The sequence below is a fragment of the Pituophis catenifer genome, unplaced genomic scaffold, assembly GCF_029215685.1.
Source record: "Pituophis catenifer annectens isolate HBS135680 unplaced genomic scaffold, rPitCat1.0.hap2 SCAF_4, whole genome shotgun sequence".
NCBI lineage: Eukaryota > Metazoa > Chordata > Lepidosauria > Squamata > Colubridae > Pituophis > Pituophis catenifer.
The window spans coordinates 33,655,866-33,727,954 of NW_027256884.1; the positions used below are offsets into that span (position 1 = coordinate 33,655,866).

Below are 72,089 nucleotides of genomic sequence, written 5' to 3' on the forward strand. Positions count from 1 at the left end.
AAACCTGTGTATATAAATCTTCTGGCCCATAGCCATTCCTAAACAGGAGCCAGCATTTGTAGCTGAATATTTATTTGTTTGTTTATGGGCATATTGTGTATATTTCTTCCAGCAGAAAAAATAGCAAAAAGTCTGTTGATCAGGGGTGGGTTCTACTTACCTTTACTACCGGTTCGCAGCGGGACCTCGTGCGCGTGCTTGCTTCGTTTGCGCACGTGCTCTTCTGTATATGCGCAGAAGCGTTTTGGTGACATCGGGGTTGGTGGGCGGAGCCTCCCGCCGGTTTTACTACCGGTACTATAGAACTGGTGCGAACCAGGGGCAACCCACCACTGCTGTTGATGACTCAGTGCTATTTTCTCCAGGTATCCTTCACATGGTAACTTCACATATTAAGGGAATTGCTCTTAGCATGAACAGGGCTGATCCACCTACTCAGGTACATGCTATAAAGAAGTCACTTTTATCAACAGCAGCGAAGTTGTATCAGGGGCATAATTTCTCACATGCTTACAAATGACATATGGCAAATCAAAAGCAGTTTTTCTTGTATTGCTTTCCTCCAAACTCTGGAATGCCATTCCAGGGAAGTGTGAAGTTCCTAACTTTTTTTTTTTTTTTACATTACTGATGCCACAGAAATATGCTTTTAAAATTTTCCCCAGGCTTGTTACTTATTATATTCATATTATTCATAAAATATTACTTATTCCCAAAAGGGAGCAAGTAGATAGATATGGGTAAACTGAAGTGGGATTGTTAAATTCTAATTCATTTCTTCTGTTTTACTCCTAATTACAGTAACCTAGATCTTTATTTAGAGAATTTCAGATGCAGTGGAAAAATATTCTGCCTGGAATTGCCCCCAAATAATGGACAAATACATTGCATCTGGAGTAGTGTGAATGACACATGAAAAAACGTAGATTAAATTGTGTTATATTTATGCAAATACTATAAATGCTGTTTTTTTTCATTGAACACTCAAGAATAACCAATTTAGCAGTCAGTCCATTAAAGCAAGCGTTTACTGTAATGTTTGTTTGTTTCTCATTGTGCTTTCAGGTCAATGTAGAATCCTGGCAACTGCCTATACATTTTTTTTTCCATTCAGTTGTGTCCAGTTCTTGGACACTGCCTGGAGAAGTCCCTATAGTTTTCTTAGCAAAGTTTGCCACTGCTGCTTTTTAGAGCTGAGAGAAAGTGACTGGCCCAAGGTCACCCTGCTGGATTTGTGACTAAAGTGGAATTAGAATTCATGGTTCCCCAATTTCTAGCCTGATGCCTTAACCACTACACCAAACGGATTCTCAGTATTTAAATAGTAAATGTAAAACATTTCTAAGCTATTTTAGAAAAACTTTTGTTTTAAAGATTGGGCTAAAAAATAAAAATAAAATAAAGGAGGGTGACCACAAAATGTATGTAAAACAATTGAGTCTCTTTATATTTTTTGGAGAAAAGATAATGGCTACAGTAAAAAAGAAAAGCAAAATTCTAAAGGGATTTTGCAAACAGTTGAAAGGTTTGCTCTTCCCCAATTAACTATGACATTGTGCGTTCTAGCTGCAGATGAAAATGATATTCTTTTTCTGAATCCATTTTGCTATATCTTAATTCAGTCTCAGTTCTCATCCAATATTGTTTATCATTCCTAATTATCAATTTTTCACCAATTTGCAGTGATTCTGACCTTCACAAATGCTTCAGTCTTTGATGTATACCTTCATTATTTCATGCCAGTAAACAGCACTTGCAAAATAAAAAAAAATGTAATAAATACTGCCGTAGTGTCAGCTGTGATTTTTCTGGGACAGTTGATGTCCTTCGTTTAAAAGAGAGAGCCATTATGGTGGCTAAATGGAGTAGATATAAATGTGGATGCTTCTTTTGAAATCTGAAGAAGCTCAAAGCATCTGCTATACCAGTCTTAGTAGGTCTATAGCTGAAGAATCTGATTCACTGCTAGTTGATCATCTTTCCTTGTACTTGTTTCTTCTTTTACAGTATCTTAAAAATGCACAACAACCTGAGTTCTATGATATCAAATGAGTATTTACTGGTTCATACTGGAAGCAATAACTGACACCAAATAACAAGATTAAGATGGATGCCAAAACATATTGCTGTCTGCATTGATGCTCTGAACTCTGTAGTAATTAGAGGCTCTCCTAGAAACTCAGGTTAGGTAAAAAATATTTCAACATGAGGAAGTTTGCCTGAACTACTAACATAGAATATTGTGAGACATAATTACTGAATTTTAAATGGGAATACTGGCCTCTTCCCAGACTCATCACGGTTGTATGCTTCAAACAGGAGTGGGCTTCAAATCCTTTAGCAACAGGTTCGCTGCCCCGTTGCTGGGTGGGCGTGGCCATGGTGGGCATGGCCTAGTCAGCCGCCTGCACCACAGCGGGGGGCATTTTTCACTCTCCCAGGCTCCGGAGGCTTTCCTCGAGCCTCCGGGAGGGCAAAAACTGCTTCCCCTGGGGTCCAGAAGCCCTCTGGAGGCTAGAAATAGGCCTGTTCCTATTTCCTATAGGCTTCCAGAACTTCTGGGAGACCCATTTTTCACCCTCCCCAGGCTCCCAAGGTTTTCCTTAAGCCACCGGCAGGGCGAAAACAGCTTCCTGACATCCGGAGGCCCTATCCGGATGTCGGAAACAGGCCCTATCCAGACTTCTGGAACCTCCAGTAGGCCCACTTTTTACTCTCCCAGTCCCTCTGCACAGCCCCTGCACTTACCTGGAATGATGACCAGGCTACGTGGAGACTCCTGGGAGGGGTGGGGTGAGCGTGGCCAGCCAGGGGTGGCATTTGGGGGTTCACTGAACCCCAGCAATCCTTGGCTAGAGAAACACCCAAACCCTGCTGAACCCCCAGGAGCCCACCCCTGGCTTCAAATGCATAAACAGCTACATAGCATTTAAACCACGAACAGAAAACATCTTTGGTAAATAGTTAAACCCAGAGATGAGAGAAAGGTTTTTCAATTTATTCTTTTGAGTAAGCATTGGGAATTGTATAGGTTCTGTAGGCTTCCAGTCATATATTTAATATTATATAAATGTAAGAATTTCTTGTGTGCTCAACTATAATAGTGTATTGATTTTTGAAAATGCAAAAGATAATTGCAGATACATCTATGCTATTTTCCTTTAAATGTATCTTGTACTATCAATCATTGGCTGTTGTACAGTATATGCATGGATCTGTAAAGAATAGAATCCTTTTATTTCATGTTTTTCACTGTATATCTGTGTTTTCCAAAATGAAGAGAAAATCTAAATTAAAATGGAGGCCTAGATTTTTCTTGTCTGCTGATTCTGTCTGTGAATTCTAAATGGGTTTATATTTACTGCCTTTGTTGGGCAAAAATCGGGGATGAGAAAAAATTAATAGTACTTGTTTTGATGGTTGTACAGGAAAAGAGCTAGGCACTATTTCTATCATTTCAGATTTCAGTGAAATCTCTCATTTCACTGAAGCTCTGAATTCTTCATATGAGTGTTCTAATGGAAAATGTATATGCACAATAAATGGATGACTGAGGAATTATTTATTTTATTTTATATATGTTATGGTGATTTTATTTTGTTTTTTAATGACAATATACTGATTCAAGACATGACAGGTACTTAAAACTATTAAGGGTGGGAGGGTCTGCTTAAGGGATCATCTTCAGAAAACTTTAAAAAATATAGACTGACCGATAGACATGTAAACATATAGCATAAGAATTAAAGGGAATAAAGAACAAAGACTATATACAACAATAGCATAAGCAAAATTATTCCAAAAGTATTTAACAAAATTGATCAAAAAGACAAGCCAAATCCCATCCTCATCAATTACTCAACTGGGAAGTGATTTAAATAATCAGGTTATAATTCTCATCTCTTTACATATCCTGTCTGCATGCTTGATATTTACAACAGAAATAAACCTAAAAGAATAAAACAAAGATTTGCTGAGATCATATCCCTGTGACTTGACTCAACATAGAAGGGTCTAACCAGGGGTGAAATCTAAAAATTTTCACTACCGGTTCTGTGGGTGTGGCTTAATTGGTGGGGCGGGGCTAGGTGGTCAGGTGACCACCCCTGGTGGGCGGGGCTTAGTGGTCAGCTGGGTGTGCCAAGTCGACATCACTTCCTTGGTCTTTTTTGACCTACAAAAAGAAGATATACCAATTATTTCATGCAATAAATTCTTAAATAATAAACGAAGTACACAAAACAATAAGAGGTAAACAAATGCTTACATAAGAGCAATAAAAATGTTGTCTTCAATGTTGTTTCTTGCACCAATGATAATAATGACCTACAAGGAGATATAAGATGATATACAAATTTAACCATTTAATACGTAAATAAGAATAACAAGTACACAAAACAATAAAAAAACAATAAAAAAGATACATAAATACTTACATAAAACTGTTAGTTGTCTTTAGCTTTGAGATGTTTCCACATAGCTATTTCAGTGGCACTCTCCTCACTTCCACTTTTCTTGCACTTGATGCGCGGATCATTGGCTGAGCAATGGTGTTCTCTGAACCATTTTTCTACTGCAGGAATAGGGTCCCATTTTGGAAGAGGTAGTCCGGTAACGCTGATGGTCATGAGGTTGGTTAGATTGGAAACAGCTAGGTGACTTCTGTTCTCTGAACATATCAGGTTCATTTTCGAAAACCCCATTTCCGCTTCTACAGAACTCACTGCAATTCTTCTGACAATATCTTTTGCTTTTTTGGTACTGTCAGGAATTGCATACCTCTTCGAATCTTTTAAGACATTCTCCACAAAATCTCTATAGTCGTTGATGTCAATGTTGTAGTTGAAAATGTCATTAAATGTGTGCAGTTGTTCTTCAGCTGCTGCCCATGGAACGACTATTTCCTCAAAATCCCAGTACTCTGACACCAAAAACTGTGGAAACTAGTTTGTTTGTGGTGTCTTGCAGTTGGTTCCAAGTTTTTAAATGCTCACAGTCCATCAGTCGTTTCTGCAAGTTTTTGATGATACTTTGTAAAAGTCTTTCTCAATGAAGACCAACAAATTGATGGTTTTCTATGAAGTTTATATTCCTGAAGGTTTCTGAGGTAATTAGTTCTTCAACTCTTCTTTCGTATGGGCGCTTTCCCTTTGTTAGCAGTTCAAATGCCTTTATTGATCTTCTCACAGTTTTTCAGCTTTTATTATATCCGTATTGCGTGCTTGCAGTGCAGTTGAAAGAAGTGAAATTTCCTCCAAAATGTTTATCATCAATGCCAAATTGTTTAAGAAATATTTATTTTCCAGACAGGCAGCCATACCTGAGTATTTTGATTCCCATGAAAATATTGACCAATCCTTATGATGTTAATTTCAAGTTCTTCAGATATTTTGTCAAGTTCAATTCGGTTTTTATTGGACTGCTGGAAAATAGAGCATATCATATCAATAAAAATTTTAAAATAATTTAGTTGTTTTATTTCCTTTATGGCATTATCTAAAACAAGTTGGAGGCGATGGTTCAAGCAGTGCCATATGATGATGTTTGGAAACTCGTTTGCTATTCTGGTGCTCACTCCAGTTTTTCTCCCGAGCATAACGCTGGCACCATCAGAGCAGAACGCTATCAAATTTTTTTGTGGGTAGTCCCTGGTAAACTTTATGTAAATTTTCAAAAACTGAAGAACATATTGTCCCTGCATCTTGTTTCTTCAATTCAACAAGCTCGACAAAAATAGTTGGTGGATCCTCTGAGTCCTCAACTTTTAAGAAAACTATCAGAACTGGTTTGCATGATACTATTGAGGCTTCATCAATGATTAGACATATCTTCAGATTCCGTGCAATGATGCTGGAAAACATTTGGGTTTTAATTTCATTTGCAATGCACTCAACTATTTTCACAACTGTTGGCCTTGAATGCAATCCTACTCCCAGATCTACTCCATTTTCAGTTTGTAATTCTATCAATTCCTCTATGCTTGAAATTGGTCTGTATGCTTTTGCCAGGCTGTAAACAGTTTTGAACATTTTAGAAGTGGTGCCAAATTGCCTTTCAGAAATCTTGTCCATTGCTTTTGTTATGGCTTCCTGCTCAGCTTGTTTTACATTGTGTCTACAAATGGTGTGCGATTTCGATACGAAATGTTCTCTCATTTTTTTCTGGAGAGACGCCTGGTGCACTTCCTTGTTTTTCCCAGCCAGCTCAATCTTGAAAAGCTTCCACTCTTTGGACACATGAATACTGCGCTCCATTGCAAAGCCATGTTTCGCACAGTATGTACAACCCAGTTTCTTGTTTGAAACTTCCAAGCCATCATACTTCTCTTGGAAGTAGCTGTACTGTTGCATGGTCCAGCAGTCTGGAGGAATGCTTCTGTTTTCGGGTGAGGCGGGTGACTCTATACTTGATTTGCTGCTTTCTCCGGTTTCAGGTGGTGGTGCTTGTGGTGCAGGGGATGGTTTTTGTTCCACTTCTGCTGGTGGTTGTTCAAGTTTTGGTTTCTTGGTCAAGAAACCCATCAAAGTCTGTTGCCTTTTCATCCTTCCTGTTAAGGGCAGCAGCTACTGCAAAAAGAAAAAAAAGCAGCTTTGTTAGCTGATGACACACAATGTAAAAGCTCACAGAAAGCCTCAAAAAGCCCCCAAAACCAACTTTCACACTTTACACACACACACAACACAACACACATACAACTGGCTCACCCACAATGTAAAAGCAGCTATGCTAGACCCAAAATGGTCCCTGCAACAAACAGGGACTTCACACAGCCTCAAAAAGCCCAAAAAACTAACTTTCACACTTTACACACACACAAAACACAACACAACACAACTACGTGAGTCCGGGGATTGGGGGGGTGGCATGCAACTGGCAAAGCTTACCTTTTTGAGCGAGCAGCAGTCAGCGAGGCATCCAAGTGAGGCGAGGTGAGGTCCAAGCAGCCAGGCGAACTTCTGGGCAAAGTAGCTGGGCTGTGTAGGAAGGGGAATTTATATAGGCCAGGGGTGAGGTGGGTGGGCCGGAAGGAAGCCCCGAGTGGCTGGAAAAGCAACTAGTGGAAGCGAAAGTGCTGAGTGGCGGGAAAAGTGAGCAAGCGAGCGACAAGCGGGCAAGCAGGTGACCGGGCGATTGGGTGGGCATGAGCGTCGGGGCAGGGTTTTTGCTACTGGTTCTCCAAACTGCCCACCGCCATCGCTACCAGATCACTCGATCCAGTCTGAACCGGGAGCATATCACCCCTGGGTTTAACTTGTGTAAATCTAATTGAATATGGCACCTTCCACATCAGTGATTATGGAATTGTCTGTTAGAATTTAATAGACATATCTACCAACGAGGCACCAAGTATTTTAATTCTTTTTTTTCTACATCTTGGTGAAAATAAGCTGAACGGTATAATAAGTAACAGCTCATCAATTCTAGTCAATACAATAAAGATAGAGAAGGAAACATTCTATTCTGCTTTCGGCCTTTAAATTGATTGATTGATTGAACATTCAGTCAATTATGTGACATCAAATCAGTGTTGACTCATAGCAACCAAATAGATTTTTTTTCCCATGAGAATCTGGCCCCAATCTGGTCCTTCAAGTTTTCCAATGGAAAGAGTGCAGTGGATGAAGTCCGTTGTATCTGACTTCATCCACCTTGCTGCCATCATCCTCTTCTATGTTTCTACCAAGTCCATGCATTAAAATCTTATCCAAAGAGTCAGGCCTTCACATAATGTGTCCAAAGTATGATAATTGAGCCTGGTTGTTTGTGCCTCGAATGAGAATTCTCGCTTCATTTGATCAATAATTCATATGTTTGCTTTCTTGGCAGCAGTCTCATTGAATAAGACATTAAATGGGCCTTGATCAAAGCCCCAATAATGAAAAATGAAACAAAATTATAAAAGAATTGGTTAAGAATTGATCATGGAATAAACAGTGAAAGTTAGAAAGAAAAATGCTGTATGTAAATATGTAGTTGTATGTACGTATATGAGTGAATGATTTATCTGCTCTAATTGAAGGGATTTGCTTCTGCCTAATTAGCCTTAGCTGGAAACATAATTCTGTTACTAAGACACCTGCCTTTAGGAAAGATAACTGAGGTTCCCCCAGACTAAATGCCTGCTGGTCAATTAGACTTCAGTTCTCAGAATTCTCAACAGTGGGAATTCTGGGAATTGAAGTTCCAGATGCTATTGTCAAAGGTTCTTTTTTAAACTGAAGCAAAGTTGATTTGCTCAAAAGATCCACAAAAACATTGGACTCTGAACAGTTTGATTTTTATATTTCCTTATAAGGGTTGGGATGGTATTTTATTTTGAAAAAAAAATATAAAAATATACTTTTAAAAAAAAGTATATAAGTGAAACATACAAATATATATGCATGTTTCAATTGCTAGTATACAATTTTCTCTAGACTATATACTGCTATTGCTATTACTATTACTCGCATTGAGCAATGTTTTACTCTTGCAGATACTGATCTGTCTTTCATTCCTCTTTTATCTGAGGTTTCTACTGCTGTTTCTTTATTAATGGGCAGTAGCTAAAGCACACGTGCTTTGCTGTGACTCTTCTTTTTCCTCTGGACGGATCAATCTTTGTGAAGGAAAAACACCTTTAATTTGGCTGCTTTCTCTGTTGCTGGCTTCAGAGCTTCCAAAATGCACATTTCCTCTCCCACCTATCTCACGGTTGCCGCTTTTATAGGCAACCCTGCCATGGTGATGCTGGGGAGAAGGCTCACACAGAAGGGAGGAAGGCAGCCTAGATACCTGCAATTTTTCTAAGCAGCCTGGTCTTCCAAAGCTCCAGAGAAGATCTAAGTTGAAGAGTTAACCTCTTTCCTCTATAGAGTATGGAGGAAATGCCTTTCTTCAAGAAAATAATGAATCATACAGCCAGATTCTAAGGTAATTATTTCTTTACACTTTAAAAAGTATAAGCTTTTAAGCATTTGTTTCTTTTAGGAGTTTGCAAATAACATGGATAAATTGCAGTTTCAGATGTATGTCAGGTGAATCATTTGGGCTAAGTGACATAAGATCAGACTGGACCAATTTGAGACCAGATCTCTGAGAATTGTCTTAACATCTCCGATGCAGTGATTAAGACATCATGGTAGAAATTGGAAAACCATAAATTCTAGTCACTGCTTGGGCATGAAGTCAGCTGGCTGACTTTGGGCCAGTCATTTTCTCTCAGCCCTAGGAAGGAGGCAATGGCAAACCACTTTTGAAAAACCTGTAGGGACTTGTCCAAGCAACCTCCAAGAATTAGACATGAATGGAAGATAAAAAAGAAGCACTTGAACATAAGAGCAATATGAAAGTATTCTTTTAAAAATGCTTCAAAACTAGTGGAAAGGGAAGGTAATAGTGATTAGATTATTGGACTGTTGTAGCTTGAGCTACTCGTTCAAATCAGGACTCTTCATGACCAAACTGAAAGAATTTATTTTACTGTGGTTATGTTTTCAATAAATTTATTTTGTGGGTGATTTATTGTTGAATTTATTTATTTATTATTATTTATTTATTAATCAAATTTCTATACCGCCCTACTCCCAAAGGACTCAGGGCGGTGAACAGCCAAGATAAAATACAGATAATCCAAATATTAAAAAAGTCCCTTAAAATTATTAAATATTTTGGCCGAAACACAGATTAAAACACCCAATTTATAAAATCACAAATTAAAAAATTTATATATATGCATATAATAATAATATATGAGGAGCCCCTCTCTATGGGAGCGTACTGGTCGGTGAGAGGCTATTGGTAGCAGAAGGCGGTCTCGTAGATACCCCGGTCCGATGCCATGGAGCGCTCTAAAGGTGGTAACCAAAACCTTGAAGCGCACCCGGAAGACCACCGGGAGCCAGTGCAGCTCGCGCAGGAGGGGAGTCACATGGGAGCGCCACGTCGCTCCCATAACCACCCGCGCGGCCGCATTCTGGACCAGCTGGAGCCTCCGGGTGCTCCTCAAGGGGAGCCCCATGTAGAGAGCATTGCAGTAGTCCAAGCGGTAGTCCAAGCGAATGTAATTAGTGCCTTCCTATTTTAGTCTTTCTTGTCCTTTTAAGTAAACCAACAATGGTTAATTTAATTCAGTTACCATCAACTGAACTGAACTGGATAAATGCAACCAGATTTTTTTGCTTATATTCCAATGCAGTATCTGAGAAAACTAGTTCTACAATATTCTCCCTCTTCCCCCCCCCCAAAAAAATAGGAATACTCCTTTCTTTTGAAGAAACCCAAACAAATTCTTCAAATCTTAACTCTCTGAAATATGATATGAGTGTTCCCTCTCTTAGAGTTACAGTTTTGTGCAGTTTTCATCAATTATATTCCAGTGTCCAATATCTTGGAAACATCATCACCAATTTGGTGACATTTGGCAGGCTAGTTCCTATTATAGGAATGTACTCTGCTTGGAGTAACAACAACAAACCAATCCTTTGTGTTTCTCTCATGCTAGATAATGAATAAATATTGCTCTGCATTCATGCAACATTTGATTGGAAAATCTGGTTCAGTCCAGACTCCAGAGTATATTAAATAGTTCTTGAAGCTTTCGATTGGACTTCTTAACAGAATATTGCATTTTATGCACAGCAACATTTTATTTCCAATTGGAATAGTAAATCTACAGTAAATGTATGGTTCTGCAGTCCTTCTGATTGGCAGGACTTGAGCTGCAATAGTGTCTAGAAAACTGTAGGCTTCCCCCCCTCCTCCACCAGCCCACAAACACATATGTACATACAGTGAATAGTATATAGCAAAAATTCACAACACTTACATTGTTAATGGTCTAATTTAAGATAAGAATTATTTCCAAAACTAGAATTTATTCAAATTTACTTAAATAATAAGGGGTTGATTTCGTATTTCATGAATACATTTAGAATTGAAGCTTGAACATTGAACAGAATGGGTGGATGGGTGGATGATGTGCCATGAAGTTGTTTTCATCTGCTAATGACCACCTAGATGTTCTCCATGATTAGAGATGCAAAGAAATAATGAAATGGCAGGCAAGGAAATATTGGACAGGTAAAATGTGATCTACAGAGTAATGTGGCATCCAGTTAAGAGTCTATGGAATATATTTAAGCATCACAAAAATTCAATTAGTTTTAGCTTTCTGAAATTCTGTTGACTACACTCCAATTTTAAATCTACAGTAGTGTTTTATCTTTTTTAATGAGCACTTGAACTATTTATTGAGAGAAAGAGCATAAAATCTATGATCTCCCATCCCTTTCCAGCTGCTCCTGAATCTGCACTGGGGTGGGGTTGGAATGGGAATGGAAAACCTGACTCAGCTTGTAAACTACAAGACCAAAATTAAGTGTAGTTTCATTACTTCAAGACTATTGATGCTTCCCAAAGGGATTAAATCTGCTTAACAAACTTGAACTGTCACTTTGTACTATGAATTGATTGTTCAAGTTCTTTTCAGTCAGAATGACTATGTTAAAATTTCACTACTGAACAATATAGTTTTTTCTATCTACTGTAAATAAATTAATATGGTTATTGGTTACACTCTGATTATTTCATGGAAGTATAGTTTTTGTTTTTGTAAGGATGCCTGTGAAATATTAGTAAAAGGAAAGAGCGGAGATGGGGAAAAATCTGTTTAAATTGCCAAAGAAACATAAATTCATAATATCCACAGATAACTTTTACAGTATTGGTATGAGCAATGAGGTAGTGCATAATTCAGATTCACTAAAGTAACATGACCACATTAGTAAAAAGCATTAGAAGTTGCCAAGATAATTTTAAAGTAAATTTTAATTCTTTTCAGCCAAGTCATTTTAAAAGTGCAAGCCAGTAAAAATTAGGAAAATATCCAAGTATTAAAGAACACCTTGTTTTTTATCTTTGGAATGCTTAATTCAATTTATTTTAATATGAATAAGCAAAATGAAACACCAGCTCTATTTTGGCATAAAGTTGTGTTAGAAATTTGACATTATATAAAATGTTCTAAGCTAAGCTAAGGCTAAAATAAAAAGTTGTAAACTAAGGTTTCAGCAACTTCATCATGGATTTTGCAGATTAAAATAATGAATTTATTAAAGAATTTATATCTCACCTTTCTGATAGAGCTTGCAAACTTAATGAAATTAAATTAAAATATATGAAAACTAAAGTAGTCATTGCAGGACAGCAAAAAAACCCCTTCTAAACCTGAAAAACATTTCCTCTCCATAGATATTATAATAAAAAGAATCTTCTCTTTATTTAGAATACCTGATGTAAAGCTTATGACAGAGATTTTATTAAATAGGGAAGCTATTTAATATATCAGAATAGTCTCAACAATAGTGCAGGTTATTAATGTTTCTTCTCCAAAGGTAAAAACACTCATTTTCCAATCCAGAATGTATTCAGAATATAAAAAGGGAACATAATACAATCTTGTCACACTTCTTTGCCAGATATATTTATTATAAGTCACTTTGTCTGGTTTGTAAATTCAATACTATATAATTTATTGTTAGAGTTTCAACTCCTTTCTTGTTTGTTTAAAAGATTGATGCAATGTTTCCATATAAAGTTATTTTTTTTATGACTCTTAGAATCAACAAATATATTTTAAATAATGGTCAAGATGTTGGAGAAAGGGAATCAACCTTTACATAGTTGGTGAAGAAAGTGAAAAGTGCTTAATTAAGGTGTGAGCACAGCAGGAGCTTATACGGAATCTGGGAAATCACTGCTGAGCCACCCTTCTAGATTTTAAGTGTTTATTATTTGGGTTTAATGTTTGTATTTCTGTGTACACACTCAGTGAGAGAGAAAAGAGCAGAGAATTGGATGTCCAGGGAGGAAATACTTGCAAAGAATAATAACCAGTGAGGGGAGAGAGTGTGGCAAGCCAGGCAGCCAATCACAGCTATGGCTGCTAGATCAATTGGAAGGGAGCACTTGAAAAGGTTTACTCTGAAGGACTTGAGGTAACCTGGGCAGAAAAACACTTCTTTTGAGTCATAGCAATCTATTTCCCGCACTACAGAAGAAGTGGGCATCCTGTACTGTGATCAACTAAGTGGAACGTGCAGTTATGTCCTTGGTGTAATATCTATAAAGAGTAATATGATTATTTATCTTTTGGAATTAATGTGATTTATATTCCACCTTGCCTTTAAGGACTAAAAGCAAAACTACACCCTCCATCAGTGGTGGGTTCCTCCCGGTTCGGCTGAACTGGTAGCGGTGATGATATGATGTTACCAAACCGGTTCTCTTTATTCTTACCTTTTATTTGGCCCCACCCCCAATCTATTGCTGCCTCCCGAGTCCCGGCTGATTGGCTAGAAGGAAAAAACCTGTTTAAACTCTTGCCGCGGGGCTTCAAAGGGCCACCCTACAGCTGATCAGTGTTAAAAGACAGTGTGGTGGTAGTCCGGTGCCTCCAAAAACGAATGAGTAGACCGGTGCCTCCAAAAATGAATGAGTAGACCGGTGCCTCCAAAAACGAATGAGTAGACCGGTGCCTCCAAAAACAAATGAGTAGACCGGTGCCTCCAAAAACAAATGAGTAGATCGGTACAGGTCCGCAAGCAGTTAAAAGCCTGGTAGACCAGTACCTCTGATAAATCCTAAAGAATTGTCACATGACCATCAAGCCACGCCCACAAAATAAGCCACACCCACAGAACTAGTAGTAAAAAAATTTAGAACCCACCCCTGCCCTCCATCCCCCATTTTCTCTCTGTAACAACAACTTTGGCTTTGATGTAGTGAGAGCTCAAAGCCACCCAGTGAATTCCCATATCTGAAGGTGGATTTGAAACACCAATTCACCTCTAACAGCATCCTCCTTGGTAGGGAAATAAGTTTACTTTTTTCCATTCATCGAAAAACAGAAAGACCAGGTTAGGTTCATTTTAAAAAGTACACGTGCTGTACTTAAAATAACTCATACTGGATTTATTTTATAAAACACTGTAAAGTAATACACAATCCTATATTATCTACACATGCTAGTGCCCTCAAGACATTCAGTTTCTGATTCTCGTAGAGTAATCATGTCTTCTCCATCTTCTTTTCTTTGAAATTCAATATGTTTCTAATCAAAATACTTGTTCATTTTTTAAAATCCTCCACTGCAAGATAAGAAAGTAACAAAGTGCCTGACATGAAGAATTTCAACTGTTTCTAAAATAAAAACAAACTATACTTTGCAAATTAAGGGTTAGAACTGCCCTGATTGCTTCCTTAAATCCATTTGTAAATGTAATTTGAAGCCAGAGTTATTACTAGTGGAATATTGTTTCAAATGAGAGTCGATCTAGTACAGTGGTTAAACCGCCAGGTAGGCCAAGGTTCTATTGACCATAAAAGCTCACAGGTTGACTTAGGGCCATTCATTCACTCTCAGACCAATGGATTGTTGAAAGGAAAAATTTGAGGAGGGAGCACTACGTATATCAAATAAGCAAAGAAATAAGTAAATTGTAGCTCTGTAACATGTGAAGTACTATTTAAAAAAAAAGTGTTTTAGGGCATGTACAACAAAGCTTATTTACCACTACAAATAGCCCCCAAACATCTTTTCCTAGAAATAAGACAATGGTGTAATTTCCATGTCAGGGAAGAACAAATGAAGCTGTTATGTGTCAAGTTAAAACATTACTGCTACTTTTTCAGTGCTCCCTATCAACTTTCAAGGCTATCCAAGTTTTTTGTCAGAAAGTGTGATATAGCTGTGATTGGAGTAATAAACGTTAAACTTCCCTGCATGTATCTTGTGCTATAAACTACAATATAGCACTTTCTGCTGTAACTAGAATTTGAATTTTAAAGCCTTATACTTTAATATAATTTCTTGTTTTTATTGGTTGTGGATGGACAAATAACTTTCTCTTGTGAATTAATCTGAGGCAATATAAATATGCCTTCCTGCCATGAGTAGTCAGGATGTGTATCAAGCTGATGATTAATTCTCTCCGCAGAAGTTATGCTGCTAGGCTCAGACAAAAGAAATCTGTTACAGTCTTATATTCTTGTTATAAATTGAATTGACAAATTAAATAATGGATGGTCTTGTACCCGTATGTTGTATTAAATCTTTTAATTGTGTATGTACTGTATGTTGTATTAAGGAGATTGTGGTTTAGACAAAGGGAAACAAAACAGGAGTTCTTTCTAAAACAGTCATGAGGGACATTTCCAGATTGAGGCATGAATGAAGTTGCCATACTCTGCCCCCAGGAACATTTACAGCCAAAACATATGGCTGTAAACCAGAGAATGGGCCCCATGCATTAGTAGTAGAAAGCAAGAATAACTCCTTGAGTGTAATTTTCCATAGTGGTAGCTCTTTAGCACCAATAAAGTGCATTCAAATTGAGATATTTCAGCCATCATCTGTCAGTTTTTCCCCTCTTTGTTCAGGTAGTCTTCAAGTTATGACAGTTCACTTAATGAAGATTTAAAGTTACGACAACCCCCCAAATACTTATGACTGGTCATGAAGCTGCATATGTTGCAGTACCATGCTGATTTTTCGCTCTTATGACTGACCGCAGAGATACTGCAACATGCCCAATACCGATTCTCACCCATCCTGCACTACTAGGTCCCCATAGGCACTAGGCTGTTTGCTAGCTCATAGAGTTCCACATGGTCCTCCCCACCCCATCACCAATAGCTCACTTACCTTTCAAAGATCTCCAGAGCTCAAAATGTTGAAGTAGGAAAGAAAAAGAAAGGGCCCTGTGGCAGAAAAGCAACCATCTTTAGCTCAGATGCTGGCCAAGCTGTTTTCCTTTTGTCATCACTAGATGGTAAACTTCCCTCCCCCCCCCCACACACACCATTAGCATCTCTAGTCTTATACTAGTGGAGTTAATGGTGGGGGAGGGAAGGCCTATAGCCAATAGCAAACCCCTCCTTCCTATAGAGTAGTGTGTGCACGTCCTTACATATGCTTCCTCTCTTCGCAAAATCACTTTTTTGAAGAGAAAAAGTGTGTGTGTGTGTGCGCGCGCACATGTGAGCGAGCGCACATGTGCCCTTGTGCACGCTTTCCCTCTTAGCAAAAGTGCTGTTGCAAAGAGGGGAAATATGCATAAGGATGCACACACTGTAGGAAGAAGAGGTTGGCTGCATCTTTCTCCCCCACCATTAACTCCACGATGTAAGACTAGGAGAGCTAATGGTGGAGGGCAGGGAAGTCTATCATCTAGTGATGATGAAAGGAAAACAGCTTCACCAGCATCTGAGAAAAAGACTTTTCTGTCACATGGCCCAGCCTATTCTCCTTTCCTACTCCCAACATCTTGAGCTCTGGAGATATTTGAAAGGTAAGTGAGCAATTGATAATAGGGAGTTGGTGCGGAGAAGGCCCAAGGTGTTGTGGTGGGAAGTGTAGCATGAGATATCATAGGGTGGGGTGAATGGCCAGAGGCAAGTAATCTTGTTCCTGCACTAGCCTCCCCATGATCTTCTCCACCCCTGAGTGTTCCATGCACACAATCCATGCCCTCTATTAACAAATGCATTAGGGAGAGCAAGGACTGGAGTTCACTCACTTAATATGATTCAATTAACATCCTCTTGGGTTACGATCAGGGGTGCTATTCAGCAGTTTCTGACAGGTTCTGGAGAACTGGTAGTGGAAATTTTGAGTAGTTCAGAGAACTGGCAAATACCACCTCTGGTTGGCCCCAGAGTGGGGTGGGAGTGGAGATTTTGCAATATCCTTCCCCCAGGAGTGGGGAGGGAATGGTGATTTTGCAGTATCCTTCCCCTGCCACACCCACCAAGCAACACCATGCCCACCAAGCCACGTCCACATAACTGGTAGTAAAAAAATGTGAATTCCACCACTGGTTACGACTATAATGGGCAGGCTCCATTACGGTCATAACTCAAGGATTACTTGTACTTAATTCTTTTCCAATCTATTAGCTCTATTGCTTAGAACACTGGTACCTAGTACCTGCTTCAATCTTGTTTTGGAATCTAACCTTGTTAGTTTGCTTCTTTTAAATTAAAAGGCTATGAGGTTTGACTGTCTGATTGCCTTGGGTTAATGTTATTTCAGATTCCTGGTGTTTGATATTACATAGCAGGATATGGCTAATTGTATCATTTCTTATCCATTTTCAGGATGTAAATTCTACAAGTTGGAATTGGAAGTGAGGATGAATGTGACTTTCCTGTGACTTTGTACTATGGTTATCACTGGCCAGCATTTCTGACTATTTATTTTTCCACTTAGTTTATGAGTAAGGTGACCAGATTTTAACATTGGTAAAGAGGGACATTGTGGGCGTGGCTTATTTTGTGGGCGTGGCTAGCTGGTCATGTGACTGGGTGGGCGTGGCTAGCTGGTCATGTGACCGGGTGGCCATGGCTATGTCTATAGGGTAAGGTGAACAGATTTTAACATTGGTAAGAAGGACACCATTGTGGGCGTGGCTTATTGTGTGGGCGTGGCTTGGAGGCCATGTGACTGGGTGGGCGTGGCTACCTGGTCATGTGACCGGGTGGCCATGGCTATGTGTATAGGGACTACTCAGAGGGCTGAAAAAAGTCATTTCTGACAGGTCCTCACACTTTTGACTGGTCCTCACACTTATGACCATCCTCACATTTATGCCCGTGCAGCATTCTTAACAACCATGTCACTCATTTCACAACTGCTTCTCTTCAACATGGTGACAAGATAGGGCAAAAATGTAAAATGTGAGGACAGTCGTAAGTTCGAGGACTGGTCAAAAGTGTGAGGACCAGTCAAAAATAACTTTTTCAGCCCTCTGAGTAGTCCATATGCATTAAAGGATTACAGCAATAGAGAGGGATGAAGGAATGGAAATTAGAGTAGGAGTGAGGGTAAGAGAGGGAGGAAGAGAGGAGGAGAAGGAGAAAGAAAGAGGAAGTAGGGAGGAGAAAAAGAGGGTGGGGGGAAGAGAAAGTAAGAAGGAAAGAAAAGAGAGAGGTGGTAGGTTTGAGGAGAAAGATTGCTGTACAATAAAAAAGATGAAAGGGAAGAAAGCCAACCCCAAGCAAATATAAAGATATTAAGATAAAGAATGAATTGTTAAACTTTAAAGAATAAAAGAGAACAAATATGAATAAATAGCAATAATTAGAAACACACATACAAACATACAATGTATTTTCTTTGAACAGAATATTTGGCTGGTTCACAAATTTAAACAGCGTTTAGTCATTTCAATTAAATTTACAATTTCTATATTTCCTTTTTGCCATATTTATTCCTCATCTCTTTTTTAAAAAAACCAATATTACCCTTCATCCTCATCTCTAATCTTAATCAAATTCAAATTTTCCCTTCTATTCTATATTATACCCCTTCCCATTGTCATCTATTTTTATATCCATCCTCACATTGTTTAATTATGTAATTATGTAATACAGTTGTTTAATACAAATTCAACATTTTAATATAAATCAATTAGTTATAAAACTATCTTTTTTGTATATTAATCAATATGAACATGAATATTCCAATTATTTCCATGCAATCCAATTTCTTACAAATCAATTAATTATATTTACCAATAATAATAAACCAAATAATTTCTCCCATATATTCCTCCGAACCACAACTTAACCATTTCTGCTTTCAACACAATATACAATTAATAGTATCTCAATTATTACAATTCCCTAGTTAAATACAGCTTTTTTTCCTTTGTGTTTTAAAATCTTGAACTCTCCTCCTAAATTTCCCATTGTTTGCAGTTTTTCACCTACCTTTTTTGGTGAGGAAAAATAAAAATAAAAATAAATCTCTCTCTGCCTCATTTTGTCACGCTGCACCAAAGACCCTGGTTTCGGTTTCGTTTTCGTTTCTGAAGCTTAGCTAGGGGGAAAAAAAACTGCTTTACACTGATTGCGTGTAGGGCGGCCCTTTGAAGCCCCGGGCAAGAGTTTAAACAGTTTTTTTTTCTTTTAGCCATCAGCTGGGGCTCAAGAAAAATCGGGACTTTTTTGAAACGCCGCGGGATGCGGGACAAATTGCTCAAAAGCGGGACTGTCCCGCCAAAAGCGGGACGTCTGGTCACCTTATTTATGAGGTATATTTTGATTTACTTGAGGCAACCAGGAGAAAAGAAAAAATCCACGGAGTATTAGAGTACATGTAGTCCTCCATTTATGACCCAAATTGAGACATTAATTTCCACTGCTAAAGAAGGTGGTTGTTGAGTGAGTCATGCCCAATTTTACAAACTTTTTTGCCACAGTTTTTGCCACAGTGAATCACTGCAGTTGTTAAGTGAATAATGTGGTTGTTAAGCAAATCTGGCTTCTCCTATTAACTTTGCTTATCAGAAGCCAGCTGAGAAGGTCACAAATGGCGACTACATGAGCCTGGGATGCTACAGTTATTATTAATACTTGCCAATTGTTGAGCCTCCGTATTTTGATCACATGACTCTGAGGATACCACAATAGTCATAATTGTGAGAACTGATTGTAAGTCACTTTTCTCGGTGCTGTTATAACTTTGGTGGCTAAACAAATGTTTGTAAGTTGAGGACTACCTGTATACCAAGTTAACAAAAGAAATTATCGATCAAGATTGGAAAATAATTGTTAAAACAAGGATGTGCCATAAGTTTGGTCTGAGGACGTACCCAGTAATTGTGCACCATATTGAAGGCCAAACTTTAGAAGTTGAACGCAAAGCCTAAGGAATGTAACTCTGTAAATATTTTAATAGATTCAAAAGATAGACACAAGACTCAGGGATCTATTGTTTTCCTTCAAAATCCAAAACGGGTTAAATGTTTTTGATCCCAGTCGTTCTGGAGCTTAACTTCAAAACAGAGTCTGATAATCACTTTGCTCCAGTTCAGGTGTAACAGTAAGCTAAGGTTAATTGAAGACTTCCTGATTTATTATGGAGCGCTGAAGAAAGAAAGCTTAGTTTTGGCACAAGTCTTATATGTAGCTCACCTTATTAAGAATAAATGTTAACATATCATCTGTTCCATGAACTGCAAGAAGCTAATTTCTACAGTCAAACATCTAGGTCGATGATATGGAAAGAATAGTAACTACAAAGCCCCACCAAATTTTGCAACTCAAATTCAATATTTTTGTTGTGCTTCATCATTCTGATAGGGGGGAAATCTGTTACACATCTAAGCTAGGATTGTTAGCTTAGTCAAATTACCAGCATTCTTCATTCCAAAGCCTAAAATTAGTAGAATTTTTCATTAATAGGAATTATCATTCATCTAAGCATTTATTCTGTACTTCTTGGGATCAGAGTTCAAATAAATTTTTTTGAGCATTTGAAAGAAAATTATAGATTGTCACATTGACAGGGAAGAGTGTTAGCTTAGAGCTCTGAGATGCTATTTTAATTACACGGGTTCCTGCATAACTGCCTAAGAGATAATTTAACTGTTTTAACTATTTTCTAACTCAGTAATACATTGAGGAAATATTGCCAGTAAATTCAGAACGAAGATTTGCATAGCTGTGTGTGAAAACAGAGAAGTAATAAACAGGCAAAATAGCTGGTAATAATTTCAAATGAAATTATAATTTCATCTAGATACAGTCCTTTTGTGTTCAGAATTTTTATTCAACATGCTCTTATATTTTGTATGTACCTGTATATAATGGATGTATCTATTGTACTGATGATAAAGCATAAGCTTAAAGAATTCAAGTAGCAACAGACAATGCTTGCAAAATTATGTCCATCAGCTCACAAAGAATTGTAAGTGAGAGAATGACTAAGCCACAAAATAATGACACGTTTTTAATAAGTGCCACTGAAAAATTATTTCTTTAATACATGATTTTAAGAAAAATAGTATAGATTGGAGAAATAATTAATGGATCAATTCTTTGTTCAGCCAGAGTGAAGTGGATCTCTTCTTTACATTTTTTGTGATAATAATTTATAGGCACACAGCTTACATACTGATTTTTCTAACCTACTAAAAACAGTTACTAATACTAGTGTCTGGATGTTAAAAGAACAAATTACTTTGATCAAATTTGTTTGAAAAAGAAATTGACTCAGCTGAAGATGAATGTGTCAGAAAACAAGCATTGATTTATTTTATAAGAGAAAAATAATTAAATTATCTTGTTTAGAATGTGTTGGCTTGTCATGAACTATGCAAACTAATTTTATGTTTTTATTTAAGTCAAGAAAGAAAAATAGTATCAACCTAGCAATTTCAGATTGTAATTTTTTTTCAAATTATTTTCAGCCTTTAAACAGATTTTTAAAATTGTACTTTGTCACATTTTCTTTGGGATGGTAATCTTTAGTCACACTGCAAATTTAAATTAAATTCCCTAAATAAATTTAAATTAAATTGCTAGAAAAATGTGGGGATATATGACACCATTAGTAATGATGTCATACCCCAAAAAATGTGATTCCTTTCAACACACTGTAGCCAAATAATATAAATATATACAGTATCTAAAGGTAGTATAATAAAATTTGTTACTAATTCTGTACTACTTCAATATGATTACTATGAACGTTAAATTCTAAAACTTTATTATGACTTATGCAGCATAAATATTTTATATTGGTTGGTTTTGTCAATATTTTTGATAATATCTTCTCTGTAATCATTTTAATATAAAGAAAAAAGGTTAAGTTAAAATGAAATCTCAAATTATGATCCATTGGTTGTGGCTTTTCAAGAAAAGTTTGGACAACCATTTGTCCAAGTTTGTATGATGGCTTCTGCCTTGGGCAGGGAGTTGGAATAGAAGACTTCCATAGTCCCTTCTGACCTAATAATTCAATGGTAATCTATTAAAGATGTTTGGAACTAAATTGTAAAGTTTTCAATATAGCTTTCTGTGTGCAATTATTTTTAGGATTGCTGCCTATTGTGAGCCAATCCATCCTGAAACTGTTTCTTAATGCTACAAAATATATTCAATTAAGCAAAGTTTGTTCAGTGATTAAAGTGAGATTACTCCTCCTCAGGATGAGGTATAATTTTAATTCCTTCTTATTAAAAGCAAATATGGGAAGACTTAGTTATGTTTCACATTATGCTTGAATGACATATTTTGGCTTAAAAATAGTTATACGTGTTTATGTGTGGTGCATCAACCACAGAACACATATATAACTTTTATTTAAGATACAGATTAAATAAATTAAATGGTGTTTGGCAGTTTACAAAAATTTAAACATTAAAGCCACATGGTCAGCAAAATAAAAAAAGTCTTATAATCCTAGATATAAAAGGAATATTTTTGCACCTTCTCCTAAACTGTAACAAGGATGGATGGACCAAGTAATAAAAATTTATTTCAAAATATAGAGAAACAGTAATACTTGAGTGTTAATGCTAAAGATACCTGGCAGGATCTGTAAAACTGCATGAAAATTGACAGCTGTACAGTGGAATAACTTCACATATATACCTACAGATATACATATACATACATACACATTCACATTCACATACATACATACACACATACACACGCACAAACACACCTGTGTCATATATATTTAATAATAATTTAATAATTTATTTAATAACTTTATATGGCCATCCATTTATATGCATGAAGCATATAAACGGACTCTTAACTCTTAAATTAACTCTTAGCTAGGCAGCTAAGAGTTAAAACAGTGTAAAAAAAAAAGAAAATTAAAAACATTAATAACATAATGACAAAATTAATAACATTAGTAACATAACTGACAACATACAAGTTATTCCACATTTAATACAAGCATAATACAACCAAGACCAAGAACTTGGTTCACCCACCTCTGTCAGGGCCCCATATCTGGCACAATATTTTTTTTGTTGCATTAATCCTTTCCTTCCTTCCTTCCTTCCTTCCTTCCTTCCTTCCTTCCTTCCTTCCTTCCTTCCTTCCTTCCTTCCTTCCTCCCTCCCTCCCTCCCTCCCTCCTCCTTCCTTCCTTCCTTCCTTCCTTCCTCCCTTCCTCCCTTCCTCCTTCCTTCCTTCCTCCTTCCTTCCTTTCTTCCTTACATTTTATTAGATAAGACAGTAAATAAATAAAAGATGACCCATTAAAGATTTTCAAGTCAGTTCTATAATGAAAATTTAAGTACAAGTTCATTATCAAGGAAACAATTTTTCCTCCTTCTCAGACATAAATGTGGATTAACAGTTTCAAAGGTGTCAAATATAAATTACATTCAAAATTATACATAAAACAAGTTTGCTTTGTCATATATCTGATAGTTCAATTAATTCGAAATATACATGTGACTTTTGAAGACTTCAAAGTATTTATAGTTTCAAAATATTTTCAGTATTTAAGATACGTTGTTTATTTTGTTCCCTTAAACATAATGTCTGGCATATAGTTGAATATCCCTGCCAAGTTATACATATTTCTGCAGGTCTGATATTTGGGAGAGGAAGGGAATTGCCAATAGACCTTTTATTGACCTTATGATTCATTTATACCATTTTTCACAGAACCTCTAATCCAATTATACCTGGTGTATTCCTGTATTCCTGTATAGTTACCTGCTAGGTCAGAACAGGAGAGTGCTATTTGAATCACAGTTTTTCCATTCATATGCTTTTCTACATTGTACTAATTACCTTGTATTTCATTTCTGCTGCACCACTGTTAACCTTTCAACTAATATGTCAGATGTAGGAAAAGGGACATTTTAGAAGACAGACAAGTTTAAAATTATAACCCCTTTGTTCTTCTTCAGCAGACATAATTATTCACAGGTAACTTTAGGATGATGATGTTAGCACAGCAGATGGACTGTATGATAATTCATGTGACTGGCTCTTACAGTTCTTGGGGGTTTGCTAATAGGATTGTTCTCACTTTAAAACTAGAGGTTTTTCATCTGCTTTAGCTAAAGCTAAAAAGAATACAGTACTGTAGTATCAGATTCTGAAATGTGACAAACAATCCATCTACTTAATTAGTTGTTTTGGCACCACAGAAGATTGGGTAGTGGTAGTGGGTATTTTTTTTTCTTTCCACATAATATATACCTTTGTACTAAAAATTATTTAGCCAGCTAAGACAACTTGTATATAAATTTCCCCACATATACATTTAGAAATGGTTATTTAGCAAGCTTATCTTGTATTGTAAATTACTCTCTCTATAAGCCTTTTATCTGTATTCCTACTTGTAACAATTAAAGCAGACAGTGTGAACTTCCTAATTTAACACCTGCTGAGCAGTGGAGAGCCAGGGCTGCGCACTAGAAACTGTTTCCTATAAAATTATTTTTACTAAAGAATCCCAGGTTAGTGGTTATGACCATGTCAATGATAAGGTGTGCTACTAAGCCAACTCCATGTCTGCCTGCTGAGGAAACTGAACTCCCTCAGTGGGATGCAAACACGGAGCTCAAATATTGAAGATTTGAGCTCCGTTCCTGCATTCTGCTGAAAGCATTCCCTTCTGCTCATTGGAGAGGAGCTGAAATCCTTAGGTAGGCAGCTGTCATCCAGCCTCCAGACACAAGGAAGCTGAAATCCTAGCAGAGAGCAATCTTCTCATATATCCAAGATACCCTGTGCTTCTTACCTGGACTCTGTCCACTCAACAACATGTAAGATTACTTAACAACCACAACCGAGTGTGCCAAAAAAATTTTTGTTAGATTTTTTTTCTTGCCTCTATTACTTTATAAGTAACTCAAAGTAGTGAACATACATACAGTATTACTCCTTCCTTCCTCCTCCTATTATTCTCCCGACAACAACAACCCTGTGAGGTGGTTTGGGCTTAGAAAGAGTGACGACCCAAAGTCATTCAGTGAGCTTTCCCACCTAAGGCAGGACTAGAATTCACAGTCTCCTGGTTTCAAGGCCTGCACCTTAACTATTACCTTAACTGCCCCAGCTGACCTTTGCTGTCCTCTGCTTTTGACAAGGCATGCCTGGCCTAGCTGCTAGGCCAGGTTGAGTCTAGGCTTCAGGCTGCACTGAAATCAGCCCCCTGAGACACAACACAGGTCAGCCCCAGTCCATCAGCATGGTGCAAAGCTGCAGCCCCCTCAGCCCAGTCCCAGCTGCATTCTCATGCATGACCAGGAGAAGAAAATGTCATGTAGCTAGCAGCTGCCTCATGAAGAGCTAGGCTGGTCATGTCTTCTCAGCAGCAGAAGCAAGAACAAAAGTCAGCTGGGGCAGCAGAGCACAAGGCTCCAGGGGCCAGAATGTATAGATGGTAGAGACATAGGTGGTTGGGGAGAGTCAAAGCCCCCTGAGTCATAAATGTAAGCAGTCTGCCAAGTGCTTGAACTTCGATCATGTGACAACAGGGATGCTGCAATGGCCATAACCTTGGGCACCAGTGATAAATCCCTTCGTTCAGCACTACCGTATCTTCAAACAGTTGTTGAATTTATGGTAATAAATCAAGGACTATTTGTACTGTAACATTATTCTTTATCTCTTAAATTTCTAAGGTTGTATTTTGCAGACAAAATATTTGTCAGGTTAAGCACAGCTATCTTTACATGGCACGGGATGATGACTTCTAATATTCCTATCTCCAATAGGCTTTTTACAATTTAGGGATTAAAAAGGATGAAAGAAGGGAGGGAAAGAATAAAATGACTATTACTTGATAGAAAAAAGGGTGGGAATCATAATTCTGTTCTTTCTGTCGGTCGGTCCGTCTTTTTCTTCCTTTTTTATTTTCTCTCTTCTGTTTTTCTTATTTTTCCTTCATTTTTTTATATTTTTATTGTATTCAAACATTCTAATATTTTTTTTAAAAAAAATTAAACTTCTTTAGTGTAGAAATTACATCAGATTAAATGGTTAAAATCGCTGTAATAAAGAGGTAATGTTCCTTCTGATGCACCAAAAAGTGAAAGATCAGTGAGATATGATTGTATCAAGCCCTTGCCTTCAAAAGCTTGTTTCTTTTTCAATATTCCCTTATAAATTCTTTGCCAATGTATTTGGTGAGTATTACTTCTCAAGAATAACTGGTGGTGAATATCTGAGACTTCATGGATATTTGAGACATCATGAATAACTTTTTTAAATGAGTCCAGCCAACCAGTCACTGAACCATTTATTTCATTGTAGTCAAAAAAAGCCATGACATGTACCAGGTTTTGACTGAAGATGGAGAATAGTAGATACATTCTCATTGAGCTCACACATCAGATTTCTTTATTGTTGCATAATAAGATTTTTTTTCAATTCCCTAATCACTATTCTTTGGAAATCAGCCAGATGGCTTACTTGATGCATTAAAATAATGAAAGACTCTTGACCAGTTTGAGAGACCAAGGTGACATGAGAATGGCTATCAGTTGCTCTCTTAGCCCCTTCACTAATTGAGATATATGTTTTCTGTCCATAAAAATTCAGCAGTTTCTTGTGGCTCAATGAATATTTTTGGTCCATAGGAATATTTTGACAGGTAAAGGTAACTACCCTGTGAATGATGTGCTTCATTTTGTTCCTGATAATATTTTCTTCTATGAAATTCTATATTTTCCTCATTGTATCTTTGAAAAAAAATGATTGAATTTGTGAGGTTCTCTGTTTCCTTTTCCTACTGTTTTCTCCATTTTTGCTACCAGTGTAATATTCTTAAACTGCTCCAAGTAGCAGTTGTTTGAAACTTAGCTGGCTGGCTTTTCTCACTGATAAATTTTTAATTAAATTCATCAGAACAGGAGGTTTATAATCTATGTGATGTTTTGCACCAATATTTTATTAACCATGTTTTAGAATAGAATAACAGTTGGAAGGGATCTTGGAGGTCTCGCTATCAATGATCTAGTACACTGATGGTAAACCTTTTTGGCACCAAGTGGTCAAATCGGAACAGACATGCGTACGTGCATGCCAGAGCCCCGGAAACTTGAAGATCACCTGGTCTTCTGATTTCCAGCACATACATGCACACCAGCCAGCTGGTCTTCGCATGCGCTGGAGCCCCAGAAACTCAACGACCAGCCAGCCACCTGGTCTTCTGGTTTCTGGCGCACCAGCTGATCTTCGCACCAGAGTGCCAGAAACCCGAAGACCAGGTGGAGAACGTACACATGTGCACCAGCCAGATCAGCTGGCTGGCATGCATGCATGTGCCGGAAAACTGACGAGCAGCTGCCGACAGCACATGTGTCCACAGAAAGGGCTCTGCGTGCCACTTCTGCACGCATGCCATAGGTTCTCCATCACAGATCTAGTATTTCATGTTTTCTTGGTCAGCTGTGGTCATTCAATAAACAAATCATACCTTAAAGTGACATCAGAATACAGCCATCATTTATAATTGACATACTTCTTGCCATTTCTGTTATATGTAAGCAAAATTACTGAGGTTAAGCAGTATATTGCATATGCTTATCTAAGTATATGCATGGAATCTTCCTATTCTGTCCTGAAACCCAACCTTCCCTCTTCCCAATGATTGGAGGATCTAGGCTGGGCAAGTCAGGCCAATAGTGTATAACTATTAAGATCCCTGACAGGACATTGAACCACCTGTAGACAGGTTGATGTTGGTATTGGTATATTGATGGCCCATCAATTCAGGACACAGGCAAAAATGTCAGCCTTGTTCAATGTAGCTACATCACTAGTAAGTGTACGCTGGGCTACAGAGCATGTATAACTCCAGGTTCTGAAGACAAGTTATAATTCACTTTGTTCTTTTTTTCTATTCACTTTGTTAATATTTTTTTAATTACTTTGCTTAGCTAATACTACTACTGTAAAACATTTTCTCTACTTAACCTGTTTAGACTTCAAAAGAAATTAGCTTTTGGAATGTCTGATTATAATAATTCAAAATCCTTGCTAACTTGGAAACAAACTTCTAATTGAAAGGTGGTGATGGAGGGGAATCCATCTGTCTTTTATTTAACAGTGCGTAAACTTGAACTCTGATTTTCCTAGCTTCATAAGTCTTGTCTCTTTTTTTTTTAAAAGGAACTCTAAGCAATAAGAACAAATGAAAGAAATTGCTTGAAAGAAATAGAGATGCTTCTTCCATTCAGTTCTCCCATAATAAATAGAAGGAGATCTAGTTTAGAAACCTTTTGTTACAAATAATAGATTTAGCAGAGGGGCTACATTCAGCTATTTGTAAATGATCAAAGGAAAAATACGACTTATTCAGCACATATTTCAACAGAGAATGCTCTTTGTAAATAGTGACCTGCATGATTTTAACTGTCATGTGACTTTGCTATATTGCAATTTAAGCACAAGTAATATCATTAATTGTACTGTTTTTATAGAGATTTTAATTGTTTTAAACAATTCACAAGGGGCGTGCATAAATGCACCAGCGTGCCTACCGTCCCTGTCCTAATATTCCTTCTTACTCTTACTCTTTTCATGTATTCAAATGATGTATATACTTTTACCTGTTATCTTATATATGCTTGACAAATAAATAAATATAAATAAATAAACTTTTCAGGTTGTATTAAGATAAAGCCATCTTATCCTCACCTTTCCAAAATAGGTATGCAGAAGGGATAAAGATAACAGCACATGATTATATAGAAAACTTAAGTGCCCAGCAAATGTTTAAATATTACATGTCAGGTCTATACTTGTCTTGAATCTGTACAAAATTTGAGCTAATGTATTAGATTGCATTGATGACCCTCTCCTGATACAGGATATCAGTACATTAAATTCCCATTAGCATATTTTAGTGCTTTCAGATCTTTAGCACCTGAAATAAAGTCTCAATCAATTCTATAAAATTCATTATTGTATTACATAGATTGTATTACATCTCTTCTTTACTTCTGAGTAAAACAATTTTATTTTACTAGACGTTGTGAGATTCTGCACCAGTTTACTGGCCATGGTTTAATTATGACACTGCAATTTCCTTTAAAATCATCCAATGCTGAATACATAAAATTCAGCTTTCCCTAAAGGACCTTTCCCATTGATACAAAAGAAGAATTGATGACACAAGACCATTCCTGTACAACTCCAGCAGAGGTCTTTAGGATAATAGATTTAGTCTACTAAATAATTTCTGGCTGATGGCTAGACCCAGGACAACATACAAGAGCATTGTTTTTGATTCAATAAAGCACCAGGGTCCCCAGAGAAATTGGCTTTCACTTTATTTAACTCTCCACCAATGTATAAAACTGAGGATACACATTCAAAAGAAATTAATGAGGAGCATCCAATCAGAACGCCCAGATAAACTTTCTCCAACCATTCTTTCTGCAGCGAATATGCACTTTAAAAAACCCCAAAAGCTTATTCAAGGAGATAATATCTAATTTAACTAGATTTGGCCATTTTTATATATTTGGAATCCTGTATTTATTTTTCTATTTCCCTTTACTCAATAAATATATTTTTATAACTATAGATTGGTCTGATTGGTTTTACAAAATGATTGTTAATTTAAAACTTTCCTAAATGCAAGACTGTCTGATTATGTACTGTAAGTATCTATTGTGTTTCAGAATTATCACAAGGTTTTTTAAATTTCTCTGTCACTCCTTTCTGTTTTTGAGAATTGGATTAAACAAAATAGTCCTCAGTAAAAAAGATAGTAATTTCCTATCTGGACAAACTGACAATGTCAAATGGTTCACCCTGACCTGTAGCAGCCTATTACAATTATTTAATAATTAAACAAACTTACGTGGCTGTCCTAGTCACACCCCGTGACTCTGGGAGCCTTTACTTACATTAACAATTCAAGAAATAAAAATCCCACCTCAATTTTATTACATATAAATTTTACTGAATAAAATTACGTTTTACTGGAGAATTTATTAGTTATATTTTATTAGTTATATTTCTATGCCGCCCACCCTCCAAGGACTCTGGGCGGCTTACACCAAAGACAGTATACTAAATAGCATATTGCCCCCAACAATCTGGGTCCTCATTTTACCCACTTTGGAAGGATGGAAAGCTGAATCAACCTTGAGCCATTGAGATTTGATCTGCTGATCTGCTGAACTAGCAGTCAGCTGCAGTACTGCACTCTAATCACTGTGCCGCCTCAGCTCCTCAATGATGGTTATATCACAAATTATGTGACTGAACGGTTAGTAGAGAAAAGTTGTCTATTTTACAATAAGAGTAGCATGGTTTTGGTATAAGTTGTTCAGAATCATCACATTTAGAGTTCTTATTTTTCTGAAAAATAGATTGCTTCTTTGCTATCTTGTGAGTATTTCAAGAACGTCATTAATACTATATTTTTTTCCAGGTCTTATTTCTTTTCATAAAACCCTTAAGGCACAAAGGAATTGTCGCAAACATTGCCATGAAACCCAATCTGAAACAATGGAAACAAGTAATGCTGTTTGGAATATTTGCCTGGGGCCTCCTATTCCTATTTATCTTCATCTATTTCACAGATAGCAACACCACAGATGCAGTTCCTAGTTCCTTTTCATATGTTGAGACTAAAAGACTCTTGCCTATTCAAGGCAAACAGAGGGTTATCATGGGAGCAATTCATGACCCACCCTTCTCCGAAACAGTCAATGAGATGCTCTTCAACAAAGATGTCTTAGATTCATTCAAGTCAGAGACTGGGAATATTAAAAAGTGGACCGGCTTAGATAATAGTTTTGAAAGTGAAGAATTTTTTCCTTCTCAGTTAAGAAGAAAATCCAAAAGCAATTTTCATCAGAGGAACAGTGATTATTTATTTGCTGCTGGTCAGCTTCAGTTATCAAATAATGTTCAGCGAATAGTGAAATTAAACTCTGCACAGGGGGAGGTTCAGAAGAGGAATATTTTACAGAACAGTTGGTTCCCTCAAAAGAAGATAAAGAAAAGAGACCTAAATCACAGAAGAAGAGAAATGGTTGAAGAGTCTCATGAATGGAATGAAATTTATTCCACAATGTCAAAATCGTTCCTGTTCAGGCTTTGGAGGGGGGATGTCTCTTCTAAGATGCTGAATCCTCGCCTTCAGAAAGCAATGAAAGATTACTTGAATGCCAACAAGCATGGGGTGAAGTTCAGAGGGAAGCAAAACTCCCAACTGACTTCAGAACAGCTCTTCTGTGAGCTCAAGGCACGTGTAAAGATCAGAACCATTGATGGTGAGGAAGCTCCCTTTTCAGTCCTTGGTTGGAAAAAACACGTCCCTCAAACTTCACTGAATAAATTATATCCTCGTGGATTTGGAAGCTGTGCTGTCGTTATGTCTGCTGGTGCCATACTGAACTCTTCTCTCGGGCATGAAATAGGTGGGTAAAGATGTTTAGCTTATTTGAATCCAGATAACCACATGTGGGCTATTTCCGTACTCTTTGGCTTTTATAAGATAAGATAAAAGAAGCAATGGATTAGACCAAAGTTCATAAGAAAGCATCCTGTTTTATATAGAGGCAACCATATTCTTTTTCTGGAATTAAACAGAACAGCATTTTGTAGCAATCTTCCCATATTGCTATTCTTCAGCAATGACACGATAGCAAGGCATACTTCTTCTGAATCAAGTAGTAGTATGCATTGTCTCCGTTTGAAGACAACAAATTTATTAAATGTATTATGGGAAGGGATTTTTTTCTTCCAACACTTAGTTTCTCCTTTTTATATGATCTTTTCTATCAACTCCTACCCCCACCCCCAGCAAAAAAAAAAATACTTTTGTGAATATATTTGGAGGTCTGTGGAGATTCTCAGTCATCCAGGTCATGGTTATTCCAAAGGTGCTTTTCAAAATGCAACTGGACTTGGTTTTTTCCTTGAAGACATTTTGCTTCTCATCCAAGAAGGGTCTTCAGTTCTGAACTGAAGAACCTTCTTGGATGAGAAGCAAAACATCTTTAAGGAAAAGACAAAGGAAGTCCAGTTGCCTTTTGAAAACCACCTTTGGAACAATGTGTTTGGAGAAAAAATTTGTAAGCTTTGTTTTTAATATAAATTCATATTACTCATATGACCTGAATCAGTACAGAAACAATGTATATTGCATTTTTCTAAATTTTAAAATACATATAACACACATTTAAAAATCGATAGTCAACAAATATATTAAGGGTTAGGGTTTACAAAATATTTGTATTAAGACAATGCATATGGATATAAAAACAATTTGGGGCATATTTTGCTAAGTGGTTTAGAAATAGGACAAACATACCTGGTCTTTGAAAAATTAGAAATTGAAAGAAACAAATTTTACAGATGTATGTATTTCAAGTGGAAATGTTATCAAGCCAGGTTGAATACTCAGTTTATAACATTTTTGATTATATAAACGTATGAAACAGTTCAGATTTATTTTAGTTTTCTTTTTTCCCTATCAAATAATTATTCAATCTAAATAGAAATGCCACATTTAAAACTTGGTTAAGATTGGAGAGATTTATACACACACAAAATTCCATTACACTATAAACAGCTGTAACATTCCAGTAAACTAGTATAGCAGTCAGTGAGACTCAGCTTTGGATATATCATACATTTAATTCCAAGCAGCACTGCAATGCCAATTAGGGCAAATTCCATTACTATATGGAAGCAGAAAAGTTTAAACAATGAATTAACTATAGTAACAGATTTTATGTAAAGGTTAAATCATACATTTAACCTTGTTTCCCACCAGATGTTGAACAGCAACTATCAGCATTCTTTACCATTGGTTGATTGGGGCTGCCAGATATTAAAGAACAGCAACATCTGGAGACCCCAGGCAGTACTGTGCCCAGGCAGTGGTGTTCCTAGACAAGTGAATCATTTGAAAGTATGAAAGGACATTAAGGTTAAATAGTTTTAACCCTCTATATGAAATTTCAATAAAAGTATCAGTAAATATAATATATTCATTGTGATTAGTGTTAATACAACAATTCATTAGCTATTCTATTATCATTAACTGTCAGTACATGAATTTGAGTCATGAACAAAATAGTCATTTCTTTGCATATAATATACTTAAAAAGAAACTTATAAAAGTTCTCTTTTAAATTGTAATGTAATGTAAATTTCAGTCCTTTCATTTTCCCATTTATTCTTTGGTATAACATAACCAAAGGTTTTAGCCATTTTCTCTCTTTCGCTTCTTCTTTTTCTGTCTCAAATCGAAATAAAAAACATATGTTTTTATCAATTACATGTTCATCATTATCACATAATTCAATTTCAAATTCTGCCGTATGTTCTTCAATTCCAAATGTCCTGTTATCTTCTTTAAATCTTTCTGTCAGCTATACAAATGAGAACCATTGAAACGTTTCTCAGTCAGTTGGTCTTTTGACTTCATCTTATAGTCTTCATATTCTTGTTTTAACAATTCACAATATAATATATTCCAAAAGATGATTCAACATGTTTTCCTTGGTTAATGTATTGGTCAGGGAGTAATGCACTCAAAGATTATTAAAGGAAATTTGAATTTTTTTCAGCATTTTTATCTCTTACAAGTATCAATGTTATGAATAGATTAAGACCTTTATAGTCCGGTATCCTATTTTACAGAATGGCCCTACAGACCTCTCTCTGGGAAGCCCACAGACAATGGCATGCTCTGTTTTCTGCCGTTGATAGATCATTGGACAGCCTTCTCCAGATCAATAGGCACTAACTGACCTGTTGTTCATAATTGTAAATTTTAAAGCAATTACATGTTCATCATCGATAGTATGATAGTAATATAAACGTGTAGTATTTTTTATTAATTTTTAAATCCCAATGGATAAATGAGCTGTATGCTTTAGTGAAGTTAGATTTCAACATTGCTGAATTTTCCAGTGCAAAAAAAACCCCAGCATGAGCCAACAGTTTCTTGGATTTAATTCTTAGGATGGCACTCTACTTTTATCTGTGGAGATTCTCAGTCATCCAGGTCACAGTTCTTTCAAAGATGCATTTTTCTCCAAAAGGCAACTGAGTACAAGCCTTGGTAGTACAGTGGCCTAAGGCACCCTGTTATTAAGCTGGTTATTAAGACCAGCTGCCTGCAATTACTGCAGGTTCGAATCTCGCCAAGGCTCAAGGTTGACTCAGCCTTCCATCCTTTCTAAGGTAGGTAAATTGAGGACCCAGTTGTGGGGGCAATAAGCTGACTTTGTATAAATATACAAAAAGAATGAAGGCTATTGCTTAGCGCATTGTAAGCCGCCCTGAGTCTCCGGAGAAGGGCGGCATATAAATCAAATTAAAAAAAAATAAAAAAAACTGTTTTTTTCCTTGAGGAGGAAAATGTTTTGCTTCTCATTCAAGAAGCTCCATCCCTACCATCAGAACTGATTAAGCTTCTTGGATGACAAGCAAAATGTTTTCTTCTTCTTCCTCAAGGAAAAACCAGTTCAGTTACCTTTTGAAGAAAAAAAAAAACACCTTTGAGAGTTTCTCCCAATAAGAAATCCAAGAATTAGAGTGCCTAAATTAAAGCCTATAATAGGCAGAATTATACAGTAATAATACAGAATCATACATATCATACAGTAATAATAAGCATCTAAAATAGCAAAAACTGCCTCCCTTCCCCTCCATTTTGGTACTCCTCTCCAGTTTTCAAAATGGCTACGGGTTTGGTTGGATTTGTTTTTACTGAATTGTATCTTTTTTTTTATAGAAAGCTAAGTGTTGAAAAAATGTTAATTAGCTAACATCAGAAGTTGAGAGATGAAAAAGTAATGAATTAATTCCCCTGACTAATAAACTCATGTGGCCACAGAAACATGTTTTCTCTTGACATCTACAAGACAAACTCTTAAGCAACATTTCATGTGTAACCTCAGTAAGACACTTCATCCTGTACTTGAGACATGCAAAATACTCTAAGTGCAAAATAAATTATGCAGAACTAAAACATAAACAGTTTTCTTTAGGGATAATGCAAATCCATGTCTGAATCCACTAAGAAGTATGCAAAATTTGAAGTCTTCTAAAACATGTGGTGGAGACAGTTTTCTATTCACCCCTCACTACATGTTCTTCAGAGAGAAAGAAGAGTTTCTTATTATTAACTCTCACAAGTATTAAGTTGTCCTATGGCAGTGATAGCTAATCTTTTTGCCATCGTGTGCCAAAAGTGGGGGGAGTGGGGGAGGGGTCATTCACACACATGCCCACACCCATAATTCTATGCTCCGTGCATGCGTGCCAACCCCCCACGCTTCCCCCACTTTTGCCATGTGATGGCAAGGTAGGCCTGTTTTTCACTCTCCCCAGGCTCTAGAGCCTTTCCAGGAGGCTGGGGAGGGTGAAAATGGCCTCCCCCACCCCGGAGGCCCTCCGGAGGCTGGAAATGGCCCATTTGCCAATTTCCAGTCCTACCGGAAGGCCCATTTTTCACTCTCCCCAGACTCCAGAGCTTTTCTAGGAGGCTGGGGAGGGCAAAAACAGCTATCCCCACCCCCCTGGAGGCCCTCCCAAAGCTGAAAACAGCCTTTTTCCTGACTTCCAATGGGCCCAAAAAGCCCGAAAATTAGCTGGCCAGCACGCGCATGCACACCGGAGCTGAGCTCGCGTGCCCACCGATATGGCTCCATAGGTTGCCATAGGTTCGCCATCACGGTCCTATGGGTACTTAAATACATTTTCTTATTTTTACTTTAAATATCCTTCTTTATCATTACTTGTTATTCTTTTCTCAAAAACTAAAATGTTTGTGAGCATTGAAAGTGCTATCATTATCCAGTTACTTCAGTAGGCATCTCTGCTTAGCATAAGAACCATGCTGTCCTAGCACTAAAATTTGAAAGTGGGTAATGTCAAATATTAAGGGAAGTCCTACTGGTTTGAAAACTTCTGTTGTAAAAAAGCTTAACCGTTTTCCCCTTTTCTCACAGTATGAGAAAATAAAACAATTCAAGTTAATAGATTTTTTTTTCAATGGTAGTTGCTTAGTGTCTCATTTTTATCTCCCTACTCTTTGAAGATTCACTGAATATACATTAATTAAAACATTTTCTAAGCCAAGTTTAGTTTTAAGGCTTTTGAGAGAACAATGACCTTTATTATATAAATACACATACCACTTTTTCCAATAATCTTTGTTATTTAAACAGAATTAACAGTTTTGTCTCAAGCATAACCTTCCTGGAATCTTTCTTTCTATTTAGTATGTTCACTATATTGTGACTCATCCTTTATTGAAAATGTTTCTCTTGCATCTGTGGTGAAACACATTTCCCTCTCTTCAAAATATTCATTAAACATCCTTATATATATGCAAATAAAGATACCAACTTGCATATGGAAGAGACCATCTTGAATAATACTTGGCTGAAAAAATTCCTTCCAATTTCCTGAAAGTTTTCTTCCTCTGGGGGGGAAAAAAAACCCTTCTGTTTTGTATCTCACTCTCAGATGCAGGAGAATTTATTTTAGTGATGCTTATGAGGTTTGTTTATTTTTGTGAAGCAGTGGAAGGCACTGCATATCATCCTGTATCTCGTTTATCATTCTGTGGCCCCTTGACTGTCCTACTTGATCTGAGGAATCCCCATACGGGGAGTTGCCTCATAATGTCTTTCTCTGAGATGTTTTTGAAACATGGGGATCAGAGAGGCTGCAAACTACAGAAGAGATCATTTAGCATGAAAACAGGACATTCCAACACAACTTCAAAAGCAATTTCTTTCCCATTAATTTAGTAAAATTACAAATAGTTCTCAGTGACAGTTGGGAACAGAATTTTCATTGCTAAGCAAGATGTTTATTAAGTGAGTTGTACCCAATTTTACAACCTTTTTTTGCTACAGGCAAATCACTGTAGCTGTTAAGTGAATCACTCAGTCGTTAAGTGGATCTGAATCATACATGCCTCTTATCAATTTTGATCACATGACTGGGGATTCTGCAGCGGTGATAAACTTGAGTTGTAAGTCACTTTTTTCAGTGCCATTGTACATTTGAATAGTCACTAAATGAATGATGGTAAATCGAGGACTAGCTGTAGTAAACATATTTCTAATAAAGGCTTAACCGAAGTAATATCTGAAAAATAGGCATAGTATGGATAACACCTAGTCTTAATCTAAAATAACAAATATGATTGGAAGTGTATATCTTGATGTGGTTATTTCCCCATTATTGCAAATGCATATATTCACTGTGGAATACATGTGTTCTATTTTTGTAGTTGTTTTACCATGCCTGCTTGGCTTCTTATGGGATCTGTGGATACAGGAAGCTTCCAGTCAGATTTTCCTGTAGCATGAGCTAAATATGTGTGTATATGAAGCAACAATAATTTTGCAAAGAAATTTTAATTATGAAACTCACATTATCATATCTAATTCATTTCAACCCGTATTATTCTGTTCTCTTCTTCTGTTTTGGTAGAGTCCTAACATTACTTCATTTATAGAAAGTTACATTCTCACTGTTCTCTTCCCCCCATTACCACCCCATAGCCCACTTGCCTGTCCATCCCCTTCTCTCTCTTAAAATAGTGTTCTGTCATTCCAGACCTAATGTTTCACCCCTCATTATCTGCTCTGGAGAGTTTCACTTATATACCTCCAGGCTGGTGATGACAGCAACAATAATAGTAGTGCATATAATTTTATCTGCCATGTTTCAGATGTTTAATATACATTTGTGATATATTTATCTCAGCAGATAATGAGATAAGCTGCAAAATATTTAAGATGGATTCTTCTAATGGCAATCCATACAATACTCACTTCTTTCATATTTCTCTTTTCTTCACGAACTATCACCCCTTTTATTCCTTTGTTGGCTTAATTCTTTGCTGATTTCTTTTACATTGAGGCCACTATTCATTTCTTTTCTCCTTTAGTTACTGAGAAAGGAATGCACAGAGGAAAAAGACAAATGTTTTATTATTTAGTGCATGTATATTTTATCTTCCTGCCCATATGTATCTTCCTTCTGCTAATGCTCACTTTAATTTTATTGCTTATTTAAGGTATCCTTGCTTTATATCACATCAGATCTCATGGGACTTGCTGTCATAGTCAGGTTCAAACCTTACAGTTTTAATACGCAATTTTGTACCATATTTATGTTGGTACTTATAAGAAAATGCCCCCTTCTTTACTAATCTACTTTTTTTTCACTTTTTGTGGGAGAGGAAAGACGAACAATAGGTGACAAAACATGAAAGAAAGGGCATAAAAGTGGAAAATGCTAGCATCTGAACCTCCTATAAAATGCCATGAATGAGACAGCATGATGATAGAACAAAAAGCTTTTTGGAAAACTACTTGTATCTCACAATGGAACTGTAAGCCCTTCAAAGTAGTCCAGGCAAGAAACCAGAAACATTAGTACTAACCCTACTACCTTACTATTGCCCTGACTATGACTCTTTCTATTCCTGTCTCCCAATTATAGGAACATTCTTTCTCCTGTCAGCTACATTACATTGATTGGGTGCCATCAAGCCAGTGACAACTCTTGGTGATCACATTCATTTTTCTCAAGAAGAATCTGTGGCCTTTTAGTTGGCCATAGCTTGGCCTTTTAGTTGTTACAATGGTGCACTCATTGTTGTAATCAAGGCAACCTAATTGCCTGCTTCCTTCTCTTTCCTTCAATCTTTCCCAGTGTTACAGAATTTTCAGATACTATTCAATCTAACCAATACCTACCATATAGAATTCCCGGGCTTATCAATGCAGTATAGAATTGTTTCACAGCAGAATGGCAAAATATTGTATGAATAACTGAACTGTGTCTGATGAGGAAATAAACATTGCCAGGGTATATTCACACTCTCTCATAATTTAAATGTTGGCATAGTAATCCAAGACACAGCAAAATGTATTTGAAGATAAATATACAAAATGCATAAAAATACCCAAAGTATATAAGCTTCAGGAATTGCATTACAACTGAGTATTTCTTCAGAGCATAACTTTTAAAACAATAGTAAAAAAAAAAAAAGGAAATAATAAGTGTAACTAATTCTGTAACTAGGTATTTGCATTTATTGTTTCTTTGTGAAAAGAATTATATATAACAATAGAACCATATTTACATGGATTATTAATTTTTCTGTTCTAATTTAAAAAACTTAATGAAATTTCTGTTCACAAGGGCTGCTCACATTTCCATACTAATTTTAAAAGCTTAAATATTTGTCTTGGTTTAGACTGTTCTTTGTACTAAGTCTTGAGTGAATTTTGAGTGATTCTAGGTAGCAGCAAATATTTCTCTTCCTGGGCACAAAGAGAATATATCTGCTGTGAGCTCCATGTAGGTGTCAGGAAGGGCATCAGACCAATAAAGCTCAGCTCCATTCAGTCGCCTTGACTCCATCCTGATGGGTCGTTAAAAGAAAAAAAATGGGAATATAGTAGAAAATATTTGTGAAAAAAGCCTGCAGATCAAGCATGTATACTAGAATCCATTTAGAATATAGTGGAACCTACTTTTAAATAAGCATCTGTATAATTGCACATGTTTAAAAACCCAAATAAAAGTAACTTTTTTCACACTAGATTCTCATGATGCAGTTCTGCGATTCAATTCTGCTCCAACAAAAGGTTATGAAAAAGATGTTGGAAATAAAACTACAATGCGCATCATTAATTCCCAGGTAAATATCCAAATATCCAAATATCCAATACATTTGAAGATCCAAATGTATATTATTGTCTAGGAGATATTGACCTTTCGTAAGCAATATGAAACTTAATAAATATATTTCTAAAAGTTTATATGTATCTATCTATCACCATCCACATACTCTACAGAATCTCTTTAACCACTTACAATGTATAATCTAAGTTATTAGGTTCTACTATTCGAATAAACTCATATTTTATTTAGTAATCAAAATGGGTTGCTGCTCTTAGATAGTTGATAATCATCAACCAGCATATCTATTAGCTTCAGTGTAAAATTCTGTTACCACAGGATTGTAAATAATAAACTTCTAGCTTCATAATACAGTAGGTAGGGGAAAAAATAATTTTATATCCTAGGGATCACATAAAAAGACCGAACAGGAAAGCTAGACTCAGTGGCTTTGTTGATTTGTCTGTCCCTATCATCTTTATTATTTCATTCTTTATAAATTATATCTTAAATAGACAACTTCATTTTTTTCTGCATTTTAAATGTATAAATTTATGCTACCTAGGCAAATAATCAGGGCAGATCTTTTGGATTGTATAATTTTCCAGATAATATAATTCTTATCTTTAAACATGCATGTAAAAATGGTTTGGAGAAAGATATTTTAAATTAGTTAGAAAGATATTTTGTGCAAAGTAAATCTGAATTTTTGAAATTTAAAAATGCCATAGAATGTGGAAATTGGAATGGAATGGATATAGATTTTAGTACATACTGTACTGGCATTAAATATTCAGACTGTTACACTATAAGAACTCACAGGAACTAGATAAAATAGAGATGACATAAACCACCAAAGTTGTAGAGAATGGAATGAAGCTAAGAGCTGTAAGTGATTAGAGATTCATGATCAAACAAAATGAATACTCCTTTTTAAAAACCTGCAGCACCCTCTTGTGGCAGCTACATTATTCACTTCAAAACAAACTTCTATTTGTATGCATTTTGAATTTTATATTTCTTAACTATGACTTGCAAGCTAATAAATTCCCTACTCCTCAGGCCAAAATTATTTCTTAAATACTTGTTGGAAAATATTTCATGCCTGCAGTATCCCTGTATATGCTGAAAAATGACTTTACGGGGTTTTTTGCATGGGATCTCATCACCCTTGAGCATACAAGTTGTCCTCGCTTACCAACCACAATGGGGATTGGCAACAACATCACTAAGTGCTGCTGTCGCTAAGAGAAACACTGCATGACCACGCTGCTCTTACAACATTACTTTTGCTTCCGTAGTTAGGCAAATCATCACAGTCATTAAAGGGGCATCAATGACTGCCACTTCTTTTTGACTCCGCTTGTCAGAAACAGGTTGTGAAGCATATAGCAATCATGTGACTGCAGGATGCTGCAACAGTTGTAAACGTATCTCCAGTGTTGTAGTTTAATAGTGACAATTACTGATTGAAACCTACACAGAAAACTAAAAAAACTGGTATGCTTCTATGTAGACAGAAGCATGCTCTTTGGCAGAGCCATTCTCTCTTATTACTTTTTTCCTCGAAAGTGAAAAGAGAACACTTACCTTCTCTACAGTGGTATTCTACATATTGAGTGTGCAAGGGTACTTTTCATTTCTTTTCAAAAGTGGGAGGGGGGCATTTAAACCTGATGACAGAAGGATTGGTGGGGTTTTAAAGCTAATTTTTAAGCGAAACTGTCAGATAATGGTAAGAACAAAGAAGGGAAATAAAGTTTGGAATATTTTTAGTAGATATGTGTTTCTTTGCATTTAACAGATTGTTACTAATCCTAATTATCATTTCGTCGGTAACTCCTTGTATAAAGATGTTATTTTAGTGGCTTGGGATCCTGCTCCTTATTCTTCAAATTTGGATAAGGTAAGTCATAAGTTATTGTGTTGACACCACTGTGTACTTTCTTTATTCAAAAGAAATGAGCTTCAAAGTCTTCCTCAGTTTTCCTTTGCCAAAACTGAATCTATGATAGGAATTGTTAAACTATTTACAGGATATAGATTTGAATGTTGAAAAGCAATGTTGTTTTTCATATCTCATTGAAATGTATTCGCAGAGCAGAAAATGACTAACCCAAAGATCTTGTCAGTAGGTAGTTGGACTTTAGCCATTTTTAAATATCTAGCTTTGGGGAGTTCTCTGTATTTCCATTTTTTAAAAATGTTTTCTGATTCATACGTGCACACATCTATGAACATTTTCTATGTATCCCACTATTCTTTTTCAAGATAAGCAAAGTTTTAGAAAAACAGCAATAGTAAGCAAAAAAAAGGATGAAATATTAGACAGCAAAAAAGGCATGATAATGAATCATTCACTATTTTATCAAACTTGTTTCCACCCTGCTTCACACTCTGCCTTGTGTTTCTTTAAACTTTTCCCTTTTTTAGGATATCAATTCAGCCTCAACTTTCTTGAACTTTTCTTTCCTTTCAGTCCATGTATTTTTCCTTCATGTATGTCTTTTGCAGTTCAGCTCACCTCATTCATTTTATTTGCCCAAACCTCCTCATCATACTTTTTTCTGTACTAATTGTCAACTCTTGTATTTGGTCTGCATTCATTCAGCAACTGTTCAAAGTTGTGACAACGCTGAACGAGCGATACTTATGATTGGCCCTCAAAGTTTTAGCCATTGCAGCACACCCATGGTTGTGTGACTGCATTCAGGTGCTTGGCAACTGACTCACACTTCCAAATGTTGCAGAGTCCTGCAGACATGTGCACAAGCAAAGTCAATGGAGAAGCTGGCAGGGAAGATCATAAGTCACTCCTGTCCCTTTTTCTCACAAGGAGCCTGATGCAGAGCACGAGATCCCAGGAATCTCCTACTCCTTAGTACATTCATGCCAGACATACCCTCCCAGCCATATTGGATAAAGCTCACATGTCCAACCATGCCATAGCATCTCCTTCCCAACTCAGCTTACTCAATAGGACTCACTCACCTACTGGCCTGCTCGCGAGCCACTCGGGACGTGTAACTTCCTGATATCAACGTTATTGATTTTGCTTGTTGAAATCTTGCAGGAAGACACATGTCCAATCACATGAAGACCTTGCTTAACAACAGGATTGGCGACTGCACCAATTGATAAGCAATATTGTCATGTGACATCATGCTTTATGACTCCATCACTTAGCAATGGAAATTCTAGTCCCACTTACCGTTTTAAACAAGGACTACCTGAAAATGCTGCATTTGGGATTGCTGTTTGCTGAAACTATAAATATGAAAAGTAATTTGTCATATCCGGGTACTTTTCTGTCTTACCCGCTTGCATGATATCATTACAAAATCAAATAACGAAATCTTGCACCAAGACAGAATAAAACATTATATTATTGCTGTAAAGTACAGCCTCAATTTTTGTCAGCATTTTCTTAAAGTCATAAAACTATAGGGCTGGAAGAGAACTCAAAAGTCTTCTAATCCAACTCCCTGCTCAAGGCAGGAGCTTTATACCATCTCAGTCAAAGGGTTTATTTATATTCTAGAATTATCTGGAAAGTATATCAAAATCTCTGTTCTAAAATATAGGTAATCCTAATTTAATTATCACAATTGAACACAAATTTTTTTGTCATAATTTTTTACAGTTATTGAGTTGCCACATGACCTATTTTGTGACTATTTTTACAATGGTCATAAAGTGAGTGACTACATAATTAAGCAAATTGTGTGGTTATTAAGCAAACCATGTGGTCATTAAGTAAATTCATTCTGAATGAATGGACGGTTTTTTGCTGGAACACTGGCAAAAATATTGTCAATCATAGTCACATGACTATAGGATCCTGCATCCTGTCCTAAATTCAATCAAATGCCCAAAATGCCACCAGAACCCTATGGAGGCTATACAGCTGTTATAATTTTGAGGATGGGTCGTAAGTAACTTTGGGGGGGGTGTCATATATAATTTTGAACGGTCATTAAGTGACTGGTCATTAAGTGAGGACTATTGGTAGTTAATAATGATTAAAATAGTGATAGCTTTTTAAGTCAAAGATGTAGCATTCTGCTTCTGCTGTGCTATACACCAAGATGCATTCATATTTACAATGATAACAATGTGATACCTTAGATAATTTTTGGTGTATGCTAAGCATTCTAAGAAATTTTTTATTTCCCTGCTAGTGGTATAAGAATCCAGACTACAACTTGTTTACTCCATACGTACAGCATCGCAGTAAGAATCCAAACCAGCCATTCTACATTCTTCATCCAAAATTTATATGGCAGCTCTGGGATATTATTCAGGAGAACACTAAAGAGAAAATACAACCCAACCCTCCTTCGTCAGGTTTCATTGGTAGGTATGGCCAATGGTAGATTTTCTCATGAGTTGTGTCTGTGTAAATAATTGTTTATATATCAGTTGAAAACTTGAATATCAAAATGGTAAAAAAAAATTACAGAAACTGATGGAAAGCATATTGTTTAGTAGTCATATCAACTGCTCTTATTTCCTAATTTTTTCAGGACACCTGGAATTTCTGAAAAAAATCATTTATTGAAGTGTACGCCACAACTTTTGTCTATGGTGGACAAGAAGCTTTTACTTGGTTTCTTACAAAAATAAAATATAAAATTAATGAATACTGACTAAAGTGATAAATCATCTTAGCAGGTCACAGTTCAACTCTAGATATGAAAGTATTTCAAGCTATGGCTTGCTGGCATTTGGGAATTAATTGAATAATTTAGCTTAAGTGGCTGAAATTATAAATAAATTTGTATAAAGATGTTTCAGTGATATTTGCATAAACATCAAAGAATTTATGAAACATAATGTCACAATTCAAAGCATACAGATAGTGTCTATTTTCTAATATAACAAGATCATCCAGCTGGCTTTATGCCAAAGGCAGGACTTGAACTGGGACTTGAACCTCCCTGTTTCTAGCCAGGTGTCTTAACAACAGCATCATACTGGCTCTCTTGCTATTAGTTGGGTCATCTGTTTACGTAGTCTTATTTTCTCACTTATTCTGTGACTTACATTACTAGAGCCTGCAGATCACTAATGGTATCATTATCACAGATAGATTATTGTTTCTTCCTCTAATTTTAAACCCACAATCATCTTTGAATCCTGCTTTCTTCAATACATATTCAGCATATAGGTTGATTAAATAAGGAAAGAGTATACAACTTTACCAATGTGAAGCCAATCTATGCCGTGGTAGTGTAGTGGTTAGAATGCAGTATTGCAGGCTAATTCTGCTGACTGCCAGGTGCACGTTTCTCACCGGCTCAAGGTTAACTCAGCCTTCCATTCTTCCGAGGTCAGTAAATGAGGAACCAGATTGTTGGGGGCAATATGCTGACTCTGTAAACCACTTAGAGAGGGCTGTAAAGCACTGTGAAGCAGAATATAAGTCTAAGTGCTATTGCTATTCTGTCAAGATTGTGGCTTCTTGTCTAGTGTATAGGTTTTGTAAGAGGACAATGAAATATTCTGGCATTCCCATTTTTCTAAGCATATTTCAAAGTTCGACATGATCAATGCAATCAAAGGCCTTTTTTAATGTAACTGTGCACATATTGATTTATTTTTGGTATTTTGAGGGTTTTTCAATTATCCAGAATCCACTAGCAATAATGTTTCTTGTTCCTGGATCTTTTTCAAAGCAACTTGATGATTTGGTTTTCTCTTTTATCACATAGGGCTCCAATCTTTATTGCATCATCCTAAGCATTATTTTGTTAGAATGTGAAGTTAAGGACATACCTTGCAGGACAGTCTGCTTTCTTCAGTATTTGTGTGTAGACTGAACTATTCCAGTCTATTAGCCACTGTGTCATTCTCCAGATTGGCTGGCATAGTTTAGTTAGAATCTTTACTGATTTTTCTTTTGTAGCTTACATATTTCTATAAATATATCATCAATACTTGTAGCCTTCCAAATTGGCAATGAAGACTCCTAATTTGACTTCATTGTCTAGTACTAGAAATTCTTATGAATAGGTATTCTTATAAATCTTGATTATGCAGAATTTCAGTATACTATTTTTGGTTGCTCTGCTTGGAGTCAGTTAAATCTTTTAGTATACAGATTTGAAGTTGGAAACAAAGAGTTCAAAAATATTTTTGGAAGATTTTTTTGTTTTCATGTTAGTTTCCAGGTTTTTTAACATTTTCATTGAAATACTCTTTTTTTTAGCAGCTTACTGAAATTCCTGAGATCTTTGTCTTTTTTGGCATTAAGTTTTCTGGGGTTCATTTTCTGAGCTTGTGAGTTGGTTTCCGAGCATTTTGTTACCAGGCTAGGTAACAGCTTTAGCGGAATTTAGGGATGGGATAAAGATGAACAAATAGAGGGGTAATGCAGTACACAAAATAGCTAAATGCTGGCAATACTACTTGGAGCCTTTTGAGAGATTGAGAGCCATATATATTCTAGCAATCAGTTCAAAAATGAATTGATATATAATTTGAGCTCCATTTGCACCAGATTAAATATGTTAAATATGTTAAAAAAAAGGTTTTGATTGCAAATTTGCTAAGAAACATGGAGGCGAAGACTCTCCATTTTACTTAGCTATGATAGATACATGTATCTATGACATGTATCTTCAAGATACAGTATTCCTCTCAATGCCAACAAGTGGGAGAAAAGCCATTCTATTCATGTCTGGCTTTGGGCTGTGACCACTGGTGGGAAGTGACTGTTGAATTACACAGGCTTTGGCTGTCATCCAGAAGGGAAGTGGTTTTTTCCTTAAACAAATCCAGACACAGAAAGATTTGCAGCACTTTAGAGGCAAAGAAATTAAACAAGCAGGGATGTAAATCCCTGTTTCTGTCAGAAACACCATAAAGCAACTGCTTCCAAATATTCTGATAGGTGCTTTGTGTGTACCCATGCATGTTTGAAATCAATTTCTTATTTTGGTCTGAAAATACTGTTCAGCCCTGTTGAACAGAAATGCTACCTCAATGATTGCAATGAAGTTTTCAGTTATTATTATGGATTTCTAACTTGGGGCCCATATAATTCACAAATTAAAATTATAAATATGTGATTTTTACTACTTACTGTGTATTTGACCAGAATGAAATAAAAGACATTAATCCCATATTTTAAAAGAAAGGAGCAAGTATTGCTGACCATTGTTTTATAAGTTTCAGATATATTTTGTTTTAAATATTTGAGGAAAAAATCAACACCTTAAACATTAAGGAAATACCGTCTGGATTCCCATACTATCCTTTGAAGTAGAGGCTGGGAATTTTTTTCATTACAGATGTTGCTAAACCACAATTCCGAGCATCCTTCCCTAGTTAGGCTGCTAAGAGTTAACAGTTTAGAACATCTGGAGGATCACAGAGTTCTGTCTTTGCATTACATATCCATTGCAATATTTCCAGGGGTGAAATGCTCCCGGTTCAGACCGGATCACTCGATCCGGTAGCGATGGAGGCGGGTGGTTCGGAGAACCGGTAGCAAAAATCCCTGCCCCCCACCCACCCAGCTGAGCCGCACAATCATCAGAGGCTTTCTTTTTATTTTTAAAAGCATTTTTTTCTACAACCTCTTCGGCTGAAAAAATGCTTTTAAAAGTAAAAAAAAAGCCTCTGATGATCGCGTGGTTCAGCTGGGATCTTCAAAGGCTTTTAAAAGAAAAAAAACCATTTTTTCTTTTAAATGCCTCTGACGATCCAAGCTGAGTTGCCTGATCGTCAGAGGCATTTAAAGAAACAAAGTCTCTGCCGATCAGGCAACTCAGCTGGGATCGTCAGAGCCTTTTGAAAGCATTTTTTAACAACCTCTTCACCGAAGAGGTTGTAGAAAAAATGGTTTTAAAAGTAAAAACAAAAAAATTGGCCACGCCCATCCAGTCACATTACCCCCACCACCACCAAACCACGCCCACAGAACCAGTAGTAACAAATTTTAGATTTCACCAATTGTCATTTATTTGAACCATAATGATTACCTGGTAAAATAGTTTATTACTGAGTACTGTGATTGCAGAACTAAACATTAAAGAAACTTTTTTAAAAAATAGTTACTAATGAGTATGAGTATGAAATTGGAATAGGTTGTAGTATAAATTGCTTTTTGGCTTTGTTTTTAGTTTCTGCAGTAACAGCATTCATAGCTTGGAAGGGAGGCAAAGCATATTTTATAATATTATGCAGAAAACACATTTACAATGTGTAATTTCTTTTTTATTATTATTAAATTTATATAGCCACTCATCTTACAATGTTGACAATTTTTATTTTTAGAGTTATCTTCATCTAGAGACTGTATATGTTTATAAAAAAATTACCTTTTATGATAAAGTATTCAGAGCTTTTGCATCTATTGTAAAATGGCATATTTGAGTTTGAGTTTAAAAGGAAAACAACTTTATGGCTTTACTATATGTAAATATTAGAACATTGTCTTTTGCCAACTCTGTAGAACAGGAAGAACAAGAACAATATAATTTTTTCCAACAAAGGAATAAATTATTTTAAATAGATATTAAATTTTCAGTTGATTACACTGCAGTGAGCAGTGAGCATTAAAATATTTGCAAATGTGGTATTGTACGCATTAAAGCATTAGAAATTATATTGCTCCTTTCTATTTTGCAAAAGGGAGAGTTTGGATAGCTCAGGTCCAAGAAAATTAATAGTTCTTACATAGTTATGCTACACTCCATACATATTTTCTGAGGGAGAGAGAATCTGCCTGAAAATATTCAATTGCCACACACACACGATAAAGGAATCACATGGCATACTTTGAAAGGCTATCATAGCCCAAACAGGATCATCTGCATGCTTAACAGGTGGCTTCAATTTAACAACTTCCAGTGATGGGAGTCTACTGATTTCTTTTGCTATATTGCATATTGAATCAGTATAGGAACAAGATGCAAAACATTTCAGTAATCACCTCAGTCCATATCAGAAAAGCAGCTCTCTTCTTCCTCTTCTCATCTGGAAGAGATTCTTTGTGATGACTAAGAAGGTCAGAGACTCAGGCCTATTATTGTGCTATCAGTGAGAAAGAAGCAGCCTTCAGAGACTCCTTATCATAATTTGGGCTTCTGGGACTGAACCTTCAGCGCATAAAGACTTCCTTGTGAAGTTTTTCCTCTCTTTATTTTTAACATACAGTAGCTAGGAGAGCCTTGGTTTCTCTTCCAGCAATGCAAGGCTAATAGCATTTACATAAGTAGATACATGAGCGTGCATTCCCCCATAACTTTGTCTTACAGCTCTGATATTGTATGCAGTAAAAAGGCGAAAATCACTTTGAAGCTCTAATTACAAAGCTGAGAAAAGAACTGAAATCCAGAAAGGGGTTTCTTTTTTTTTTTTTTTTTTAAATTTTTTATTGTAAACAAACATACACATATAGACATAAACATTAAAACAAACTAGACATAAACTAACTATACAATGAAATCAAGTCGCATGACTTGAACTTTGGAAGTAGAGCTACTTCGGTAATTATATATCAGTATATCTATATATATTATCTTTCATCTTGTATCAATGTTTATATAACGATATTTCCTGTTATTTACTTATTTTTGTAGTATTGGGTGGTAATCTCTTATTTCGTGTCTTTTTTATCTAACCATTTGTACCATTCTTGCCAAATTAAGTAAAAGTCTGTATCTTCTTTTCCTTGTATTTCTTTGGTCAATTTGTCCATTTCTGCACATTCCATAATTTTTTGTATTATTTTTTCTTCTGGTGGCGTGTTTTCCAATTTCCACATTTGTGCGAAGACAATTCTAGCTGCAGTTAGGATATGTATTATCAAATATTGTGTCTCTTTTTTATAGTCCTTTGTCAGTATACCTAATAGATAAGTTTCTGGTCTGAGGGGTACTTTTTGGGCGGTAATTTCTTCCAGCTGACTTTGAATTGTTTTCCAAAATTTTTTGACTTTGGGGCATGACCACCACATGTGGTAGTAGGTCCCCTTCTGTATTTTACACTTCCAACAGTTCTGATTAGTATTGGGAAACATCCTTGCCAACCGTGCAGGGGGGAGATGCCACCTATAAAACATCTTGTACGTATTTTCTTTGTAGGGCACGGACATTGTCAGCTTAGTATTTACTTTCCATATTTTTTCCCAATTCTCTAGGTTAATATTATATCCAAAATTTTTGGCCCAAATAATCATATTTTCCTTCACCACCTCTTCTTCCAATTTGTATTTTAATAGATAGTTATATATTTTAGTTATTAATTTGTCATCTGATTGCATTATAATTTTATCTAATTCATTTCTTTCTTTTTGGATTCCAAATTTTTCCATATCACTTTTATATCTTGATTTTATCTGTAAATACGGCCACCAATCAATATCCGTGCCTTGTTGTCTCAGTTCCTCTCTTGTTTTCATATCTCCCTCTGTGTTCAACAATTCGTCATAGGTTTTCATCCTGTCTGTGTCCATTGTGTTCGGGTAGATTTGGGCCTCCATGGTTGATAGCCATCTTGGGATTTTGTCGTAGTGTTTTCTCCTTATTTCAGTCCAAATTTTTGCCAGTGCTCCTCTGATATAATGTCTCCTGAAGTGTTCATGTTGTCTGGGCTTTTCCTCCCATAGAAATGCGTGCCAACCTTTTGACAGGTCAAATCCTTCTAGTGCTAGTGTTCTTTTATCTTTAAGTGTCATCCAATCCTTGATCCAAGTTAAAGCTGTTGCAGTGTAATAGGTTTGCCAATCTGGTAGTCCCAGGCCACCCCTTTCTTTAGTGTCCTGCAAGTGTTTCAGTTTAATCCTGGCTCTTTTTCCTTGCCATAAATACTTTAATGTCATTTTGTCAAGGTCTTTGAAGTATGATTTTCCTGGGTTTATCGGTATTGTTCTAAATAGATATAGTATTTTTGGTAGAATTGTCATTTTAATTGAAGCAATTTTGCCTAGTAGTGATAATTTCAACTTACTCCATACCTCTAAGTCCTTCTGGATTTGTTTGGCCAATTTGATGTAATTGTCTTCTTTGAGGGATGATATCTTATTGGTGAGCCAGATTCCTAGATATTTTATTTTGGTTGTTGTTTGTATTCCTAATGTCTCTTCCAATTCTTTCTCCTGGGTTTTTGTCAAATTTTTGGTTAGTAGTTTTGTTTTTTGCCTATTAATTCTCAATCCTGCCACTTCGCCATATTGATCTATCTTCCTTAGTAAATTCAGTCCTGATTGTTTTGGTCGTTCTAAAATGAATACTACATCGTCTGCGAATGCTTGTAATTTATACTCCTGGTTTTTTGTTCTTAATCCTTTTATTTCATTGTCGTTCCTGATTTCATTCAACAGTGGTTCCAATGCTAATATATATAATATAGGAGAGAGGGGACATCCTTGTCTCACTCCCTTAGATATTTTGAATTGGTCTGTTGTCTCTCCGTTTATCCATATTTTTGCAGTTTGATCTGAGTATATTGTTTTAATCATATTTAAAAATTTGTCACCGGTTCCCATTTTTTCTAATTGTAGTATTAAGAATCCCCAGTTAAGATTGTCGAACGCCTTTTGTGCGTCAAGGAAGAGTAGAGCCATCTTTTCATCCGATTTTTGCTCATAATATTCCAGTATATTTATTATTGTTCTTGTGTTCTTGTTAATTTGCCTATTTGGAATGAATCCATTTTGATCAGGATGGATGTAATTCACGATAATTTTCTTCATTCTCTGGGCCATGATTGATGTAAATAGTTTATAGTCTACGTTTAGAAGTGATATAGGTCTATAGTTTTTGGTTTGGGTGAGATCTGAGTCTTCTTTGGGTATCAGAGTGATAATTGTTTCAATCCATGATTTGGGAATTTTGGCTTCTAAGATTGCTTCATTTAGGACTTGTAATAAAATATCATCTATTGGCTGGTATTCAATTTTGTAAAATTCCGCTGGGATGCCGTCTGGACCTGGTGTTTTATTGTTGTTCAGCTTCTTCTTTGCTTCCATTAATTCTGACATCGATATTGGTTTGTTCAAGAGTTCTCTTTGAGTTTCCTTTATTTCTTGAATGTTGGATTTATTTATATATTCTTTCACTTTTTCCAATTGAATTTCTTCCTGTGCATATAGTTCCTGATAAAAATTTCTTACGATTCGCTTTTTTTCTTCGTCCATGTGCTGTAATTGCCCTTGTTCGTCTTGTAGTTGGTGTATTATTTTTTTTTCCTTTTCTTTCTTTAGTTTATAAGCCAACCAACGTCCTGTTTTATTTGCGAATTCAAATTGGTTTTGTTTTGCCATTTTGATTTTCCTAGCTATTTCTGTTGTTGTTATTAAATTTATTTCATGTTTGATGAGATTTATTTTCCCCTTGATCTCTTTCTTGTCAGGTCTGTTCTGTAATTCTGCTTCCTGTTTTCTGAGCTCCGTCAATAAATCGTTTCATCTTTGCTGTTTCTCTCTGTTTTTCTTCGCCTTAAATGAGATTGTTAATCCTCTTATATATGCCTTTGTAGTGTCCCATAGGACTTGCAATGATGTTTGTTCCCTGTTATTTATTTGGAAAAATATCTCCATCTCTTTCTTTATCATCTCTATGTATTCTTTATCTTTAATGATCTCTCTATCCATCATCCATCGTCCCCTTTTTGGTTGGCCTTTCCAGACTATTGTTATAGGACTGTGGTCCGCCCATATATTCGGTGTGATTTCAATTTCTTTTATATTTTCTCTTAATTCTGCGGTCATCCAGGCCATGTCTAATCTGGACCAGGACTGATGGGGATTTGAATAATAAGTATACTGTTTTTTAGTTTTATTCAGTTCTCTCCAGGCATCTTTCAATTGTAACTCTTGAGTCATGTCCTTAAAAGAATCAGGTAGTGTCTTTTTCCTAGAGTTATTTTTTTTATTACTTTGGTAGTCATATTCCATATCAACAATTGCATTATAGTCCCCTATTATACATAGATGTTCGTAGTCTAATTCTTTAATTTTATCGTGTATCTTTTTAAAGTATTCTTTTTGGCTCCCATTCGGGGCATATATTGATATCAATAACATATTTCGGGTCTCCATCTTAATATCTATCATTAGTATCCTGCCATCTTCATCTGTGTAGATTTGTTTTGCCTGGATGTGGCTTTTAATGTATACTGCGATACCTCTTTTTTTTTGATCTGATAGTGAGGTGAATAGTGTTCCAAGTTTTCTGTTTTCTAGTAACTGTTGATGTTGTTTTTTGATATGTACTTCTTGTAGGTTAATAATATCTATGTCTAATTTTTGAAGTTTTCTGAAAGTGTGTGTTCTTTTGGTTGGTAGATTAAGGCCGTTTATATTAATTGAGATTAATTTCAACTCTCGTCCCATTTCCTTTAGTTTTTCTTTATTAGTTTAAGTTTACTTGTGTTTCTTGTTACCATATGCGTTTTCTCCCTAGCCCCTTCTCTCTCCATCTTCTCCCTTTCCCTAGGGTCCTTCTCTTCCTTCCCTTTTTTTGTTTCCCCCATGGGGTGTTCCTGGTTTACATTATCTGAATCACGTCTAGTTTCCTGTTCCTCTTCTATTATAAAATGAGTATCAAAGAATTCTTGTGCCTTCTCTATCGTATCGATTTTATATTTTTTGTCGTCCCAGGATATTAAGATTCCCTCTGGGGGAAAGGGGTTTCTTAAACCAGCTTCATTTCCAGCTAGTTTGCACATGGCATTCAAGCATCTTAAGTCTGCAGTGTAAAAGACCCTGTAAACAAAAGAAATGCCTTTTTTCGGCCTCCAGACATTTTCAGACTATCATGTTGCTCCCTGAATCTCCCACAAGGGCATCTCAGCCAATCTACAGCCTTGGCAACAAAATCTGACCCTGAAACATTGTCATCATAAGGTAGATAGGCTAATTAAAGCAAGATTCAGATAGTCCTCAGAGATCCTCTAGCCAACTTTCTTATCTAAGCACGGCTTTTGCAATGTTTAATCTGTCATAGCCATCATTCCTTGGAACATAAAGAAGAACCAAGAAAGCCTTGGAAGTCAATCTATTCATCTAGAGTTACATCCCAAGAAGCAAAAAGAATTGACTCTTCTGAGTATGGAACCCGCAATCCCAGGGTTTTTTTTATATCAACATTATAACCAAGCCTGTCTTGGTAAGAGAACCAAGAATTTGGGAGGCACACAAGCATAATTTTCCAAACAGACATTCCCAGAAAATTCTTTATTGAATCACTATTGCCTTCATTCTGGATGAATGAATGATCTGGGCTTCCTTGGCAATTAGTTAGCCAAGAAGACATTACTGGACTAGATGGGCCAGAGGTCTGATCAGAAGGGCACTTCCGAAGTTCTAAGCTGTCAGAAAGTGGATATGCCCAGTAGCTGAGCTGCTACAAAAAGGAGCAGCTGTCAACAAGTTGCATTCACCATCAGCAAATTATTATTCTTCAAATATATTTATTTGTCAGCATTCAACTAGGGAGTTCAATATGTGTATATGTTGTTTTTATGCACTTTTTAATGTCTTGTTTAGCTTTGCTTTATTTTTACATTTTTTTTCTCTTTTTTTGAGTTTATATTTTAATTTTGTGAATAAAAAATTAAAAATATTGAAAGAAAAAGGAACAGTTGTTAACAAGTTGCATTCACTGTCAGCAAATGTTGCGACATTCTTAAAGAAAAGACAATTCAGATAGTGTTTTCCATGTACTAATATCCAACTGAATTATAAACAAAGGTTCAACTTTATTTTTCCATATCTTTATTTTTATCATAGTTTAAATTCAAAGTATAATTGTTTACATACAAGTTGTCCTCAACTTACAACAATAGTGGAGCCTGCCCATTTCAGTCTTAAATTGTGATGATTGTAAAGAGGGTTACCCTGTGACCAACCTAATTTTACAATCTTTTTTGCAGTGGTTAAGCAAACCAATTGTTGATTATAGGCTGGTTTTCTGCAAAAATGTTATAAAACACTGTTGCATGACTGGGACGTTGCAAATGGCCATAAATGCAGGCCAATTGCCAAGCACTCAAAATGTGGGGGAGGGGGGTGTTAGGCACTTTGGAACTTTGTGATTGAGTCATAAATTGCCCTGGGGAGGTCCATCATAACTTTGAAAGCTAAGCCGGACAATTTGGGATAGATAAGAAGCAGTGGTAAACTTTATACAGGTTGATTATAATAACAGTTAGTTCACAGAAAATTTTGACATTTTAATCTTGCTGTTTTATTATTGTTTTACCTGTTAACTATTTTGTCATTAATATAGTAGATAGATGACAGGTTAAATAGATAGTTAGTAGTTTATAGTAGTTAAATTAGTAGTTTAAAAATTTGGGGGTCTTTAATATTGTTATAATATATTTAGCAGTATTCAACGGGGGGGGATAATAGGTGTAGATGAGTTAGTGATTTTTAATGCACTTTTTTAATGTCTTATTTGTTTAATGGGTTTTTTTTTTAATTCTTGCTGTCTTTTATTTTAACTTTTTTAATAAATAAATAATAATAATAATAATAATAATAATAATAATAATAATAATAATAATAATAATAATAATAATAATAATAATAATAATTTTATTTCTATACCGCCCTTCTCCCGAAGGACTCAGGGCGGTGTACAGCCTATTAAAAACACAAAGACAGACATCAATTAAAAATAATTAAAATTATTAAATAATTTTGGCTCAGATTTAAAACCCCAAAAATTTAAAACACCCAATTTAAAATCATTACATTGATAGCCCGGCCTGGCGGAACAGCAGGGTCTTGAGGGCACAGCGAAATACACGGTCGGAGATCTTACGCATTTCCAGGGGCAGTTCATTCCACAGGGCAGGGGCTCCCACAGAGAAGGCCCTCCCCCTGGGTGTCGCCAGCCGACATAACTTGGCCAATGGCACCCTGAGGAGACCCTCTCTGTGGGAGCGGACTGGCCGGTGGGAGGCTATTGGTGGCAGAAGTTGGTCTCGAATAAAATAAAAAATAGAAAATGATCTTTGAAAGCTGAGCTGTAAATTGGGGACTTCTTTATTCAGGAGATTATATAGGAATTTGAAGGAAATGCCTGTACAGACCCAGTGCATGCAATGGGAGCACAATGTCTTTTTCAAAAGTTCAACATTTCACTAGATCCCATTTATCCTTAAAGTCCGATGAGAAAATGGAATGCCTTGTCGATTAAAAATAATGCAGAGATTTGTTACTATTTTAATAAAGGATTATGCTTATCTTGCAGCACAGAATTTAGTACCATATTCTACTTTTTATTCTAATACACAGTTATGTTATTTTCCTGCTTATGCTGTACTTCATGCTCCCAAATCTAGCATCATCCAGATGTGTTGGTGACTCTGGTTTCTGAGAGTTACTATTATAACCAGGTTGAAGCATGATTTTGTCCTGGTAACCAAACGTATAACAAGGTACCATAAAACGTTTTTAACCTTAATTTTGTGAAAGCCAATTCCCTTTAGAAATGTTTGATTTGACATTTGTATATGCAGCCATGAAAAGAAAAAGGGAGTTGACATTATAATTGCATATTCCAGTCTGTGGCAAAACTGCAGTTATGTTTGTGCTTTATTTTTAGGGATTTTCATCATGATGTCCATGTGCAGTGAAGTCCACGTGTACGAATATATTCCATCCATTCGACAAACTGATCTTTGCCATTACCATGAACATTACCATGATGCAGCTTGTACCCTGGGGGCTTATCACCCTCTGCTTTATGAGAAACTGCTGGTGCAGAGGATGAACACAGGACTCATGGAGGATTTATATCGGAAAGGGAAAGTGGTTTTGCCAGGATTTCGGTCAGCGAGATGCCGACGACGATTCTGGTTCCCATAAGAATGATATCTTTCTCAAACAATGTGCAATAAGGTGCTATAGTCATACTGATAAATAGCAGAAATACTTGAAAAATGGATCCTAGACTAACCAGTCTTAAGTCTACAGTGTGTAGTTAAGTAGCAGGCATGACAGAAATTCTTGTTTCTAGGGCCTCTTATTTTTTCTTTGCAAGGTTTTTTTTTTAAAGATGTAGCTTTTTGAGAAATGCAAAATATAGTGAAAATAAACTTGAGTATTTATATGTGGTCTGCCAGAAAACATTTCTACGTACATGTGTCATATTAAAGCCTTTTAGAGGAAGCATTTTATTAGTTTAGCGTAATCCAATAAAACAGTTCTTAGAACAAAAATAAAAATGGAATGATAGCAAAAAGTTCTAGCCTAGGATTTCTATCCTTTCCCTCTTCTAAATTTTTTTAAAAAGAACAATAAAAAGAACAAAAACTGGATGTGTATTTAATACAATGAGCCATATTCTTTTCATTCTTTATTTCGTCTAGTGCTAGAACATGGCATCCCAGTCTTACAAGTATTTTGTGCTAGTCTATTTTAAAATGCATTAAGACTGTATTTGATTAAATATATAGATTTATAAATAGATAGGAAAGAGTAATGAGAGAAACTACCTATTATTTCAAAAAACAGTTTATTATTTTGAGCTGATGCATTAGCCAAAAAACCCTCTAAAAATCTGCAGGGGGGGGGAAATATCCTGCAGAGTGGAAAAGAACATGGTTTATATGCAGGAGATTTCAAGTTAAATTCCAGCATCTCTAGCTAAGGCTGGGGGGAAAAAAGTCTAACCATTGCCAATAAATATTGGATTAGATCAGGGGTGTCAAACTCCTGGCCCATGGGTTGGATACAACACACACTGGCCACACTCACCCCCCTTTAGCAAAAGGGGGAAAAGTCGCGATATGTCATGTGACGACGTGACACCATGAGTTTGAAACCCTTGGATTAGATGGATCAGTGATCTATGAAGCAGATTGTTTGCTTAAAGCAACTTATACTGATTGAGGAATATTAAAGTGCTGCTTTTGCCTTTGACAATTTGTCCAGGTTCCGAGCAGGGAAAATAGATATAGAAACTGATACTGATATAGATCATTGAAAAATGTTTATTAGAACAAACTACATCTAATCAATCATCCATTTTTATTCCAAAAACAGACAAGTTGATGCCTCAGGGAAGTTCAGATATAGAGCTTAAAGCTTATAGACCCCTACGGAGACAGAGACTTCCTCTGAATCCAATATTTGGGCATTAGCTAACCATTTTCTTAAATATGAAGATCTGTTGAGCTGCCTTTCCTAATTGCAAGTGAGTATTTGGCATTACCAAAAATATTTACTTTGTACCCTGACTAAAATTATAACTTTTAAAAAAATAGTTTGGGTCAAGATGAACAAGGTTGGTGTTTCAGAACTACATAGGAAACACTTTTTTAAAAAAAAGCTGGAAACACTATTGTTTACTAACGAAAATAATTTACATAGTACACATTTTTATGATATGCGTATCATAAAAAGTATCATTTGATACATGGCAGTATACTTTGAGCAGTCACTTTAACCAAATGTCATTTGATGTTCCTTCTAGGATTTTTATTCAGTATATAGTGCCAAATTGTCTTTTTCCAAGTATTGCCTGTTTTCCAAATATGGACTAGCACAAATTTATGGATGCCATGATCCTACTTTTGAACTAAACTTTGTTTCTTATTTCACCATTTCAAATATTCCAATGCAACCACTTCTGCCATTTAAGTTGTGGTTGTTTGTTCTATCAATTACAAAAGCCGCAAGCTGTGACGTTTAGAAATATATTTTCGGCTCTTCTTCTGAGATTATTGGTTTTACAAAAGAAGAGCTCCTGTATATTTTACTCCTATGTAATCCGAGGGGAGAAATAAGAGAAAAAGAACAGGAGAATATCGGTATGCCACTCTGTTCTTCCTAATTCTGTGTTACTAATTTTTAAAAATGTCATGAATAGAAGAAAGCAGAATGAATTATAAATTATTGGAAGTTTATTTCTTTTGAGACAGTAAATGAATGTGAACTAAATGTTAAATAGAATGTGTATATTTTTAGGTAACATTACTATATATACAAAGAGAGGGAGAGAGAGTGCATTTTGGTTTATCTATAAATACTGTATTATTAACATTTGTACTATAATTCAGTGAAAAATCTCACAAACGCATGTAAATTCTGAGTTTGCTTTATTTGCTGGTTTAAAGAGCAAATACAGGTAGTCCTTGACTTACAGCTACGACTGAGCACAACATTTCTGTTGCTAAGCAAGGCAGTTATTAAGTAAGTCATGTCCTATTTAATGACCTTTTTGCCATGGTTGTTAAGCGAATCACTACAGTTAAGTGAGACATGTACTTGTTAAGCAAATTTGGCTTTCCTCATTGATTTGCAAATGACAACCCCAGGATCCTGGGTCACTGCAACCATCATAAATGCAGGCTGAAGTTTTATTGGGTGGCTGTGAGGAACTGGTCATAAGTCACTTTTTAAAGTGCCATTGTAACTTTGGTCATTAAATGAATGGACTACCTGTAATGTTTTTTTAAAAGGCAGGGATTGATTGATTGGAAAGGTAAGTTTCAGTTGATACAATGACTATACTGATAGCCTCACTTACATCTGTATTGATAGCGATACAGATGAAAAGCTGCACTCAACTCTTTTGGTAAATGATTCATTTTCTGTTATTTTATGGTCTATACTTTCCACTGTGAATTTTTTAATGTGGTGCTCTCAATTTTTATAAATAATGCCTTCAAATTGTGAAATTGAAATGTTTTTATGTATATTGCAGGGAATTAACTATTGAGCCAATTTTTCGTTGCTAGACAAAAACACAATATTCATTAAATTGTATTCTTCTAATCTTATATATAATTTGAAGGCGTATTTAAACTATCATTGGTCTTCCCATTAGCCTTGCTTTCTGAAATCTTGTTTTTTAATCATAGTTTATATCCAGCATGTGTGCTCTTATTCTGTCAGTTTTACACTTAAAAAGAGTAAAACCCACTTTAGACGTAGAATCCAGTTTCCTATGAATTTATGATGTTAAAAGATTAACATCATAAATCTTACATTCAAGATTAGGCATTCAAGATAAATTGAAAGTGGGGTCACTGTTTGTTGTAATTTTAGAAGTTAAGGTGCCCAGATAAGATTTTTCATTGGCCTGGGAGAAGAATTGTATACTCTCTGTGGTCTTCACGGAATCTACAGTGTTGCTTAGTTAAGTCTCTGATTCAATTTCTCTGATGGAACCTGAGCTGCCTTGAACTCTGAAAATTTAATTACTTTTAATAATGAGTACAAATAGCCCTATTCAAATATAAACAATGCCTTCTTATGAATCAGAAGAGTTTTCTGGGTTTAGTTCTAAAGATAATATTCTAGTACTCTCAAAAGGATTTACTTTCAAACAGAAAGTTAATCTTAATCTTGAGGCAATTACTAAAATTGGAAGATGAGAAGTATTTAGTAGAATCATTTCAGTTATATAATGGTGGGATTAGTACAGAAAGTCCCTGGATGACTTTGGGCTAGTTGTTAGCCTCAAAAGAATTGTTGTAGAGGGATTTAAATTGCAGAATAATGCTTTGTATGTTACTTTGAATTCCTAGAGAAAAATATTGATGTTGATGTAGCAAGCAAACATAACACTTAAATCATACTTTAAATCAGAATAACAGAGTTGGAAGGGATCCTGTTGGTCTTCTACTCCAACCCCCTACTCAAGCAATAACCCTATACCATTTCAGACAAATGATTGTCCAATCTCTTCTTAAAAATCTCCAGTGTTGGAGCACCCACAACTTCTGAAGGCAACTCATTCCACTGATTAATTTTTCTGTCACAAAATTTCTCCTTAGTTCTAGGTTGTTTCTCTCCTTGATTAGTTTCCATCCATTGCTTCTTGTTCTGTCTTCAGGTACTTAGTTGACTGCCTCTTCTTTGTGGCAGCCCCTGAAATATTAGAACACTGCTATCATGTCACCACTAGTTCTTCTTTTCATTAAACTAGACATACCTAATTCCTGCAACTGTTCTTCATATGTTTTAGCCTACAGTCCCCTAATCATTTTTGTTGCTCTTCTCTGAACTCTTTCTAGAGTTTCAACATCTTCTTTATATCATGGCAATCAAGATGCACAATTTTTTTCAAGCCAAAAACCTGCTTGCCCCTTCCGTTGCTATCCCAGGATAGCCTGCCAAACAGTCAGTAAAATTAGTACAAAGAAGTAACTGACTGAGGACAGGACAACTAAATTTCCACTACTTTAATTAAAATTAAAAGTGTTAATATGATCACATCTCATGGACATAACAGGCAATAAAAAGCCTTGGCTTCTGTGCTGTGTTCTTTCCTTCTGGTGGAGTGATGAGATCACTCTTCTTACTTAAAGTCACCATAATTTGTCATTATTGCATATCTATATGTCTGAAAATGCAAATTATTGTTAGTTTAAATTATAGATAATTGCCACAATCCAGGACAGAGTGAGGAAATTCTTTGTCTTTTTTGGAGGAAGTTTTCTTAAAAGCAAAATCTTTGATAATTACTGTATGTGAAATTTACTTGCTTATGTTATCAGTGTTGACTTAAACAAAGCAGCAGGAACCCGTAACACTTTTTAGCAACTATATTGTCCAAATTTAGGGGCCATGAAAAATAGCTCTATTGCTGCAGATGACTATCCTGATTTAAATTTAACATAATTGATCCTTTGGTAATATAATAAAGTACGTGGGGGGAATGTGTTCATACCCATATATAAATAGCCTCATTCCAGATAATTAAACTATGGTTACACAACCTTGGCAAATGTCATCTGGTATTTTGGCCTCTAGTTTCTATCATCTCCAATTACTGGAATGGAAATGGTGAGGATTACAGTCTAAAACAGCCAGATTTAAGAGTTTAATCCAAATGATTGAATTTTAAACTTTAATGAATACATCTAAGCACACTTATTTGAAAGTATAGTCTAGTAGAGTCAGTAGTATTTATTGCCAAAGGGGGGGGTTGAGTTATAAATATGTGTAGAGAGGTGAAATGTCTGCTTGCAATGTTTTAGTCTTAGTTTTTTCTCATAGATGAATTATTAAAAGCAAGCAGAACAATTTGAACTAATTTTAGGGCAATCATGGTAAACTGGATTTCAGAATATAAAGCCTTGCTTGAAGAGGTTTTGAAGCCACAGAGCATCAGACTTACAGTATATTTCATACTTAGCACCATATTTCAATTGGGCCAAAGATATCATGTCAGCCCTGTGGTTGTCTTTCATCCTTAAGTCAAATATCTGAAGCAGATATTAGTATTATATATAGATTGAAAAAAGGTATGTATTAATAAAGAAAAGATATGCATTAGTAATAATTATTAAAAGAAAGTCATCTTATTCAATATAAAATATTAATAAATGTACAGGTAGTCCTTGAGTAACAACCATAACTGTTCCTAAGCAATGCAGTCATTATGCAAGACATCATGGGATCATGAGGGGCTTACAACCTCATTCCCACCACAGTTATTAAGTGAATCACCTGTAGTCATTATGCAAAACATCATGTGATTGTGACTTGCAGATTTATTGCTAGCTTTCTCCTTTGGCTCTAGTTTTGGAAGCCAGCAAATGGCAATCATATAATTGTGAGACATTGCAACAATTGTAAGTGTGATGAAACAAACAAGGCAGTTGCTAAGCAGGACTACCTGTATTGGAAAATATTCTGGCTCTGTATGATACTTAGCACTTGAAAAATGTGCTGGTTTGAACTCTATTCAAAAATTATTCTAGTCACAGATTAAACTTTGAACTAGGTAATGCAATTCAAAGTTCCTCATTTAATTTGATTACAACCCATACTTTTTACCAGTTTAAATACACAGGCATGTATATTAAAAAGTATGCCAGTGTGGTTTTCTAATGGTCCAGCTGAGCATGTACAAGCTGACAACAGAGATTCAGATTACTGTTTTTTGTAGACTTCAGAAGCTCAACCATCTACGTTTTACGAAGGTAAATTAAATATCAATTGAATTGCATTTAATATCCAGCTTTTTTTCACCTAGTATTCTATTATTTGGAGATAAATGAATTACACTGTGGGAAAATTTCCCTTTAAGAAATAAAGGTGGTCATAATATTGTCTTCAGTGTGGCAAAAAATACCTTAATAACTGATTTAGATTTTAGTAACTGATGCGTCTTGAAAGTTTATGGAACTAACTTTTAATATTGCAAAATTCTGTTGCTTAATAAAGGACTGTCTCCTATATGGTTAGATCAAGGCTGATTCATGCAACAAACTTTCCCTTTTGGAAAAAAATACAAATAGCCTCAACCCATGGCTGAATCTACTGAATAGAATTGACTGTGGGTTAGGAGAATTGCTCTTATTGGGAATCTTTCCCTGTTGAATTTTCCTCCTCCCACAGCAACTCTCCAAAATGTAGCTAGTAATATTCAATTTGATACTCTGTGGAAAAGACCTTTGGGGGGAATAGAAAGCTGCAGCAAGAAGTAAGAAAAGTGAGTTGAACAAAGCTACCTTTCTCTTCATGCAACTTTGCATACAATGCATGAGTTGAAATTTGTTCCTAAATTATTATCTGTGAACTGGATTCTTTAAAGCTAGTTGCTGAGTTATTCAGTAGAAAACCGTGTACTTTTTAATAGCCTTGATAATTATTTTGTATGATGATTTTTAAGTGAATGTACACTCTTCAAGAAATGAAAGTTTGAGATTTTCCAGGAGTCATGTTTTTAAAAAGTGTTTGTATACATTTTAACACTTTTGTATTTTCTATTTTGCTTTTATATATTTTTATGTATGAATAGTGTATAGACTTTCTTGTAAATAAAGTTCTTTTTTGTAAATTAGAAGCATTAATTGTTTCCTTATTTAGCTTGAAGAAGTGAAATTGCCTGGGCAAATATATATATATATATATATGGCAATAACTAATAGAGGGGTGATGTGCTGTAAAAGTTGGAATATTAAATTATAAAGTATTTGGATGTCCCTTTGTAGGGGGCAGAAGAAGTATTGGCTTTAAAGAAGAAAATCTAGCCTTAATACCTCCCCCTCCAAATAGCTCCTGAATAAAGCTCAAGAACCCTCTAAAATAGATCTAGTCTATTCTAGGCCCACAGCCTATAGCAGATTTACATCCATTCTGCCTTCACGAAATCAATGGGAAGGATGATGATACTACTAAGTTTCTTCTCACCTTACTGTCATGAGCCCAATAATACTTTGACTATGAGAGCTAATCTATTTAGTGATCTGCCTCTGGTGGTGCTCCATTAATCATTAATTCTATTGCACCTAATTTAATTTTGAAAATGAACTAGATCACTGGTCTCCAAACTATTTGTTGTTAATTATTTCTAATTAGCAACTCAATGAAACATTAACCATAATTAGCCATTAACCATTGAAGCCTGACTTGATTGCCTCCTGCCTACCTCGGGGAATGAGAATAATATTTTAAAATAGAACATTCAACAACAGTCCCTAGTGTCAAAAAGATATTTTCCCTTATGTGTGCATTGTAACTCAATTTTCCTGCAATGAACGGTCCCCATAATTTCTTATGAAATTTTGTTCTAGATTTAATACACCCAGAATGCCAATTTCAGCAAATGCAAAGTGCTTGTCAAAGTAAAATTTCCAACCCACAAAAAGAGGTAGTTTGTTTATTTGTTTATTTATTTATTGGTTCGATTTATATGCCGCCCTTCTCCAGAGAATCAGGGCAGCTTACAATGCGTTAAGCAATAGCCTTCATACTTTTATATATACCTGCTTAGTAGGGCTTTTGGCCCCCCTAAACAGTGTTCTTTTTATACAAAGTCAGCTTATTGCCCCCACAATCCGGGTCCTCGTTTTACCTACCTCAGAAGGATGGAAGGCTGAGTCAATCTTGAGCCTGGTGAGATTTGAACTTGCAGTAATTGCAGGCAGCTGGCAGCTAAGTGCTACTTAACAGCACTTTAGTCCGCTGCACCACCAAGGCTCCTTTAGTTCTCCTATATTCAGCATTGGTTAAATCTAATCTCTAAAATTGTGTCAAATTCTGAGCATCACAATTCTGAGCATGCGCACCGGCCAGCTGGTCTTCGTGTTTCCGGGGCTCTGGCATGTGCAAAGATTAGTTGGCTGGCATGCATGCAAACGCCGGAAACCAAGAAAGCAGCTGGTGATGGCGTGCATGCCCACAGAGAGGGCTCTGCGTGCCACCTCTGGCACGCATGCCATAGGTTTGCCATCACGGTCCTAAATAGTAAACTAAGATTGCATCAAAGTTCTGAACACAGCTATGAAGAAGAAACTACAGGTACAGCTCAGTGGTGGGTTGCTCCCGGTTCTGTTCGGTTCTTGCGAACTGGTAGTAAAAGTGGCAGGAGGCTCCGCCCACCTGCCTGGATGTCACAATTAACAATCTGCGCATGCGCAGAAGCGCGTGCGCACTCTTGTTGCAAACCAGTAGTAAAGGTAAGTAGAACCCAACCCTGGTACAGCTATGATTATATCTAGATCATTTATGTGGCTCAGTGTCTGGTGATCACAAAGAAAATGTTTGTGTTTACTATGTATGTAGTTCATTTAGTACCTGCAACATGACCCCTGCTTTTATAAAGACTGCACTACAGTATTATCAAAAGCAATCTTTTGGGAATAGTTCAAATACCTAAAGTTCAGCAGAAGGGATTACAACCCCTCCCAAGTCAAAAGCTGCCCAGAGACATTATGTTGAGGAATTCGCAGAGCACCCCTAGCGTAGCAAGGGTGTGCACATGAAAGTGACTGAGAGCAGTTGCGAATAACCATAGCCAACACAGAGATACACTGAGTTGTGTTTACTTTTCAGGCAATAGTAATAAGGTACAGTCCAATAAACAGTCCAGGTCATACACAGATAAAGCAGTAGGTAGTAAAACAATAGTCCAGGGATATTCCAATAACAAAGTCTTCTTACCAGTCGTCGTAGTCATACATAATAAACAGTTGCAAACAGTAGCAAACACAGCAAAGAGCAATAACGATCAGCAAAGAGCAATAATGATCAGCAAAGACAAACAAACCATGTTTCAAGCTCCCTCTTAAGGACATTGGCTACAGAGCTAACCAATCAGGACACAGTATGATGCAATACAGCAATACAGTCTTAAAGCTATATTGAGGTTTTATATATTGCCAACCCAACAAGTTAGGTAATTATCATTTCCTAACACATTAGATATGAGATGGGCGGCATTTATACATTTTATAAATAAATAAATAAAAACCTAGTTCATGCCTTTGACATTGCATATCAGCACTTTCATACAGCATATACATTACTATTTGCCAGAGATCTACGTTTGGTGGTTCAAGGCAGTTGTCTTTCTCTGCTGTGGTGCCTGCCTTATGGAATATTCTCTCCCTGGACACTAAGTTAGCTGTATCACTTCTGATGTACTGGAAGTCCCTCATGATCTGATTATGCCATCAGGCCTGGTTATGTCTCAGGGAACCAGAGACTTGTTTAGAAGGTTCCACTATTGAGATAGAAACACATTCTCTGCTTGGGCTTTTCACATATTTTTAATTTTAATTATCACCATTTCTAATACTCACTTTTTGTGAGATGTGATATAAATGTGATCTATAAATAAACAAACCCAGGTACTTCAGGATACCCATTACTCCCTAACATACCATATCTCTATCATGTCTTGGCAATGGTTTATTTTTTCGTGTGATTGTTATATAAGTAGTGAAGTTTACTGAGTTCCCATATGTTGGTATGCTCTGTTTTGGCTGAGAGGGCAGCACAGTGAACAGTGTATGGAATGTAAACATTAAAAAGGAGGTGAAATGTCTCCAGGTAGCCTTTCTTTCACACCTGAGATTGGGAAATGGCTCTGAAGCAGTCAGTCCAACAGATGTAACTTCTTCCAGCTAAATCTTCAGTGGAAAAGGTTTGCATATTTGATGTTTCATTCTACCACATCATAACTAAGAGTTACTTCTTAAGGAATCTATGGAAAAACTAACAATATTCAAAAGAGAGAAATCATTCAACCAGAAGAAGATTTTAGTTATCAAAAATAATAGGAAATCAATTAGTAATATGACTGATTATTCTGATGCCATTTAGAAAGCACTTTTTTAAATATTTTCCCTGCTTAGTTACCGCATTTTAGTTCACATGTTTGGGGGGTTGAGAAGCGATGGGCCCAAGGGAGAACTAGATTCTGGATCTAACCAGTCCAGCATCTTAACTACAATATAATGCCATTTCTTTATCTTGAAAAAGTAAAAATACCTTGACACTTGTATGCAATTTTAACTGATAACTACGGAAGCTACTATACCTTGTGCATACTAATTTAAATCCTTCAAGCAAGAAAGCCATGGTCCAGTGCTCAAAAGGCTTAAGGTGACTAAGTATCTGAGAGAATGTAAGACACAGCTGTAAGGGCATTAGAAGAGATGAAAACTTTTATATACATGAACCTCAGAAATCCTTAAAAAGAGGGGAAATGCTTATGAGAAGAAACTAATGAAGGTCATACAATGAAAGGCCAAAATTGTACAAGAGAAAAATATCAATAAAGGATGGAATCCAGATGAAGATAATAAAAGCGAATTCTCAATCCTAGTTAAGCCAGGTCCTAAATCAAAATTTAGAATGCCAGGTCCTAAATCAAAATTTAGAGACAAAGAATGGATCATTCAGAGAGATCAATAGACAAGTAATGCCAAATGCACCACTTCGGACCATCCCATAATGTCACAAGTGGAATCAGAAAAAAACGAAGAGGTTACTGAAGGGACAATCACCAAAAGCCTCTCAACTTCTACTGTACTTTTTATGTTAGTTGAATGTAAATGCCTACAAATTATTTTTACTTAGAATTGTTCTACAGGGTTGTTGTTGGTTTTTTGCACTGTACTTTAGTTCACATGTGGGGACTTATAAATAATTTGATTTTATATTTAGAAAAACCAGAACACCAAATCTAATAGGATTACAAAATATCCAATATGATATCCAATAGGATATTTTGTGCTATTTTATTTATGGTTCTATTTTATAGAGTTCTTATTTTTTATTATTCTAAGCCCCCCCGCCCTCCGGAGTTACCTTGAGGTAAGATGGGCAGCCCATAAATTTTATAAATAAATAAATAAATAAATAAATAAATAAATAAATAAATAAATAAATAAATATGTCAGTTGCTATTCTTTATTCACAAAAGGATCTCAGAAATAGATATATAGATATAGATACAGATATGAATAAATCAATTTCTTTGTTTTTAGGCTGAGTTGGAATATATTCTGAAAAATCATGATATAGCAAGCAGCATTTTGTGTCAATGGTTACAGCAGAAATAATCAAATCACATTCAGACTACGGAAACAGAACAACTGCCTATTCTGCTCCTCAAACATACTCAGCAGGAAATATTTTGATAAATAGGAGACACACTGTCCATTTGTAGCATGACAATAAACTTGAAGAGAAAGAGAGCAACTTATTTTTCCCACAAGTGCTATGAAAACACTCTCTCTGCCTTTACATAAAGACATCAGACTGTATCTTTCACCAAATTAACACTTAATGCTAACCTGCTTCTTTAAATTAAATGGTTTTTTTAATAAAATAGTTTTATAAGTTTTATAGTTGTCTTTAATGGAGCTAATGTCCTCTCTTAAGACATCTCTGCAAAGGAAAAGCTTTTCTCTTTTTTTTCTGAAGCCATTCCTATCAGTGGTGGGATCCTTTCGGTTTAACAACCGGTTTGGAGATCACACGCATTGCGCACGTGCGCTCCATGTGTGTACGCATGTGATGCGCGCTGAGTACACATGCACAGTTTCTCGAACCCGTCCCTTCTGCATTACTGCTGGTGAGTGTAACAGCTAAGGCGCGGCAATCCTCTCTGTGGGCGACTCAGCTGTGACGATATAGGGCAGTACAGAGCAGGGGCGGGTGGGCCCAATTGCTCATTGGAGCAAACCGGTTCACTCCCAGCTAATTGTTGTAGCTACTGGTTCGCCCGAACTGGTCCAAACTTACCTATACACAGAATCCTACCTATACACAGTCTTAAAAGAGAAGTTCAGGAATGTTATTTATTTATGCAATTTGTTCCCAGGCTCTTTATCTAATCAAACTTTAGGCATTGTATCAAAATTACAATAAAAATACAATGGTAATATTAAAATATTAGAATAATACAATACACTCAAGCTAAATTGATGATGCGCCTTCCAAAAGAACCAGATCTTTATCAAACCCCCAGGAGGCTGTGAAAGTGAGGCAATTCTTGACTTGGAAGATGTGCTCTTTTCATAGGACAGGAACTTGCGTTAAGTGGGAAAACTTCTCAATTAACATTCTTAGTGTGCAAGCCAATTGCAAAATATTTCAGGATCATGATTTTGCATAATAATATCATTAATCCAAGCAGCACAATAAGTTAAATGGCTGCCCAGCTCCTGAGTAATTAATTAATTAGGTAATTAATTAATTACTCAGTAATTAATAGGTAAACCACCTTTCTGATGCTTGCTGTAGTACAGTGATCCTTGACTTACAACCACAATTGAGCCCAAATTTTCTGTTGTTAAAGGAGACATTTGTTAAGTGAGTTTTGCCCCATTTTATGACCTTTCTTGCCTCAGGAGTTAAGTAAACTCCTGAGTAGTTGATAAATTAGTAACCTGGTTGTTAAGTGAATCTGGCTATGCTTGTCAGAAGGTCGCAAAAGGTGATCACATGACCTTGGGACACAGCAACGGTCATAAGTATGAACCAGTTGCCAAGCATCTGAATTTTGATCCCATGACCCATGGGGATGCTGCAAAGGTCGGAACTGTGAAAAACAGTTATAAGTCACTTTTTTTCAGTGTTGTTATAACTTTGAACAGTCACTAAATGAACTGTCATAAGTTGAGCACTACCTATAATGTGAAAAACATATGTAACATATTTTACAGAGTCCACAATGAAATTCACAGAAGAAGAATGAATTATTTTTTTTTTTAATTTTATTTATATGCCGCCCTTCTCCGGAGACTCAGGGCGGCTTACAATGCGTTAAGAATTGATTCTATGTGTCAATAGCTACGGTCAAAGTGACTTTAAAAGAACTGCAATCTTGTCTAAAGAATTGTATGACATCTTAATGACCATTCACTATGTTATAGTATAAGCTTTCATCTACTTGAAGCTATTTCATGAGGTGTATGAATTATAATCACAAATTGGTATAAGAGCGTTCACACTTGGTTGTTAGGAGAGATTGAAATCAGGAGGCAAATAAAATACAAAAAGAATAGACCCTGACAATGTAAACAGAAATGAATCTCAGTTCTGAAATAAATTATTAAGGTATAAAGTCATGTAGAAAAAGACCACTTCATACATGGAGTCTATAAAAGCCTTTGTTTTAGGAGATTTATAACTTCTTAAATTGCTGCAAATCTCTTGATTTTTATTCTAACACAAGTTTGGAAAATGTTAAAATAAAAGCAAAGTAAGGATAGCAATTATTAACCAAATAGTGGCAAGCTAATTAACACTTAGTAGACTATAGACCCATAATCTCTTTCAAATTACAAATGATAGAATTGAATTTCTGAATAAACAGTAATTGAGCAGTTTCCCAATGGAATTTCTTTTTAAGTTTCTTTGTTCAGAAAGATTTATTTTAAGCTTCCTGGGTTCTTCTTCTTCTTTTTTTACTTGCAGTGAATTCTGTAATTCCAACAAGGATATATTTGAATGCATTCTACATAATATATATGTGCAATATTCATGAAACTGAGTTTTTGATTAATAAAAATACACAGAATTTGCCTATGTGAATGTATCTGCCATTAAACAAAATTGTATTGAATATGAGATTTTATTTACTGGTGAACCAATAATGAGCCATCACCGCTTTTAAATCAGGTGATGTGACAGCACTTACTAGCAAGAGCTGACTTGCAATGTGCTATAAAAACAGCAATAGTCAGAAAGCACAGAATTTTTTCCAAGATCCTGTAGAGCTTAGATCAGTGATGGCTAACCTTTTTGCCATCATCTGCCAAAAGCGGAGGGAGCGCCGGGGGTCATGCACGCACGTCCCCACACCCATATTTCTATGCGCCCCTCCCCCATGCATATGCACATGATTCACCCGCACTCCCCTGCTTTTGGCACATGATGGCACAGTGGGCCCGTTTTTTGCTCTCCCCAGGCTCCAGAGCCTTTCTAGGAGCCCGTGGAGGGCAAAAATGGCCTTCCCTACCCCACCCCGGTTAAACACCTGGTTTTCTACCCTAGTGGGGTAGGCATGCCTGGGTAGGCATGACTGGGTGGGCATGTGACTGGATCGGCATGGCCAACTCAACGTTGCTCACGTCAAGGGTGCCTCGCCTCACCCGGCCTTGCCTCAATTTACGACAATTGAGCCCAAAATTTATGTTGCTAAGTGAGAAATTTATTAAGTGAATTTTGCCCCATTTCACAACTTTTCTTGCCACATTTGTTAAGTGAATCACTGCAGTTGTTAAGTTACTAACACAGCTGTTAAGTGAATCTAGCCTCCCCATTGACTTTGCTTGTCAGAAGGTTGCAAAAGGGGGTCACATGACCCTGGGAGGCTATAACCATCATAAATGAAAGTCAGTTGTCAACCATCTGAATTTTGATCACATGACCATGGGGATGCTGCAATGGTTGTAACTGTGAAAAACGACCATAAGTCACTTTTTTCAGGGCCATTGTAACTTTGAATGGTCACTAAATGAACTGTTGTAAGTCAAGGATTACCTGTAGAAAAAATACAAAAAGCTTCTTTGCTTTTTGCAAAGCAAAGCTTTTGCAAAAAGCTGCCCAAAATACCGATCATTAGATTAGAAATGGGGGAATACACACTGAAGATCAATGAGTCACAGCTGTCATGGAAAGCTAAACTATTCTGTCTGAATACCTTCCTTTACATCAGCAATACCTGCAACCCGGAGTTACAAATCAGGCAGGGTGCCAGAGCACCTTGAGGAATTAAAATAGTTTAAATGCAACGATAACTATTCTTGCTCATAAAGTGAAACCCTTTATCAAAGAGTTCATTTAAGCTCTCCAGAAAGTGGGCGGGCACACTTGGGCTACAAAATGCTGAGAGACAAATTAACAAAGTATATAGGGGACCCAGGTTCAAGTCTCTGCCCTCCCAAGCTTGTCAGGATCACAATAAAATTAGTACTAGGTACAGATATCTAAATAAACGTCAAGTTTGGTGCCATGTTAGTAAGCCTTATAATGAGAGAAAACTAAAACAAACTGAAGGGAGGATCCACACCCCTACCTCCTATTTTTTTAAAAAATCTTACTTTCAATGAGGAATCATGTGCTCAACCACTCCAAAGCAATGCAAGAGAATCCTGTCCCAAAAGTGCTTTTTCAAGAGGCAACTGGACTTTTTCGAAACCATGACTGGATGACTGAAGAATCCCCATAGACAAGAGACTCCTGTGCTCAATGAACTGACAAAGCACTCTTTCCCATCCAGGAGAAACAATCATTAGATCCATTTGCACCACTTAAAGATACCAGCTGGTCTCATTCACCTCACAAGATATCCTAAGGAAATCATCCAGATTTAAGGAAAGATCACATGCCCCCAGAAAGGCACTAAAAAAAAATCAGACGAAGTGCCAAGCTTGCATCCAGCCTCTCAGCCATTTTGTCTATGGGTATATCAACCC

At 36.2% G+C, this 72,089-nt stretch overlaps 1 protein-coding gene across 1 annotated transcript; it reads left to right on the forward strand.

Moving 5' to 3' along the window:
• Positions 1-30,258: 30,258 nt before the first annotated feature.
• On the forward strand, positions 30,259-56,280 carry ST6GAL2 (ST6 beta-galactoside alpha-2,6-sialyltransferase 2). Its single transcript, XM_070943271.1, has 5 exons — positions 30,259-31,195; positions 39,371-39,468; positions 41,254-41,355; positions 43,631-43,805; positions 56,018-56,280. The coding sequence occupies exons 1-5, from the start codon at positions 30,259-30,261 to the stop codon at positions 56,278-56,280; spliced, it is 1,575 nt and encodes a 524-aa protein (XP_070799372.1).
• Positions 56,281-72,089: the final 15,809 nt, after the last annotated feature.

Bases quoted from the DNA above. Each gene is read 5' to 3' on its own strand.
- ST6GAL2 (XM_070943271.1), top strand. From the start codon at position 30,259: ATGAAACCCAATCTGAAACAATGGAAACAAGTAATGCTGTTTGGAATA. The intron at 31,196-39,370 runs GTGGGTAAAGAT...TTTTCACACTAG, and splicing joins TTCTCTCGGGCATGAAATAG to ATTCTCATGATGCAGTTCTG. The intron at 43,806-56,017 runs GTAGGTATGGCC...CTTTATTTTTAG, and splicing joins TCCTTCGTCAGGTTTCATTG to GGATTTTCATCATGATGTCC.